Source organism: Panthera leo, chromosome C1 (genome assembly GCF_018350215.1).
Source record: "Panthera leo isolate Ple1 chromosome C1, P.leo_Ple1_pat1.1, whole genome shotgun sequence".
Taxonomy (NCBI): Eukaryota; Metazoa; Chordata; class Mammalia; order Carnivora; family Felidae; genus Panthera; species Panthera leo.
In genome coordinates, this window is record NC_056686.1 from 205,156,670 (window position 1) to 205,228,758 (window position 72,089).

The following is a 72,089-nucleotide window of genomic DNA, read 5'->3' on the forward strand; positions in this document are numbered from 1 at the left end:
ATTCACTCGCATATACCCAATGCCAGGCATACAGAATGTGGTTGGTAAATATTTGTTGATCGAATAACTAATCCCAGCCTAAACTATGACACACTTTGTCCTCTGATTCTTCTGCTCATTGTTCCATGACTTCTCTATTTCAATGACATTCCCTTCCTTCCTTGCGATATCATTTAAGGAACAGCTCAGGGGAGCCTGGGTGGCTCAGTTGGTTAGCGTCAGACTCTTGATGTAGGCTCAGATCATGATCCCAGGGTCAGGGGACTGAGCCCTACTTCGGGCTCCATGCTGAATGTGGAGCCTGCTTGGGATTTTCTCTCTCTCTATCCCTTTCCCATGCACGCTCTCTCTCTCTCTCTAAAATGAATAAAATTAGAAAAGGAAAAGCTCAGTATGGCAGTTATGTGCTCAGGCTCTGGAATCAGACAAACCTATTTTCTTTTTTTGCAGTGTTTTATTTATTCTTGAGAGAGAGACAGAGGGAGGGAGACACGGAATCCAAAGCAGAGTCCGGGCTCTGAGCTGTCAGCACAGAGCTCGACGACGGGCTCGAACTCACGAACCGTGAGATCATGACCTGAACTGAAGTTGGACGCTCAACGGACTGAGCCACCCAGGTGCCCCCAAACCTATTTTCAAAACACAGCAACTTGGTTCTACTACTTACTAGATGACCAATTAGTTTCACCTGTAGTCTCAGTTGGCACAGTGGTAAAAGATAATCGTACCTAAACCGGAGTGCTATTATTATGAGGTTTAAATCACACAACACCAAAAAGTATGGACACAGTAGTTGCTAGGTGCTAACCACTCAGTAATGTTGACATTATATGGTTTTTTTTAACTGCAACCCCATTCAAACTCTGTATTTTTCCAGATATTAGGATGCCCCCCCCCAACACACACACAAATAGCCAAACAAACAGTAGTTTCCAACCTGGGTTTTGCAAACCCTCAGAGCTTCTGTAACTGTTTAATGTCAATTTCATTTTGCTAAAAATACAGCCACTTTGGGAAGGAGGGAGATGCTGAGAAGGTCACTTCTTTTCCACTTAGAGCAGATTCACTTGGATCTCTTCTAGAAGTCAGAGTTCTTTGAAGGTTGAAAAAAACTCCCCTGCTAAAATACAAGTTTGAAAACATTATCTCATACCACCTTGCTTCTCCTCCTCTGTTTTAGTATGGCTATGAAGAGAGCTGGGTCTATTCCTTGTCAGTAACTGGCTGGGTTATCCTGGGCAAATCCCTTAATTTCTCTGCTCTCAGCTCCCCATTCCATGAAACATGGGGTTAAGAAAGATAATGTTTACGGTTGGTGTTTTCATGTCAACTTCAGTTCCAGAAATCAACAAAACTCATAGAGAAGCATTGTTTTGAATAGCTCGATAAATGAAAACTTTCTCACCATTTAATTCCAGTAATCATTTGGCTACAATAACCTGGGACATAATATATACACAAAGGAATGTGCTGAATACTGAATGAGTGATCTAATAGTTGCTTCTAAAATGGTGAGAGGCTGTTACACCAACTGAGCCCTGGTGGGGCCATGCTTTGCTGCAGTGTGTCGTGCTAGGCTATGACGGCTATTTTCTACTAGCTGAGGGCCTGGGAAGGTGACAAAAACTCGACTCAGTAGTCCTACTACTTGATTAGTAGGAGTCTGGAGGCCTTGCGCTTCTCATTTACGAGGAAACTGTGAATTCAACTAATTAACCAATCCTACCATTTATTTTATTTAAATTTTTAATGTTTACTTATTTTTGAGAGAGAGAGAGAGCGAGCGTGGTCGCTCGCACAAGCGGGGGAGGGGCAGAGAGACAGGGAGTCAACAGAATCTGAAGCAGGCTCCAGGCTCCGCGCTGTGAGCACAGAGCCCAACGTGGGGCTCGAACCCACAGACCGCGAGATCTAGCCCGTACTTATTTTCAACCTTGTGCCTGGCAGAAGCCTTTTCATAAATAACCAATGACAGAATGCTCTAATGCTCAGAGACCATGTCTTCATTTACTTTGGTCATCAACACCAGGGCAAAGCAAGCACTCAGCAATCCTTTGTTCTATGTGACATTCATTTACTGAAGGGAAGGCTCTTCTCTCTAGGTTTGAGACAAAACTGTATTTGAAGCTGCTCCACTCTGCCAGCTGTGTGACATTGGGCCTGGATTTCCTTGAAATTCTTGAAAATGCTTCCCTTGAAAAGCTAATGCTTCTTTCACAGGATTGCTCTAGGATGCGTGAAGGGCTCCCCACAATGTCGGAGAGTGTTCTCATAGTATCCCCATTAGCACTGGGGGAAGGTTCAGGGAAGAAGTCTAAATGAGAAGAAAGTGATTCCTCAACTAGGAAAAAAACAAAAACAAAAAACCCAAACCAGCAAGTTTTGTATACATAAAGTCACAAACAACTCTGCACTACTTTGTAGTATTTGTTTCTTATCCAACTTTCCAGTAAAATGTTGATGGAGAAAGGGGCATGGTGGTGATGGCGAGTCAACTTTGTTGATTTGTCCTGTTGCAGATCTGTTCTAGCAATGACTGGACAGCCACTTGCCACTTGGAGTTGTCCCACTACACATTAACTAATATTTATAAAGAAAAGGGAGGGAGGGAGAGGGGGGTGGGTGATGGGCATTGAGGAGGGCACCCGTTGAGATGAGCACTGGGTGTTGTATGGAAACCAATTTGGCAATAAATTTCATATAAAAAAAGGTAGCAGGTCCTCACAAGGATTAGGCAATTATTGAGAATCTATCCATTTAATGCATCAAACTGAAACCCTTCAGCGGCAAGTTTTAGCGTCAAGACTTGAACCCTAAACACAGCCTTGCAAGGATCTGGCCTTTGGCTGCCATTTTTGCCTCATTCCACCCTAATCTCCCTGTTACCTGAGCTCCCACTATATTAGTTTTGAGTTTCAGCTCCAGGACCTTTGCACATGTGCTTCTTTGCCTGGACGACTCCCTCAGTTAACTAGATCCACCTTTATAGCTCCAGTCAAGGTCACTTGTTCAGTGACTTCCCTGACCTCCAGTCTAAGTCCTAAGAACCTTCCTTCAGTCATTCACAGTAGGGTTTCACTTTGCAGTTGTACACTCAATTGTGTGGTTATTTTGCTTAATATTTGTCTCTGCCCATAATCCATGCTCTCTGAGAGCAGAATGAACGCGCGACTGGGTTACCAGGTGTATACGCAGGGACACAATGGTTCCTGGCATGTGGTAGATATTCAGTCAATATCTGTTGAATAAATGATTAAGCGAAAGGTTTCCAGGACTAGTGTAGAGATCTGAGTACCCAAGTGAGGAGACCAAACCCCTGTTCCCTTCTCCCCGCCCCCCCCCTTTCCTCGGGGTTTATGGGGGTGGTGGAGGGGATACAGACCAGTAAACACAAGAGTACCCTGCGACCAGAGAAGCTATGTCCCGCACCTCCTTCCACCTGGTGGGCGATCCTTTGAACCAACACTTCCCCAGCCTCAGAGAGTTCGGAGGAAGGGGTGGGTTTAAGGGCGGATGCTGAAGGTGATCGATCAGCCGAACAATAGATCCTGGTGGAGATCCCAGGTCCTCCGCAAGGCTGCCAGAGCCCACGCTGCCGAGCTCCGACGGGCGGCCAGCTGACCCCTCTGGCCACCCCTAGTGCCCAAAGCGGCGCGCTCTCCCCAGCGCCGCGGCGCGCCAGCCAATGCGCCCCGGGCGCGCCAGCTGCACTGGGGCCCGGGCGCGCGCGATTGGCAGCCCCCAGCCTCAGCCCTCGCGCCCCACCCCCGGACGAAGTTCTGCCCCCGCCTGCTCCGCGGCCGCCGCCCGTCCCCCTCTTTCCGCCCCCGGGGGTGTCCGGCGCGGGGCCCGGATCCGGCCGCACGCTCCTCCCACGCGCCGCGGAGCCACCAGGTTCGAAGCGCCCGCGGTCGGCGCAGTCCCCTCCCGCGCGGGACCATGAAGGTCGAGTTTGCGCCGCTGAACATCCCGCTGGCGCGGCGGCTGCAGACGGCCGCGGTGCTGCAGTGGGTCCTGTCCTTCCTCCTGCTCGGTAAGGACCCCGCGCGCTCCCGGCCGCGCGAGACCCAGGCCAGACGCCGCAGTGCGGGGGGCTCCGTTTCCTCCCTCGCGGTCAGTCCTTGGCCAAGGACGAACTGAGATACCAGCCCTTCTTCCGCCTAAGCCAGAGCAAACAGGTCAAGGAGGGAGTTCGAGCTAACTTGGGACTCTCCTTTTTGGTTTCTCTCCCCGTGTGAACCTCGTAGCGAACGAACGACTGTTTGCCAACTGTTTTAACCTGTGCTTTTTTTGTCTTTTTGATTGAGGCGTAGCTTACCTACCATAAAAGGCAAAGATGATAGGCATACAGATGAATTTTGGCAAATGGACATACCCAAATATAACCAGGACCCAATCCAGCCATGGAACATTGCACTGTAGCCCCTCAGAAGTTGCTAAACTCTTTTTCTTGAACTGTGGATTCGTAAAAGGAAAACCAGCACCCGATTATTTACAGCCTGATTCTGTCCTCTTGCCACCCTCGTGACCAACTGCCTTGTTGACTTTGCTGTGTTTAAGGTCATCCGGGTGCAGAAAGGCACCTTTGTACTAGATAGACTGGGTTGAGTTGGGTTGGGTGGCTTCTGTATGTAAATAACTCGACCCAAGGGGTTCTAGTGGGTTCCCAAGTTGATCCCATCTGGAAAGGGCACGTGAGTCAGTCGCTAGATAGAGCAGGGTGGCTTACCTGAGCCCCTTTTTCTCCCCTGGATGTTTGTCCAGCGATTGGAGTAGATGGGGGATGGTATGAGAGGAGGGAGGAATTATGGAGAACGTGCACTCTTCTGAAGGCTAAGGTCACTTGTGTGCTATAAGGAGCTGACAGGTTGTACGTTGAGGCCGCAGTACGATCAGTAATAATAAGCCCACTGCACTGTAGACATCTACACTTTTGAAATGGTTTCACAGTTTTGAATGCCTAGATCAGTGGTTCTCGACCCTGGTTGCACATGGGAAACACTGGAAGAGCTTGTAAAAAAACCGCAGACGCCCAGGCTCTCTCCCCAGAACGTCTTAATTCATTTGTTACAGAACGGAGCCCACGCGTCAGTATGTGCGTGTCTCTGTAAATATGTAACTGTATGTGCGCATATACGCACTCTGCTGTACAGCTAGGGTTTCCTGAAAAAGGAACTTCAAAACGTTAGCTCATGAAGTCCTCGCAGGCCAAACGGAGACAGGGGTGGTAGCATGATACTCCATTTTGCGCTGAACCATCGAGGTAACAACAAACACATTAGGGCACAGTACGTTCCAGATCCCATTCTAAGCACCCTACACTATTAACCGTTCGGCCTTCACCACGACCCTGTGAGGTAAAGGACTGTTCATTTCTGCCCTCGTTGGACAGATGAGGAAACGAAGAGGTGAAGTAAATTGTTCAAGGTCACGCACAGGGGGAGGTGGAGAAGCTGGATGGAAACCTAAGTATTCTACCCAGAGTCCCTGCCTTAACCACTCTGCTGCCCACATGTATGGCTTGAACTTGGAGACGATCTTCCCTGCTGGTCAATCAGCTCCTCTCTGGTAGCCTGTCGTCCTTTTCTCGTGTTTGTCATTGCTCGTGTCTGTGTATGTCTGCGGTTACTCGAGAAAGGTCCGCATTACCATCCTTGTCCACCGGCTCAGTGCGGGAGCACTCAGCACGTGCCGAGCCCACGGAAGGTATGAAACAAATACTTGTTGAATGACTGTCTCACTCTGTCACCCAGAGGGGAAGCTATCCGCCCCATGGGTCGCTAGTTGTATTAACCCATGTCATCCTCACAGCAGCCCTGCAAGGTAGGAGCTACCCCTGCACTCATCTTACAGAGGAGGGAGCTCAGAGGTGAAGTTGCTCAAGGTGGCATGGCTCTACATAGCGGGCGGAGCCACGGGTGTTAATTGTGCGTGGACTAGTGACTCAGGCGTGACCAATGATTCCTAATTTGAGTCGGACTAGACTGACTTGCAGACCATTTAAATGTCTGCATAGACAGACCATAAAAAGTCATTGCGTGCATTTGACTTTTGTGTTACTAGGAGCATATGACTTTGTGTTATGTATTTTGATAATTTTATTTGGAAAAATTTCAGACATACAAAAAATAGAAGTGTGTGAACTCTCATTTACCCATTACCTGGATTTATAATTATTTTGACAATTTGCCGTATTCGTTTCATCAGTTGTTTTGCAAAAATGTTTTAAGACAAAGCACGTTGTTATATTTTAATCCTAAATATTTTAGTACGGAGATATAGAATTAAGTATCTTTTTTACATAATCAGAGTACATATGTGGCATAATAATTGTTTAAAATCATTTAAAAAATTTTTCAGTTTATTTATTTTGAGAGTGACAGAAACAGGGTGAGTAGGGGAGGGGCAGAGAGAGAGGGAGAGAGAGAGAACCCTGAGCAGGCTCCACACTGCCAGTGCAGAGCCCGATGAGGGGCTTGAACTCATGAACCGTGAGATCATGACCTGAGGCGAAACTGAGAGACGCTTAACCGACTGAGTCACCCAGGCAATCCTGCTTAAAATCACTTAAACTAAGTTCATATTTTCTGAACCGTGTCAAAAATACACTTTGGTGATATATCTGAACAAGGTTCTCAACAAGACCTTTGTTTTTTTTTTTTTTTTTTTTGTTTTTTTTTTTTTATTTTAAAATTTTTTTAACGTTTATTTATTTTTGAGACAGAGAGAGACAGAGCATGAACGGGGGAGGGTCAGAGAGAGAGGGAGACACAGAATCCGAAACAGGCTCCAGGCTCTGAGCTGTCAGCACAGAGCCCGACGCGGGGCTCGAACTCACAGATCGCGAGATCATGACCCGAGCCGAAGTCGGCCACCCAACCGACTGAGCCACCCAGGCGCCCCTCAACAAGACCTTTGTATTGCATTTGGTTTTGTTTTTTGGTTTTTTGTTTATGTTTTTTTTCTTTAATGTTTATTTGCTTTTGAGAGAGAGTGTGAGCAGGGGAGGGTCAGACAGAGGGAGACACAGACCGCAAAGAGGGCTCCAGGCTCCGATCTGTCAGCACAGAGCCTGATGCGGGGCCTGAACCCACGAACTGCAAGACCGTGACCTGAGCCGAAGTTGGACGCTTAACTGACTGAGCCACCCAGATGCTCCTGCATTTAGTTTTTACGTATCTTTTAATTTAGAACAGTGTTCCCTATTTGTTTTCTTGTCGTGAAGCACTAAGGAAACCAGGTTATCTGTCCTGCAAGATGTAGCCCTGACTGCTTCTTTGTGGTGTTAACTTGTTCCTCAGTCTCCTATATTTCTTCGACAGTGGGAGTTAGAGCTAAAGCTTGATTAGATGTAGATGAAACCTTTGTGTCAAGGCCTCTTCCCAGGTACTGCTCTGTGCTTCACATTCCGTCAGGATGCACAGAATGTCTAGTTGTCCCATTAGTTGTGCCTAAGAGTGGTCAGTGGGTCCAAATAGGAAGTCATCTGAGGGCTGGCTGGTCATTGACATGTGCAAATGAAAGTTCTCTGTTGATCATTGCCCTGCCACCTAGTGACATAAGTCTCCATTAATGATGCTCGCTTGAATGAATTGTTCTATGGGGGACTGCAAAATGGCGGTGTTTTTATTCTGTCATTTATTCATCATAGCTAGAATTTATGCAACGAATAATTTCCCCCCATCAGCTAGGGCTGTTTGACTACCCTACAATTCAATTCTTACTGGAAAAGGTAGGATAAGAGCTTACTTATTTCCTTCCATTTAATTGTCAATTTTGAAGTAAGGAGTTGATGTTGTAGCTACTTTCAGTGTTGGCAAGAGTTTTTTGTTTTTTTTTTAACGTTTTATTTCGTTTTGAGAGACAGAGACAGAGCGTGAGTGGGGGAGGAACAGAGAGAGAGGGAGACACAGAATCTGAAGCAGACTCCAGGCTCTGAGCTGTTAGCACAAAGCCCGACGCGGGGCTTGAACCTATGGACCAGATCATGACCTGAGCCGAAGATGGATGCTTAATCGACTGAATCACCCAGGCACCTCAACAAGAGGGTTTTTATTAGGTATATCTTTTAAGATCTCTAAATCAAAGTCTTGGAAGGCATTTTTCTTTCCAGGAAATGAGTTTAAGCTATTAGCCCTTGAAATATGAAATCATGAAATCAAACATCTTTCCTTGAGATAAATGTTAAACACCTGTCATCCAATCTTACAACATTGTATTGGGTTTTGGTGTATGACATAATTATTTGATACATGTATACATTGCAAAATGATTACCGTAATAAGTTTAGTTAACATCTGTCACCACCCATAGTTACAAATAATTTTCCTTGTGATGAGAACCTTTAAGACTTACCCTGTTAGCAGCTTTCAAATACAATACAATATTGTTGATTCTAGTCACCAGGCTGTGCATTACATCCCCCGGATTTATTTATCTTCTAACTGGAAGTTTGTATCTTTTGACCCCTTTCGCTCATTTTGCCCACCCCTCCACCCTCCTGCCTCTGGCAACCGCCAATCTGTTCTCTGTACCTGTGAATTAGGTGCTTTTGGTTTGTTTTCTTTTTAGGATACACACACAAGTGAGATCATATAGTATTGATCTTTCTCTCTGTCATTTAGTCCACATAGCATAATACCCTCAAGGTCCATCACAATGGCAGTATTTCCTTCTTGTTTTTTTAATTTTTAAAGTTTACTTATTTATTTTAAGAGAGAGAGGGAGAGAGTGAGCAGAGGAGGGGCAGAGGAGGGACCGAGGGGGACAGCGGATCTGAAGTGGGCTCCATGACAACAGCAGAGAGAACCTGATGTGGGGCTTGAACTCATGAACTGTGAGATCATGACCTGAGCCGAAGTCGGACACTTAACTGACTGAGCTACCTAGGAGCCCCTCCTTTGTCTATCTTCATGCCAGTACAATGCTGTTGTGATTACTGTGGCTTTATAATACTTTGTGGAGTCTGATCTCGTTAGCCCTGAAACCTTGGTCCTTTTTTTAAAGAGTTGTTTTGATTATCATAGATTCTTTGTGTTTCCATATGCACCTGAGAATCAGCTTCTCAGTTTCCACACACACACACACACCTTCTGGGATTTTCATTGGGATTGATTTTTGATTGAGATTAGTCTATAGGTTAATTTGGAGAGAATTGATATCTCAAAAGTATTGAGTCCTCTACTGTGTGATATTATTTATATCAGAAGTTTTTAAACTTTAGGGCGTATTTTTTGAATATTTATTTATTTTGAGAGGAAAAGAGAGAGAGTGAGAGAGCATGAGTGGAAGAGGGACAGAGAGAGAGAGAGAGAGAGAGAGAGAGAGAGAGAGAGAGAGAGAATCCCAAGCAGGCTCCTTGCTGTCAGCATGAAGCCTGACGTGGGGCTCAATCCCACAAACTGCAAGATCCTGACCTGAGCAGAAATCAAGAGTCAGACACTCAACCAACTGAGCCACCCAGGTGCCCCTAAACTTTAGAGCATATTTAAGATTCCCTTGGGCGTTTTTGTTAAAATGCAGATTACTCAGAGACTTTGATTCTGTAGGTCTCAGGAAGGGCCATTAACTTTTTAAAACTTTGTATTTTGAGGTAATTCCAGAAATAATAATTCTAGAAAATAAAAATTCTAGAAAGTTACAAAAATTCCAATATTCCTTTATCCCATTCCCCAATGTAACATTTTACCATGTTTTTTTTCTTTCTCTGTCCCTATCTCTCTTTCTCCACACACACACACACACACACACACACACACACACAGTTATTATTTTTTTTAACTATTTAAGGGTAAGCTACAGATATGCTTTCTCTTTATCCTTGAGTCCTTGAGTGTACATTTTCTTTTTTTTTTTTATTTTTATTTTTTTTAATTTTTTTTTTTTAACGTTTATTTATTTTTGAGACAGAGAGAGAGCGAGCATGAACAGGGGAGGGTCAGAGAGAGAGGGAGACACAGAATCCGAAACAGGCTCCAGGCTCTGAGCAGTCAGCACAGAGCCCGATGTGGGGCTCGAACTCACGGACCGCGAGATCATGACCTGAGCCGAAGTCGGCCGCTTAACCGACTGAGCCACCCAGGCGCCCCGAGTGTACATTTTCTAAAACCAAAGACATTCTCTTACATAACCGCAGTACAATTATCCAAATGAGAAGAATTAACAGTGATGCAGTTCAATGATCTAATCCATACATAGACCCTATTCACATTCCAGTAGCTGCCCCACAAATGTCCTTTATAGCAAAGGAACCCACATGTTGTATTTAGTTATGTCTCTCTTTTCTTACAGTTTTCAGTTTGTGGCTATACAAAGTAGTTCTGTTTATTTTGTCCTTTAGCTTGTACACATTTCAGAAATATTAATAACATGGGACTAATTGTACCTGGATCCTTGTAATTTATTTGCCTTTATTCAATGAAGAAGTAGGTCCAATAATGAATTTACTTAAAATTTTTTTTAACGTTTATTCAGTTTTGAGAGGCAGAAACATAGTGTGAGCTGGGGAGGGGCAGAGAGAGAGGGAGACACAGAATCCGAAGCAGGTTCCAGGCTCCGAGCTGTCAGCACGGGGCCCAACGCGGGGCTCGAACTCACGGACTGCGAGATGGTGACCTGAGCCAAAGTCGGCCGCTTAACCGACTGAGCCACCCAGGCGCCCCTGAATTTGCTTTTAAATAAGAAAAATGCAGTTTCCTCTCCAGAAAACTTTTTAAAAGCATTGGGGAGCAGACCTACATTCGAGGAATCCTGAGCTGCAAAATTCTGGAGAGGGGTCTGAGATTTGTCTTTCAGTATCACCCTAAGAAACTCTGGGGGGTAAGTGCTCTTAAAATAGGAATTTTAAAAATCAGAAGAATGTTATGCTTCCATTCTTATAATCAACAGATGGCTCTGATTGTGTTTTGAAATACAATGCCTCGGGAGCAGGAAAAGAAAAGAATGTGCCCGCTGGACTCTGAATTCCATTTTCGTTCCCCATCCTCGGTTACGTGGTTAAAATAAGTATAGAAACAATTTCCATAGGGGAAAAATGAAAACTTCTTGGATACAAATAGGAAGGCTACATATACAAATTACGTATTTTCAATTATTTCTTAATATTGGTCACTATTAAAATCCAAGTAAACAAACCTCAATAGTTTTTGTAATATTTTTCTGATGCTGTTTGCTCATGGAAATTTAATAGAATCATGTTCAAGATGAGACTTTTGTTACTTAAGTAGATTTGTTCTTCAGTTTTGTGTAGTTTTTTTTTTTCTTTTCTTTCTAGTGGAGCCGTTTTATTTCTTTTTTTTTTTAATTTTTTTTATGTTTATTCATTTTTGAAAGAGACAGAGCACAAGCAGGGGTGGGGTGGAGAGAGAGGGCGGGACACAGAATCTGAAGCAGGCCCCAGGCTCTGAGCTGTCAGCACAGAGCCTGACGTGGGTCTTGAACTCACGGACCGCGAGATCATGACCTGAGCTGAAGTCGGATGCTCAACCGACTGAGCCACCCAGGCGCCCCTATATTTCTTTTTTTTTTTTTTTTAATAATCTTTTGGGGCGCCTGGGTGGCTCAGTTGGTTGAGGGTCCGACTCTTGATTTCAGCTCAGGTCATGATCCCAGGGTTGTGGGATCGAGTCCCATGTCGGGCTCCGTGCCAAGCATGGAGCCTGTTTGAGATTCTCTGTTAATATTTTGGCATATTTTCTCTTGCTGTTTACCTTTTATAGATTTATTTTTACTGAAGTAATATATGCGCTGGAGAGCAAACCAACTAGCATTTTGGATTGAGCCCTGTGACATTGGTGTTTCTGAAGGTCCCAAGCGGTCAGTGGTGGCTAATAGCATTTGTTGAGTGTTTCCTATACACCATCACTATTCTTTACGCTTTTCGTGGTATCTGTATGTTTCATTAACCAGTTATTTTTCCATGTTACAAATATTACTTTCTTAAATGTTGAAAAACTGATAAAGTTAAACCTAGAATGTAAAGGAATTGATGTACGTCAGGTCTTTGAAGAAGTGCCTATAGACAAAGCACGTTTTTAGGATTCACTGATTTATCAAATTCGGCTACCACTGTTGGAGCATTGGCCCTGGATGAGACATTGTACAGTGCCCTTGTTCAGCACCATTTCACTGATGGAGGCACAGGTGAGCCCACTGGAGTCAGAAATGTGGGGGGCAGGGGTAGCATAGGAAGATCATTGCTAAATGCTGCAGAGAAGGCAGCCTTTTGTAACATTGATATTTTCTAAACAGCCCCCAGTAATTATCTTCTAGAATGTCCCAAAGTCTGGAATTGCCTAATTATGTTCTTACGATTGGAGTCAGGTTCAGCATTTTTGGCAAAAAGCCGGCAAAGGTGATGGGGTGTATTTCCCATCAAATCCCATCAAGAGGCATCATGCCATTTTGTCCCTTTATCGGTGATGCTGAATTTAATGACCACGCCACACATTTTGACTGAGTCTTATTTGTTTCTGATGTTTAATCCTCTTGAAGCGGGTAGGACATTGCAGCCCTCTTCACGGGAGCCAAAAGGTGGAAACAACCCAGATGTTGAATGATGAATGTTTTCTTTTTCTTTTTCTTTTTCTTTTTCTTTTTCTTTTACATTTACTACAAATGAGATTTTGTTTTCATTTAGACTGCAATGTACCATTGTATCCGGTGTACCTATCTTGATTTCTTTTCTTTTCTTTCCTTTTTTTTAGGAAGTGAAAAAATTTATTTATTTATTTTTTAAAAATTTACATCCAAGTTAGTTAGTGTACCGTGCAGTAATGATTTCAGGAGTAGAATCCAGTGATGTGGCCCCTACATATAACACCCAGTGTTCATCCCAACAAGTGTCTTCCTTAATGCTCCTTGCCCATTTAGTCCATCCCCTGACCCACAGCCCCTTCAGCAACCCTTAGTTTGTTCTCTAAGAGTCTCTTATGTTTTGTCCCCCTCCCTGTTTTTATATTATTTTTGCTTCCCTTCCCTTATGTTCATCTGTTTTGTCTCTTAAAGTCCTCATATGAGCGAAGTCATATGATATTTGTCTTTCTCTGACTAATTTGGCTTAGCATAATACCCTCCAGTTCCATTCATGTACTTGCGCATGGCAAGATTTCATTCTTTTTGATTGCAGAGTAATACTCCATTGTATATATATATACCACATGTTCTTTATCCATTCATCCATTGATGGCCATTGGGCTCTTTCCATACTTTGGTTATTGTCGATAGTGCTGCTCTAATAAACATTGGACTGCATGTGCTCCTTTGAAACAGCACACCTGTATTCCTTGGATAAATGCCTAGTAGTACAATTGCTGGGTCGTAGGGTAGTTCTATTTTTAACTTTTTGAGGAACCTCCATACTGTTTTCCATAGTGGCTGTACCAGTTTGCATTCCCACCAACAGTGCCAAAGGGTTCCTCTTTCTCTGCATCCTCGCCAACATCTGTTGTCTGAGTTGTTAATTTTAGCCCTTGGATGATGAATGTTGAACAGATGAATGGATAAACGAATTATGATATATCCCTATATATGGGAATATTATTCAGTCCTAAAAAGGAATGAAGTCCTGATACATGTTTCAGGATGGACGAGCCTCAAAAACTTGATGTTAAGTGAAAGTCTACAGAAGGTTACATATTGGATCATTCCATTTTTATGAAATATCCTGAGTAGGTAAATCCACAGAAATAGAATGTACATTGGTGGTTGCCAGGGGCAGAGGAGAAGGAAATGGGGAATAACTGCCTAATGGGTTCAGGGTTTTATTTTCGGGTGATCTAAGTATTTTGCAACTCGGTGGAATTGGTAGTTGCACAACATCGTGAATGTGCTAAGTGTCCCTGGATTAATTTCCTTAAAGTGGTTGATTTACATTAATGTGAATTTCACCTCAGGAAAAAAAGTGAAGGGGGGGAAGCTTCTTAATGATATAGAGGAAGTAGAATCTATGGGAATGAAATCATAAAAGAGTACGAACGACAGAGGCTGGCTTGTACAGCCTGCACCCCAGTCAAAGCAGCTGAAGTTCAGGCCTCCCGTGCAACTTGGAATGTGGATCAAGGCAGTTTTAAGAGACATCAACCTCAGTTTTGAGAACTGCACCATGGGTTGGAGTAGACTTTTGTATCTTTTCTCTTTGACCTCCAATTCGGAAGAATCATGTTACGTTGGATCGCTTAATGAGATAAAAATAGAAAATAGAGGTGATCCAGTCACCTAGTTTTCTTAGTGTTTTCTTCTTTCAGTCTAATTTAGGATCACGGGATTTAAAAAGCTATTTTGGTGCTGTTTGTGATACGAAATATTAAAGAATGTGTGCCATGTGTGGAGTGGGGGGGGGTTTAAATTAGGACAGCTCCTTTGGATCGTAAGCTCTCAAAGTATATCAAGTGACAAAGGCGTTTCTGCTCAGCGGTGTAGTGTTTTACTAATTGTCCTATGGAAGTAAATTAAAATGTGGGGAAATGTGATGCCGGATTATGTGTATAGAGAAAATTTGTTAGAAGCCCACATTTTCAAAAAGAGAAGAATGGTTGACGTAGTATTGACATTCAATGGAATGTTCATCACTTCTCAAAAATACCATTTATGAAGGTTTTAAGGCCACATCGGTGTTATAAAACAGCTAACGTGAGATAATCATAAGCGATAAAATACAGAAATAAAAAAAAAAATGTGATCAACCATGTTTAGGACACATAACCTGTTCCTAGGAACAGAAAAGGCCACAAGGAAAAATTTGAACAGTACTTGCTGTGGAGTGACAGGAACATGAGCAGTATTTTATCTGCTTTTATTTTTTGTGTTCTCCAAGCGTGTAATAGTGAACACAGTTACCATAACGATGGCTCCCATTGTCAAGTGCTTGCTCGGTGCCAGGCACGGTGGCCTCTCTGCGTCTCCTTCCCCACGGTCCGTGGAGGCAGGTGCTGGTATTAGCCCATCTCACAGGTAAAGGAATTGAGGCTCAAGGAGCGAAAGAACTTCGCCCCCTGTTCGGCAGCTAGTCGGTGGCAGATTCCAACATAAGCACTCAGATTCCAGATCCGTGTCTTAACCATCGTACGTGCAGAACATCTAGTGGCTGTTAAAGACATATGCAATATGTATTCAATTAGTGCGTATGTGGTTGGGTTAGTGAAACACTGAATTAATGGAAGGGGGATTTTATTTCTGGACCTGCTCTTGACTCCCTCTGTGGTTCAAATTGAGTCAGTATGCTTTTGGTCTCAGTCCCTCCATCATTATAGTAGGGAAAACAGAACCTCCCATTTACCTGATTTTTTATGCCTATGAGCCTGCTTATCCGCTTGTAATAAGTACTTGTAAGTTTCTGGTGCCATTGCCATAAGCTAAGAATAGTTTGGTTTTGTTAAAAAAAAAAAAGTGGGTGGGTTTAAAAATTTAGGCAGATCTAGGTTCAAATCCTTTGGACCCTCAAAATCCTTAAGCCTCAGTTTCCATGACTGCAAACTGGGTACAGTAATGTGTACCTTGAGGGTTGTGAGGAGGAGAAAATGACACTGCCTGTGGGAGATGGTCACCCCTCATGAACTGTTCTGTCCCTTCCCTGTCTGTCTTAGCTCACCTGATCTACCATAGAGTACAGAGTAATGAGATCTACCTAAGTTTTCTTGTACACTTTTTTTTTTTACACATTTTAGTAAAATAAAGAGAAGATTAACCAACAGTGGTAAATTGTCAGCACTCAGACCTGGGTAGAGGCAAGCAGGTGAAGCAAGATGAAATGATCCTGGTAGGAGTGAGAGCAAAGGACACCCTTTTGGCTGTGCCCCCAGAGTCATGGAAACTTCGCTGGCTGTTCCAAAATGTGACAAAACACCCCACGGAGGGTTAGAGGGCACATACTTCCTTAACTTTTCATGCACCTTTTCGTAAACAAACCTTACCCTGGAGAAAGCAGGTCAGTTCTCTTATTGGGGTCCATTTAGCATAAATCTATGCTGGGATATGTATGGATTTATATATCTCCAGAAATATAAATACTTGTTCTGTTTTTAGCCAAAACAGGCAAACAAACAGACAAATTGTATCTAGCAAACTGTCATAGTTCAAGGTGCTGTGAATCCGATCATGATCGTTTGGGAACAAAACTGTAGCAAAGCTGACAGAGTAGACAGGAGTTTGGGGGACTGAAGTCGGCTCTAGAACAGAGAGTATAGCACATAACAGAAAGAAAGAGGCAAGGACACTTCCTAAAGTAATGGTAATTGCTGGCATTTCTTGTGTCGAGCTTTATGACTTTGTGCTCCTCTCTCCCTTTCTCATTAATGTATTTCTCTTTCTATAAATATTTTTTTAGTATGATAGCACGCACATGAAATGTCTGTCTTAGCTTAATGTATTACTTTAAGGCAAACAGTCTTGTCACTGACTTAGGTCGAGTTTTGTCTGTCCTTGCTTCACATATTTTGAAGCTGTGTCACGAGGTGTGTAAACCATTTGGGTTTTGCTTTGTCGTTGTGAAATGTTGCAAGTAGTGATAGGTAAAGGAAGATGTCAGGAGTTCCTCCTATACCACCTCTGACTCTCGCAACAGAGTTCCTGAAAACAGAGTTTGTCGCTGGAATGTTCTCTCTTTGTGGGCACATAAATAATGGCTGCTTAAGCAAGGTAGACACCTGTAGTAGGAACTCTTCTGCATCCTTTCAGCCCTGATTCCTCCGTATATCGTGCCAGGGAGGTGGTGTAGACCATAGACTTTGAGAGTGGACTGTGAATTAATTAATTAATTAATTAATTAATTTAATGTGTATTTTTTGAGCGAGAGAGAGACTGTGAGTGGGGAAGGGGCAGAGAGAGAGGGAGACACAGAAATCCGAAGCAGGCTCCAGGCTCTGAGCTGTCAGCACAGAGCCCGATGTGGGGCTTGAACTCACGGACCCTGAGACCCTGATCTGAGCTGAAGTTGGAGCCCCAACCGACTGAGTCACCCAGGTGCCCCAAGAGTGGGCTATGAATTTAGATCAACCGCTTCCATTCTGTGGGACTTGGGCAATTCATTTAACCTCTCTACACCTCTGTTTTCTATGAAAAGGACATTAAGCATACTCTAGCCGCTTCATTGATACTGTAGCTATGTAAATATTAAATGAAAATATTTTGGCAAAGTACATAGTACAATACTTGGCATATAGTAAACATCCAATAAATGTTAAATAATACTCTATCATCTGCTGTCTTGTTATATTACCTCACTTGAACTGAGGCTCAGGGTTTTTTTGTTTTTTGTTTTTGTCTTTATAGAGAGAGAGTGCGTGTGAGCAGGGGAAAGGGGCAGAGCCCGATGTAGGGCTCGATCCCATGATTCTGGGATCATGACCTGAGCCGAAATCAAGGGTTGGATGCTCAACTGACTGAGCCATGTAGGCGCCCCGAAATGAGGCTCAGTTTAACACACTCTGTGTGTATTCAATCCCCCTGCCGTGGGCCGATGGTGATACGGTACAGTGAGCAGATGCTAACTGACCCTGACTCCTGAGGTCTTTCCCTTTCTTACAGCACAGGTGTGCATTGGGATCATTGTGATACTGATCATACACAACTATTGGTTCCTCTATGTCCCTTATATGACATGGCTTTACTTTGACTGGCGTACCCCAGAGCAGGGGGGCAGGAGATCCAACTGGGTCAGAAGCTGGACCGTGTGGAGGTATTTTAAGGACTATTTTCCGATTCATGTGAGTAGAATTGTTTTGTGTAGTACTATTTTGAGTTGGGAGAAGAATGGAAATTTGCTTTTATCACACACAGTTTAAGCTTTTCCCTTTTCAGAGGGAGAAAGCCAGCAGATCAGCCCAGACTAAACGGGATCTGGAAGGCTGTGTGTGAGGGGCCCTGGGCTTAGGAAATAGTTTAAAAATTGGGAAACATCACTAACCCAGAGAACTACATGAGTCATGTTCTCTATTTCCTTTTGACAGAGGAACTAATCATGAGGGGGTTTCTTTGTTTCTTATTGGAAACTGATCAGGGAACTTTTTTTTTTTTTTTTTTAACCTCAATACGTACTGTAGCTCATCAAAACTTGGGATTTGGATCCAAGCCACAACTACATATTTGGGTTTCATCCCCATGGAGTGCTCGTTGCTGGAGCCTTTGGAAATTTTTGTACGAATTATTCGGACTTCGAACAGCTGTTTCCTGGATTCACTGCATATCTCCACGTGCTCCCATTTTGGTTCCGGTGTCCTCTCTTTCGAGAATATCTGATGAGTAGTGGTAAGTGAAGGCAGATCACTATTTCTACCATGTTCTAGGGTGGCAGGACCACACAGAATGTTCCCTCCCAAACACAGGTTTACAGTTTTGTAGTAAAACCCTTTGCTTTTTTCCCTTTCTGACACGTCACATGCTGCTTGGATGATTCTTGCCACTGGACTGAAAGTCCCAGGAAGACACAGACTGTGTCTTTTTTAACACACCTAGTGTCTAGCCTCGTGCCTGGGATATAGGAAAGTTCAATAGATGTTAATTCAATGAATAAATTGATGAGTGCATTTTGTGTATTGAGATGTGGAAGAAAGAATCTCGGGTCAACCAAGTGATAGACGGTGCCTTTGGAGAGGCACTTTGCATGTCTTTATAAACATTAGAGATGGAAAATGTGCTCCAATATGTCTTGAAGCAATGGCGGTATGTAAACTAAGCATACTTAATCTGCCTTTTTCTTCCCGGATTAAATATCATCTGGCTCAGGAATGAGTTCATTCTACTCTGCTACTCTGAACTAGGGGAAAAGTCTTTGATTAATGAAACCATCATTCTACCAATTCCAAGAATACAATTTAACTGGAATGCTGGACACACTATATTAATGTGCACAGAGGCTAAGCTTGTGTTTACAGCTCTCACTGTAATTTGAAGGGTTCAGTTTGTTTGGTTTTCTGACTGGACCAGCTTATTCACTCCACATGAACTGCAGTAACTCACAAAGCGCTTTATGTTTATGGTCGCTGTGTAGGCTAACTTTATTGTCTTGCATTTCTTAGATATAAAGAAAAGCAGATAGTCTCTATGTGAACACTTATAATTTCAAGATCAATAAGTGGCATATTCAGAGACAGAATTTTCCAGGGTCTTCCAGGTTTTCATTACGTCCTATTAATTTCTCAAATCTCTGTTGTCATTATATACCTGATAAGAAATCACTAAGCACCGGAGGATCAGGATCCCTGGCTGGGTTTTTGGGTTCTGTCTACGGACCTTCACCCGCAAAGCCCTGGGCTCTCTGTTCAGTCTGGGCTGCCACTGTATCTGGCCTCTAGAGGGCGCACCAAACCTCCAAACTACCATAGAGGCAAAAAAAAAAAAAAAAAAAAAAAAATCCCATCTCTTCCCTGTTTTGGAGACACTGATTGGGTTCGTTTTATAAAAGGAAAAAAAGGGAAATTTTTTGAATTGCCAAAAAAAAAAAAGCACAGAAATGTATTTACAGGACACAGTTGTGGTTCCAAGCCACAAGTGCGTTTGAGTGGCATAACTGAGAGCAGGTGTGGCAATTCATGGCACGAGAGATGTAGATACACCCCTCTCCGTGGCCATGGCAGATACATCTAATCAACCTGAGAGTCTTTCTCCAAGTAGTGCCCTCACAGTCACTGCCATTTACTCGAGCCGGCATTTGAGATTAAACTTGTCTGTTCACTCAGGCTTATGACATTATGAGATCTTTTCCTTTTTCCTATGACCTGAGATCTCCTAAAGGCTAAATAAAAATATCCACACTTGAAGCTCTAGGGTGTCCTTGTCTTGAAGTTTAGAGAGTTCTTGATTTTTCCTGGAACCGGCTTCCTAGGACAGCCCCTTCTACTCTGCGCCTGCCTTGGCAGCCGTCCGTCTGGGCATGAGAGACAGACGGACATGTGTACTGAACCCCCGGTAATAAAGAACCAGTAGGGTTTCAGAGGTCCTTTGCTGACCAGTGCCTGTTTTGCTCTTACCCAATAGGTTTCTGTCGCTGTAAGTCCCTGTAAGTCCCGCCTCCAAACCATTCCTCTTGGTCCATTTTCATGAGTCTGTACTTACCAGGTGTCAGGCGGGACACATTCCGTGTTTCGAGACTCCTGTTCCTTCCTGTGTACCGAGTAAGGCTGGGCAGGTAGCAGAGATCAGCTCACAACAGCCTTATATACTACACAGAGGAGGTCAGTAGGAAAAGTAGCTGATAGATTCACCGAGACTTATTGATTGATGCGGGCTCGTGAAGGTAGCGAGCGATGTATATGTCATCATATCATCGGCCTCTAGCTCAGTCTCTGCCTTGTAGCAGGTGCTCAGTACGTGTTCTGAATGAAGGAATGACTGATGTGTCAACAAGATTGCTAAGAAGGGGGAATATACATGGGAGGAGCCTACTTTTGACTTGGGTGACAGAATAGATGATGCCCATTCCCCCTGAGAGGAAATGTTGCCAGAAGGACAACCTTGAGGAAGAATACAGCACACTGGGTTTGGCAACATGGAACCCGAGGTGTCTTTGAGTTGTCAAGGTAGAAATGTTCACTGGGCCATTGGAAGTGTGGGTGTAGGGCCTCAGGAGGAAGATGTCCCAGGAGATAACGTTTGGGAGAACTCAGCAATTGTAAGTGGTAGTTGAATCCATGTATGTAGATAACGTTAAAAGGTGTTAGAAATGAGGAAGGAGACTGTCGTAGATCAACCTGCTGTAACGAAATACCATAGACTGGGTGGCTGAAATGATAGACGTTTATTGTTCACTGTTCTGGAGGCTGGATGTCCAAGATCAAGGCACTGGCAGATCCAGTGTCTGGTGAGAGCCCCATTGCTGGCTTGCACACAGCCAGCCATCTTGTTATGTCTTCACATAACATAACCCCTCTCTCTTCCTCTTTTGATAAGAACACCGCTCTCATCTTGGGGCTGCATTCTCATGACCTCATTCTTTTATTCTTTCCAGAGGTCCTACTTCTTAATACCATTCTATTGGGGATTAGGGTTTATAGAAATTTTGGAGGGATACAAATATTCAGGTCTTAGAGGCCTAAGACATAGCAGCAGTTACAGAGATCCTGTAAAGGGAGCCTAGAAAGGGACACTGAGAAGTGCCCAGAGGAGAGTCGGTATCTGGAAATCTAAAAGGCCCGGAAGCTATGCCTCCAGTTTCCACTGAGGGCACATGGGGCACAATGGCCGTGCCTTGAACTCAGAGGAAGTTCAAATCCATTGAGGCTCAGGGTTCTTTGCCCTCTAACCCACCACTCTCTGCCTCTTCTCTCTTTGTCTCTTTTTTTAATCTTTATTGATTGATTTATTTTGAGAGAGAGAGCAAGCAAGCACGAGTGGGGGAGGGGTATAGAGGGAGAGAGAGTCCCAAGCAGGCTCTATGCTCAGCACAGAGCCCGGTACGGGACTCCATCCGACAACCGTGAGATCACGATCTGAGCCGAAATCAAGAGTCGGACGCTTGCTTAACTGACCAAGCCACCCAGGCTCCTGCCTCTTCTCTTAAGAAAGTGGTTGGTCACTCAGAATCCTGCATTATTCTATATTCCCCCAGTATTAGGAACTCACAGAAAAATAAGCATATAATTTTCCTTTGAGAGATGAGGTGTGTTGTGTCATAATAAAATGTGTCCGACATATTCTTTTATGACCAAAAACAATGGATAAAGCCAAGAATGGGAGGAAACAATAAGACATTAAAAAGGAATTATCTCTGAAATACAGGTCATGAATGGCTTGTGTTTTCCTCTTTTTTCTTTTCCTGTAAGAGTTCATGACGTTTTCCTCCAAGAGGACATAGTACATTCAAAATCTGAAAAGGAATCTTTAAAGTTATTTTTATGTGGGAAAGCCTGGTACAAAGACCGAACAATTATATCATGGTCTTAAGTAAACAGTTTACCAAAGTCAGACTAGGCATTTTGGAACCATGTAAAGATCTGGTTATTTGTTAAACATCTGAACTTTTAAAACCATTTACAATATAAACGTAAGTTTGGGAAACAAGAATCCATGTAGAATATCTGACAACAGGCCCTTGTGTGTTCAGAAGATCTGTTGCAGCCTCTTGAGAAGGATATGCTTTTTGGTTCTGAGCCAGGATTCAGCAGGCTACTGATCAAGGCCACCAAATACAGCCATGCAGGTTATGACTGAACAATTGCAGGGGGCCCTTTTACTTATAATGCAGTATGAATAGAGTCCATAGAATTGAGCAGTGCACAACCTATCCAAATAAGTGGTAGATTTAACAAGTGACATGTTAAAATAATTTTTTTGCTAAAATTTTAATGTTTATTTGTTTTTGAGAGACAGTGTGAGTGGGCAAGGGGCAGAGAGAGAGGGAGACACAGAATCCGAAGCAGGCTCCGGGCTCCGAGCTGTCAGCACAGAGCCCGACACGGGGCTCGAACCCACAAATGGTGAGATCATGACCTGAGCCGAATCGGACACCTAACTGACTGAGCCACCCAGGCGTCCTGATAACAAGTGACATTTTAAAGATACAGCCCATCACCTGCCAAAACGTTAGATCTAATTAATGGAATACATTACCCAAGATCTGGCTGTGTCAAAATTATAAACTACAAGTTGTTCCATATGTAAGCAGGGTAGGGAATTTTGTTAAGTGTTCGCAGATGCCACAGAATATTATGATAAAAATGCTTTCTTTTTTTTTTTTTAATTTTTTTTTTTAATTATTCATTTTTGAGACAGAGAGAGACAGAGCATGAATGGGGGAAGGTCAGAGAGAGAGGGAGACACAGAATCCGAAACAGGCTCCAGGCTCTGAGCTGTCAGCACAGAGTCCAATGCGGGGCTCGAACTCACGGAGCGCGAGATCATGACCTGAGCCGAAGTCGGACGCCCAACCGACTGAGCCACCCAGTCGCCCCAAAATGCTTTCATTTTTAAAACACAATAAGTACTTACCCTTTTTGTTTTATTCACTAAGGGCCAGTCTCAGTTTCTAAGAAGAGTGTGTCCCATGTGCTGAGCAAGGAGGGAGGCGGAAACATTTCAGTCATAGTTCTTGGGGGCGCGGAAGAATCGCTGGATGCCCATCCTGGAAAATTCACTCTGTTCATCCGCCAGCGGAAAGGATTTGTTAAAATTGCTTTGACCCATGGGTAAGTAGTTTCTCATTTCAGGTACCTGGGTCAGAGAAGTTAAGACATTATTTAAAAAAAAAAATTTTTTTTTAACGTTTATTAATTTTGGAGAAACAGACATGGTGTGAGTGGGGGAGGGGCAGAGAGAGAGAGAGGGTGACACAGAATCCGAAGCAGGCTCCAGCTCTGATCTGTCAGCACAAAGCCCATCGTGGGGCTCGAACTCAACGAACTGTGAGATCATGACCTGAGCCGAAGTCGGACGCTCAACCGACTGAGCCACCCAGGCGCCCCTAGAAATTAAGACATTATTAAATGAACACAGAGAAATAAAGTATTGTTTCTTGTCCTTAAAGGCAGACCTCCTCTTAGTTGACCTGACAGTAAAAGTAGATGTTGGTGTTCATGGGGAATGGAATACAACCTTCCCAGTAAGGTAGTTCAGTGTCACGGCATCCAGCACCTACACTCACCTTGCAAAGCAAAGCAAACAAAAAAGGTACAAAATTTTATATTCACGGTACAGATTTCCAGTCAAATGAACAAATGAACCATGGCCCAAACTATAGGTGGAAAAGAAGTTTCCTGGAGCCTTGATTGGCTCTCGAATAAACTTCTGTAAATTGCTAGGCTGCTGAAGTCCCTTCTCAAACGATTTCAAGTATAAGTTTCATGGTGTGGAACATGAAATTAGCAGGATAGGGAGGCAGAGGAACATTGAAAAATTGTCAGGAATAGGTTGCAAAAGCCAGCTGGACAGAATAAAATACTTAAATCCCTTCCATTGAAAATTTGTACTCTTCCCCTTTGTTATTTGTAGTGCCTCCTTGGTCCCAGTGTTTTCTTTTGGAGAAAATGAGCTGTTTAAACAAGTTAACAACCCTGAAGGCTCATGGCTTCGAACCGTGCAAGAGAGGCTACAGAAGATCATGGGGTTTGCTTTGCCTCTTTTCCATGCCAGAGGGATTTTTCAATACAATTTTGGCCTGATGCCATACAGGAAACCAATCCACACTGTTGGTATGTACCTCAAGGACCAAACGCTTGTTAGAATAAATAAAAGTATTACCTAACTTTGAGCCACGTTACTGTTATTGATTGTGGTGTTAGTGCAAGAGAAGTGGCTTCAAGTAAGAACTTCCTAAAATAAGAATCCTATAGATGTTATTTGAGCTTTATGTATGATACGTCTTTAGCTAAGAAATGACTATTTTTCACTTGGGAATTGAATACTTTCAAGAATACTGCTATTGAACTACAGGGAGAATCCAATTTAGACATAGAGTTTCTTTCTTTTTTCCTTTTTTTTTTTTTTAATTTTTATTTATTTATTTTTGAGAGGGAGAGAGTGAGCAGGCTAGGGGCAGAGAGAGGGAGAGAGAGAATCCCAAGCAGGCTTTGTATTGTCAGTGCACAGCCCGATGCAAGGCTCAAACCTACGAATCGCAAGATCGTGACCTGAGCCGAAATCAAGAGCTGGACGTTTAACTGCCTGAGCCACCCAGGCTCCCCTAGACATAAAATTTCTAGTACTGAATATGAATCTATTTCTCTGCTCGAGCAGATCGTAACATAGCGGTTCTTTGATGAATGCGTTACATCACAGTCTATTAATGTATGCAGATTTCTATGTAATGAATATCTTCATCATATTCAGTTCACATAGGCATCAGTCTGTAGCAAAAACAATTTTGGGAGGCCACTCACTGTAGTTGTATGTATTCTAATATAGACTGATCTTATTTTTAAAAAGTTGTATATTGGGGAGACTTGAGATGGGGGAGGAGGGTGACAGACCCATGTTGACAGAAGGACTGAGGAGCAGAGTAATTAGCTCTTCACATTGAAAGTGACCTGGACCGCCCAGCAGGAGAAAGGGCAGAGCCAGACCCTAGTAGCACAAGTAACCAAACTGTATATACTTCATCTGAAACAGGAAGTAATAGTTTCACCAGAGACAGTCCATTAAATGCCATTCAAAATGTTTTTAGGTCTGTTTCCTTAGAACCGGATTTTACCGCTTTCAGTTTCTGAGAGCATTGCATCTCACATGCAGTCACATGACACTATTTTTAACTGTGTATTTAACTCACATGGAACGTTAGCAGACTGTTGATTAGTTACTGTAATGGTAACACAGAGATAAGTTTGCCGTTGGTGTTTTTTCCAAGAGAAGCTGGTTACATTTCTTTGGCTATATATATAAATATATATAAATAAGTTACAATATATATATATATATATATACATATATATATATATGTATATATATATATATATAAATAGGTTGCAAAATATATATTATATATAAATATATATATTTATATATATATTTAAGCAGGTAATCAACATGTTTTAGAGCATGATTTTTCTATGTCCTGATGCTGGGTTTGGTCCCTTATGTGCAAAGTACTATAGTTGGCATTTGGGGGGATATAAGGAAAATGGAAAGACATTATTTTTAGGAACTGAAGTTTAAGTGTAACTCATACACGCGTGAAATAGGTTGCCAGTGTTGAAAGCCAAGTGTACTTTGTTGGATTAAATGATTACAGTTATCACCCAATGGGGTTAAACTTTAGTTTTAAGTGGTTATCCCTTGACACAGCCTAGTTTTAACTCTGCTGACAAATAATTATTTGGTCAGGGGTCAGATAGAAATGACCAGATCTGAACTCGTTGTTAAGACTAGCAACCAGAGCTCTGGTTTTTCGCTCATGCCTGTCTAATGTGCTTCTCTGTAACATTTAGAATAAGGGAAACTTGCTTCAGTCCATCCTTTCTGCTTACCTCCCAAACAATTGTATCGGAAATACCACGTCTTGTCTCTAGCATCTTCAGTGTCCTGCCAGTATTTGAAACCTTTTAAAAAAGGAAGCTGAAAATATGAACATTTACATAACACCTCAGCCGCCACGAGATTGATTTTATCATCAGCCAGATGACTGAGGCCCGCCTGATTTGAGTGAACCAGACCCGCACAGACCATGTGCATTTAAGGACTTTTATTTGAAATAACCCAAGTAAGGATAGAATATGGACAATTCCTTAGACAAAAGCAGAGCTATGTATCAACCCAATGCAATGTGATATTGCAACAGAGACCTAAGTTGCTGTGTGCATTTCCATTTTAAATTAATGCACTTCAAGCCCAGAGTTGTTTCTTTGCTGACTCCCTGACAGAGCCCAGGCAGGTCAGGTCGCATCCAGACCAGCAACTTATTTTGTGATCTCTCTGCTCCCCTTCTACTTAATTAAGAGTTTATATTAAAAAAAAAATAAATTAAAATAAATGGGGCACCTGGGTGGCTCAGTCGGTCAAGCATTTGACTTTGGCTCAGGTCGTGATCTCACCGCTCGTGAGTTCGAGCCTCGCGTCGGGCTCTGTGCTGGCCGCTCAGAGCCTGGAGCCTGCTTCGGATTCTGTGTCCCCCTCTCTCTCTCTGCCCCTGTCCCGCTCATGTGCGCTCTCTCTCCCTCTCAAAAATAAACAAACGTTTAAAAAAAAAAGGCGATTAAAATAAAAGAGTTTGTGAACTTAACTCTACCTCGCATCATGAAGACTCAGTAAATATTAGTTCAGTTCATCCTCAATCATCACTTCATCTTTAATTCTCTCACTGACAGCTGTCTGGAGATGCTCAGATTATCCATCCTACACACGTCCACACGTCTGTGGGGCTTCACTTCCTCATCGACGTTAGAGCATTCATTTCAGCGTCAACGATTCTCTAATACTAGTGAGAATTACTGACACTGCAAGGCTGTGTCTGCTAATATCCTACTAATTAAGTCCTTTTAGAAGAAATATGTTCTCATTAAACCCAAAGTGCCATCATCAGGTTACAGTTACCCTCCGTGCACTTCTTACACCAAACCTTGCTAAACCACCAGGTTTCTCTGTGTCCTCCATCAAAACCCTCTTTCCTCTTTGCTGAGGGTCATTCAGTGCTTACGAAAGGGAAGTTGGTGGTGGAATGAGTGAAATAGGGGATGAGGATTAAGGAGTTTACTTGCTGCGATGAGCACCGGGCGATATATGGAAGTGTTCAATCATTATATTGTACACCCGAAACTGATGTTACAGTGTAGGTTAACTAATATTACAGTGTAGGTTACACAGGACTAGAATTAAAATGAAAAAAGTAATATAAGAAGCTGCCATATATTTCCTTTATACATTTCAAAAATAGTATACAATTTACGTATTTTATGTTGTTGGTTTATCAAAATACAATAAAGTGTTCACAAAGTCGTGATTCGTTACATAAATAATGGAGAGAAACTGATTTAACGATCGCGTGCATCATCATAATCAGGAGGGATAATTGAAAGAAGTTGCGACTTTAAGAACAATGTGTAAAGGAGTGCAGTTCCTGGGAATTGTTTCTTTCCACAGTATAGAGCTCCAGGAGGCCCGCCGGGATTTTGTCTTACTGTTCCCTGCTGTATTCCCAGGGCCCACAGAGTAGGAGCTCAAGACCCATTTGTAAACAAATCGTTCTTCAGTTATGCCTGTCTGATGATACTTCTTAAGTTTTTAAATACCTAACAAGTAGACGTTAAAAATTTTAAGGCAGGCTACTTTAAAAAAATTTTTTTTTAACGTTTATTTATTTTTGAGACAGAGAGAGACAGAGCATGAATGGGGGAGGGTCAGAGAGAGGGAGACACAGAATCTGAAACAGGCTCCGGGCTCTGAGCGGTCGGCGCAGAGCTGGACGCGGGGCTCGAACTCACAGACCGCGAGATCCTGACCCGAGCCGAAGTCAGACGTCCAACCGACTGAGCCACCCAGGCACCCCAAGGCAGGCTACTTTTAAATTCATGTTGTAGAGCCCGTGCGCGTAGTATGATGGGAAGTTGCATGTTTGGGCAAGAAAGCAAGAGACAAGGGAGGCTTGCCATTTAAAGGGGGAAATTTCACGTACCGTTGTATGTGTTGATTTTAATTTCTGTAAGATTATGTTGAAAACTTTCAAAGGTTCAGAAAAGTTTCATGAGTAGTAAAATGAACTCCTGTGTGCCTTTCTCCCACACTTGTAACATTTTGCTACAGTTTTTCTCTCTCTAGTGGTCTAATACAGCACTGAACTTTCTGATAGGAGCTGAAATCATGACATCTGCTTCTATGTGTCTCTTAAGAGCAAGATGATTCTCTTCTCTGATGTCAGTGCAATTTAGGAAGTTGAACGTTGATCAAGGACCGTTAACCAGTGTACAGCCTATATTTCAAATTTCACCAATGGCCACAATCGTTGCCTTGTTAGCTGTGCTTTTTGGGGAATGGGGTGGGTCACGTGTCTTTTCCCCCAAACAGAATCTTACGTCGCATTGAATTTTCGCATCTCTTTAGTCTGCTTTAGGCTGGGATCATTTTTCAACTTGCCTTTGTCTTTATGACAGGAGCGATTTGGAGGAGTATAGGCCAGTGGTTTCTAGAATGTTCCTCACTGTGGGTTGGTATGGTCCGTCGTGGTTATATTCCAGTTACGTGTCTGTGGCAAGAATTCCACAGGAATGCTGGTGCGTCTTCCTCAGGACCTCGTGTATCAGGAAGCTGTTGATGTCAGTTTGTCCCACTGTTGGTGATACTCACTTTGATCACTTGAGTGGGGTGTTTGCCAGGTTTCTCTACCATAAAGATAAATTACAGAGATTTGTCTACAGAAACCTTCGTATGTTTACATACGTAAATATATCATGTATCTTAGATTTATATTTATAAATATAAAGACTTTTTCCTTTTCATCAACAAGTAACCTGGGGATGGTGTTACTTAGACACTGTAATTGTCCTGTTCATCAGACTTTACTTGGTGGCTTTACTATCCATTGATAATTCTTGCCTGAATCGATTATTGCAATCATGATTGCAAACTGGTGGTTTTCCAGCTCTAGTATTCCTTCCATATTAATTAGTTGGCATTTACCATAAGGAAAAGTCCTCCTTCCTCCCAGTGTTAGATTATTTGAATTCTGGATACCCAGAGAGGCTTATCAGCTGTGTTTGCAAGGGTCATGGGAAAGGGTCCCTTCCCATCTTGTCCAGCCCCATAACTTCCCCTGACTTTCTGGTTCTATTAATTCCTCAGCCTAAATTTTATTATGGATGTGATAGAAGTGTTTGTTTCACTTTTTAAAAATTAATTAATTTTTAAATTTGCATCCAAATTAGTTAGTATGTAGTGCAACAGTGATTTCAGGAGTACATTCCTTAATGCCCCTTCCCCATTTAGCCCATCCCCCCCTCCCACAACCCTTTCAGCAACCCTCTGTTTGTTCTCTATATTTAAGAGTCTCTTATGTTTTATCCCCCTCCCTGGTTTTAAGTTATTTTTGCTTCCCTTCCCTTATGTTCATCTGCTTAGTATCTTCAAGTCCTCATATGAGGACTTTGAAGTCATATGATATTTGTCTCTCTCTTACTCATCTCGCTTAGCATAATACCCTCCAGTTCCATCCACATAGTTGCAAAAGGCAAGATTTCATTCTTTTTGATTGCCGAGTAATACTCCATTTTGTGTGTGTGTGTGTGTGTGTGTGTGTGTGTGTGTGCGCGCGCGCGTGTATACACCACATCTTCTTTATCCATTCATCCGTCGATGGACATTTGGGCTCTTTTCATACTTTGGCTATTGTCGTTTGCACTGCTATAAACATTGGGGTGCATGTGCCCCTTTGAAACAGCACACCTGTATCCCTTGGATAAATACCTAGCAGAGTGCAATTGCTGGGTCATAGGGTAGTTCTATTTTTAATTTTTTGAGGAGCCTCCATAATGTTTTCCAGAGTGGCTGCACCAGTTTGCATTCCCACCAGTAGTGCAAAACTGTTCCCCTTTCTCCACATCCTCGCCAATGTCTGTTGTTGCCTGAATTGTTAATGTTAGCCATTCTGACAGGTGTGAGGTGGTATCTCATTGTGGTTTTTGACTTCTCTTTCCCTGGTGATGAGTGGTGTTGAGCATGTTTTCGTGTGTCTGTTTACATCTGGATGTCTTCTTTGGAGAAGTGTCTATTCGTGTCTTTTGCCCATTTCTTCACTGGATTGTTTGTTTTATGGGTGTTGTGTTTGATAACTTCTCTATAGATTTTGAATACTAACCCTTTATCTGATACGTCATTTGCACATATCTTCTCCCATTCTGTCGGTTGCCTTTTAGTTTTGCCGATTGTTTCCTTAGCTGTGCAGAAGCTTTTTATTTTGATGAGGTCCCAATACTTCATTTTTGCTGGCTTCCCTTGCCTCCAGAGACGTGTTGAGTAAGAAGTTGCTGTGGCTGAGGTCAAAGGGGTTTTTACCTGCTTTCTCCTCTAGGATTTTGATGGCTTCTTGTTTTACGTTTGGGTCTTTCATCCATTTTGAGTTTATTTTTGTGTATGATGTAAGAAAGTGGTCCAGGTTCATTTTTCTGCACGTCACTGTCCAGTTTTCCCAGACCGCTTGCTGAAGAGAGTGTCTTTATTCCATTGGATATTCTTTCCTGCTTTGTCAAAGATTAGTTGGCCATACGTTCGTGGGTCCATTTCTGGGTTTTCTATTCTGTTCTATTGATCTGAGTGTCTGTTTTTGTACCAGTACCATACTGTCTTGATGATTACAGCTTTGTAATACAGCTTGAAGTCTGGGATTGTGATGCCTCCTGCTTCGGTTTTCTTTTTCAAGATTGCTTTGGCTATTCGGGGTCTTTCCTGGTTCCATACAAATTTTAGGATTGTTTGTTCTAGCTCTTTGAAGAATGCTGGTGCTCTTTTGATAGGGATTGCTGTTTCACTTTTATATTTATGGCAAAATGAAAAAAATATAATCATTGCCATTAAGAAATTGCTTCTTTCCATTGTGGGCCCAGTGTGATGGCAGGCCCCAGCCACACAAAGAAATCAAAATGGACATTAAGAAGCCATTTGTCGTGCCTCAGCCACATGTACAGAAGCAAGTGATACGGCCTTGGGGTCTGATTCAGAGGGACTTAGGTGGTTTCATTTGTCTTCCCTGAGCCTCAGATTTTACAACTCTAAAGAGGAAACTGTTACAATTGTCCTGTCTTCTCCAAGGGTTATTCTGTGGATCAGATGACATTGTACGTGAGAAAGCACTTTGTGCACCCCCAGAATAGGAGAGTACAGGCTGATGTACAGCCCGGGGGGCTTCCTGACCAGACTGTTGAGCGCTATTAAACGTGTTTCCATCTCTCTGTGTACGTGTCCTTGCCGAAGTGTTCGTCGAAATCAAATCATGAGGAAATTGACAAATTCAGATTGTGGGACATTCAGATTGTGTTAAACAACTGGCCTAGACTCTTCAAAAATATTAATTTCCTGAAAGACCAAAAAGAGAGAGTGCTCAAAGACACAGCAGCTGTCATGGATGGTTGTGGGGGGTAGGGGGTGGCAATCAGCTGTAAGGATATCATGGAGACAGTTCATCAAGTTTGAATGTAAACTAAGTACAAAATAATTGTGTAGAGGTTAGATGCCTTGGGTATGAGAATGGTGTATTTAAAAAGGACAGCGTTCTTGGGGCGCCTGGGTGGCCCAGTCAGTTAAGCGTCCGACTTCAGCCCAGGTCATCATCTCACGGTTCGTGAGTTCGAGCTCTGCGTCAGGCTCTGTGTTGACAGCTCGGAGACTGGAGTCTGCTTCGGATTCTGTGTCTCTTCTCTCTCTCTGCCCCTCCCTAGCTCACGCTTGCTGTCTGTGTCAAAAATAAATAAACTTAAAAAAATAAGTAAATAAAATAAAATAAAATAAAATAAAATAAAATAAAATAAAAAGGACAGTGTTCTTGAGGCGCCTGGGTGGTTCAGTATGTGAAGCGTCTGGCTCTTGATTTCAGCTCAGGTGATGATCTCACGGTTTGTGGGATCGAGCCCTGCATCAGGCTGTGTGCTGACAGCACAGAGCCTTTTTGGGATTCTCTGTCTCCCTCTTTCTTTCTGCCCCTCCCGCTCGCTCTCTCCCTCTCTCTCAAAAATAAATAATAAACATTAAAAAAGAAGGACAGTGTTGTTGTACTTAAGAACCACATGCCAAATGTTTAGGGATGATAATACAATCGAACCATTGATGTCTACAACTTACTTTCAAATGGGTCTACAAAAATAAAAATAATACACATGTATATCTGCGCGTGCACACGTGGGTACCTGCGCTTGTGCGCAAAACATTCAAAGCTGGTGAGTCTAGAAGAAGAGTACTCAGGTGCTTATTGTATCATTCTTGCTATAGATGGGGAAAGGAATGTACTTTAATAAAATAAAACTGGTTTGAACCCACTTGACAAAAGTAGTGGATTATGTTTCATGTCTGAGTATATCCTGATGAGGAAAAAAAAAAAAAAAGCACGATAAGGGATTCTCTGGAATACAAAGAAAGGAAGGGGAGCCTAATTTAAATTTAAATGTCAAGTAGGGGTTTAAAGAGATAATGTTAAGGGGATTAGTGTGGTGCCCAGTGTAACACAGTAAGTGTTTAATGAATGTTCTTGAGTATGTGTGTGTGTGTGTGTGTGTGTGTGTGTATATGGAAGCACACACACACACACACACACACACACACACACGCATGCTCTTTCCTCGCGTCAGGCATATTATTTGAGCCTCCACCATAAGCCAGAGTTTCAATAAACCCAGGTTTCGTGGGCACCCACATTTTGACCCTTTCCAACCCCCTCTGCCAACAGCCTAGCCTTTCTCTAGGGTCCAGCTGTGTGGCAGCCCGAGAAAGAGCAATTCCTGTGTGAGATCAGTCGAGAGATCAACTCTGTGGAATTTTCAGAATTAAAGAAAAACAGCAAAGATTTCTTGTTGCCAAAGACCTACTCTTGGTCTCAGTGAGAAGAAAATAATGCCCATTTCCAAACTCCTCTCCAGCTGCCTATGCAACGGCTCGTGAAGCTGCTCATTCCCCATCTGAGGTCAATACGACACGACACCATAAAAACGAGGGAAGGCTGCTTGCTGTGTGAGGCCGTGAGCGCGTAGCTCAGCTCCAATTGCTGGATGGGACTGGGAAATGGAACACACGAGCTCTAAAAAGCACCAGAACGTGAACAGGAGCTATGATTCCCGACTCTACCACCAGGAGAGATGTTGGCTGATTTTTTCCAGGGCAAGGAGTTTCATGTCTGAGAGCAGCCATTTTTTTTTCCCCTTTGTGTTGTCAAAAGAGAGTAACAGGGCAGTTTGCAGCTAACATAGGCTTAGCTTTGTTTTCTTCCTCTGAGTGATAAAAAATCTCCTTTTTTGTGGAGACCGAGGATTCTGGTCTTCCGGGGCTCTGGGGACTCTTCTCAGATTTGCATGGTTTTGTTTTGTCACCTCTGTCTTTACCCCTCAAGAAGTAATTGAGAGGGGGCGCCTGGTGGCTCAATCAGTTGAGCGTCCGACTTCAGTTCAGGTCATGATCTCACAGTCCGCAAGTTCGAGCCCCACGTTGGGCAAGTCTGAGCCCCAGCTCAGAGCCTGGAGCCTGTTTCGGATTGTGTGTGTGTGTCTCTCTCTCTGACCCTCCCCCATTCATGCTCTGTCTCTCTCTGTCTCAAAAATAAATAAACGTTAAAAAATTTTTAAAAAAAAGTAATTGAGAAAGATTTCTTGCTTCCCGGTCCAATTTTTGTAATGAGGGACAGGGGCACCAGCTTTATATTTTTAATTCCTGTTTTGTTGTTTTTTTTAATATAGTTTTGAAATTTCCAGTACCTCAGTTTCCCCACACATAAACAAGAGAAAGGCAAGGAGGAAGCTGTCTATCTCACACTTTAAAGGGGAAAGTCTTATGATGAATTTAGTATCTAGGGGCATGTTTGAGCTTTCTGGAAGAGCCACCTGAAATATACAAATGACCATGAATAAGAAAAGAACAGGATTGAAGTTATCTGTAGGAAAACTCATAGGAAATAAGACTTGATTAATAATTCAGAATCCATGGGTCTTTTTTTAATGTTTGTTTATTTTAGAGAGAGAGTGGGGGAGGGGCAAAAAGAGAAGGAGAGAGAGTCCCAAGCAGGCTCCATGCTGTCAGTGCGGACCCTGACACGGGGCTCGATCTTACAACCATGAGATCATGACCTGAGCCAAAATCTAGAGTCAGATGCTCAATCGACTGAGCCACCCAGGTGCCCAGAATTCATGAATTAAAAAAAAAAAATTTTTTTATAAACTTTTTTTTAACATTTTTATCCATTTTTGAGAGACAGAGACAGGCTGTGAGCGGGGGAGGGGCAGAGAGAGAGAGAGGGAGACACAGAATCTGAAGCAGGTTCCGGACTCTGAGCTGTCAGCACAGAGCCTGATGCGGAGCCTGAACTCATAAACCGTGAGATCATGACCTGAGCTGAAGTCGGATGCTCAACCGACTGAGCCACCCAGGTGCCCCTAAAATTTTTTTTAATGTTAATTTATTTTTGAGAGAGAGAGACAGAGTGCAAGCAGGGGTGGGGCAGAGAGGGAGGGAGACACAGTATCCGAAGAAGGCTCCAGGCTCTGAGCTGTCAGCGCAGAGCCTGATGTGGGGCCTGAACTCATGAACCGTGAGATCATGACCTGAGCCGACATTGGACGCTTCACCGACTGAGCCACCCGGGTGCCCCAGAATTCATGAATTTTATTTAAAGTAATCTGGGAACAACATCTTCTTAGATCCCTGTGCCTCTTGCTAAGTCCCCGGCCCCCCGACTTCCACCTCGAATAATCGTACGTACTTGACCTCTCTTGGGATTAATTTCACTTAACAGAAGCTATTTCTATAAAACCGTACATTTGCTAGTAGATTGGCAACGGCTAGTAGATTCTCAAGTCACCTGCAGATTTCTCAATTTTTTCCTGAAACAAAAAGGTCAGAGTTAGAAGGAAGTTTCAAGATCATTGAGTTCTACTTTTTCATCCTATACATGTGAAAATTACGGCCAGGGAGGAAGTTACTCGGTAGCTCGGTGCGCTTGGTAGTCTAGTGTTTTCTGTGCAGCCCCAGCTCCTCTTCCACCCCACATTAGCCTTCTCCTCAGCCGTATTTCCAACCACAACTGACGGTAAGAGAGTTCCAGTTTGTGGAATGACAAAGGACTGATGTCTACTCTATGTAAATTTGACATCCAGGCTATCAGAACTGTATGTGAGATTCCTGAGGCTATATCTGCTTAAAAACTTAGCAATGTAAGAATATTAATACTGCAGTAAGGTGATATGATACGTATCTACTATATATGTCTCCTTATTGCATCATTAGATAGATGATAGATAGATTGGTAGGTAGATAGGTAGATAGCTAGAGAGATAAAGTGATAGAGGTATCTTCTTAATAATACATTTCGTCCTATGTGTATGTGTATCACTACCTTCTCTGCACCTCCTTACCTCCTGTGCTGATTTTTATTACTTCCTTCTTTCTCTGTGACTTAACATTTGCTTGGTTTTCTCTTAACTCACCCACCACCTGTTACTGACATGGGTTTGAACCTTGGGTGTACCACGGAATGACTTAGGGTAGACCAAAGGAAACCTCCTGTGCCCCCTCTGAGTTCCATTCTATTACCCATGGCCCCACTTGAGCTCATGCCCAAGTTGCTCCTGGGTAATAAGAACCTCTTTGCCGCGGGTCACGGAACATCCTGTAGGTTTTCAACTCTTGGCATCAGTAAGCTGCATTAGGCCAGCAGGGGGAGCAGTGAGCAGCAGGGAAAGACCCAGGAAAGCAGGTGCCAAAGCCATGTGTATCTTGTAGTTTCTAAAAATCTGAGACAACTCTAGACACCTTTTGAAATATGTAGAGAAGTTGACAGGTTAAAAAAATAATTAGTTCATTTTTAATTACAGGTAAAACAACTGCATTCTCATTGTAGAAAATTCCTACAATACAGTTAAAGTGAAAACTACCCCATCTCTACCTTCTTCCCTAGAGGTAATGGTTATCAGTCTCTCTCTCTAGACTCTTTTAAAGTTTATTTTTATTTATTTTGAGAGAGAGAGAGAGAATACTAGAGAGGCAGAGAAAGAGGGAGAGAGAGAGAATCCCAAGCGGTGCTTGAACCCACAAACTGAATTCATGACCTGAGCCAAAAATCAAGAGTCAGACACTTAACCAACTGAGCCACCAGGCACCCCTAGATTTTTTAATACATTAAAGCTTATAATACACCTGGAAATATAAATGTTTTTTCATAAATGGGATCATACTGTATTATTTTACAATTCTTTTCCCACTTCATACATTTTGGACCTCGGTGTGTGTGTGTGTGTGTGTGTGTGTATACACATATAATTTCATTTTTTTTAAAGATTGCTGCCTAGGATTCTGTTGAGGGACTGTTCTGTGGCTTATTTAATAATTTTTCTACTGAGACTTCGGGTTGGTTTTGTTTTCTACTCTTAACAAACAGAGTCTTGTGATGATGTGTGTTTTCTAGTACAGATTCTTGGCTCTGAAGATATACATTCTTCAGATTTTTTAGGATGACATTAAAAAGAGAGTAAAGAGCTGATGCCTCATGACTCAAGACTTCACCATCGGTCACAATAGGGTCCTGTGGCCTGGCTGTCAGCTGTACCAGAGGGAGAATGCTAGTGACATACACACACAGCTATGTCCTCTTACTTCACAGCTGTGGTCAGCACAGTGGCTCATTTGACTCAGAGTCAAAACCCCCAGGGTACTTAACACTCCAGCAATTGCTGAGAAGGAAAGTTCTTTATTTGTCATCGAATAGGATGGTGTGACCACTGTAGGCAGCCAGTAAAACGAACAAGGGATTGGAGTGAGCGCGCCTGACAGATTCTGATCGGCAGATCTTTCCAGAGCCGTCCTTTAGAGGCAGCGGTTTGTGACGGAGGGGTTTTGGTTTCTCCTGTCTGATACGTTCTCTATTTTTGTAGTTGGCCGTCCAATCCCTGTTCATCAGACTCTGCACCCAACCACGGAACAGATTGAGGAGTTACATCATGCCTATATGGAGGAGCTAAAGAAATTATTTGAGGCGCACAAGAGGAAGTATGGTATCCCAGAGCACGAAACTCTCATTTTTAAATAACTGTATGCTTACAAGGCACACCAGAGGATGCGAGAACATCCCATTGGAGAATACATATTTTAAATAAGGATTTTCTTCTTTGGCTATGGAGTCCAATGTGCAACTGGAAAATATTATTTATGGTGACAGATGTTGGTGAGTGTCCATGGGCAATAAAAATACAGCAGGTGACTACAGGAGAAGGGTGGAGAAGACTATGACCCTTCTAATCATCCTCCTCGTTTAGGAAGGGCCTGTCATTTTGCAGGTGAAGAAAAGGTTTAGAATCATTCATGTGCTCAAGAAAAAAAAATATGATGGCTTCAAAAAATAATTAGACCCTTTTACTAAACATCACAATAATTTAAGGTAGTGTTTTCACTAAGTACGACAGCTGTTGTTTACCACAGCTGGAGCAGTTAGGAGACCATGTGTGAAATAATTTTCCGTACAGAGCTAGAGGAGATCTTTTTTTTTTTTTTTTCTGCTTGAACAGACCATTTTTGGGTGAATAATGTTACTTTTCAGGCTTAGATAATTTGATCCCTTTAGGTCATGTCAACCAACACATTCTTATACAATAGTGCAGAATTTTTATGCGGTCTTTGAAATAGGATGAATCTACCATCTGGAAAAACCCATGTGGGTGAGAGCGTGTCTCTTCATTTCTATTCATGCTTGGAAACATTCATGCTTGTCGTTTGCTTCGGAGCATGTTCATTTGCTGTGGACAAGGAGGTCTTTTGGGACACATGCTTTATAGAACATTGAAATTCCGAAAGGTTTTCACGGTCGTAGAAATGATTTGAATTTTCTTTCCAAATAGCCTCTTTGAGGAAGACCAGCTATGAAAGAAAGCGCCCTCTCTGGTTGTCGTGTGTCCAGTTACAACTGTCTGGTCCGAAAGAGAGGCAACCCTGTGCCTCCTGTTCACTGATACCTCCCTAGTGCCTGGGCCGGGCACAAAATAAGTACTTGTTTAGTGAATATATTTACGGATGAGCCCACCAAGGTGAAGAGTTTTTAAAGCTGTACCATAGGATGAACCTATTTTAAGAAAAGACCCAGTTTCAGAAGGAGAGAATGTGCGGGGTCTGATTGTCTCATGCCAGTAACGGACGAGACCGCAGGCTAGTTTATAAGATGCAAGTGAAAAGGAGGTTTCTGATCATTAGGCACTAAAAGTGAAGTAAAGTATTCGGTAAATAAATGAGAAGAATGTCTAGTTTCCAAATGATCTCCGTTGCTATATGTTGCTTCTTTACCCCTTGTGCTCTGGGTATTTGGGGGCAACTTCTTGGAGTTGTTCTAACTTACTAGTAATATATCTTCAGGCCTCTAATTTTTAAAACATGAAGCCTGGGCTGGAGCCTGGACTGAGTTCAGCATCAGCCAAACAAAATCATGCTGGGTAATGTCTTGACTAGGAAAGCATTTCACACAGGAAAAAATGAACATGCCTCTGGCTTCATACTGGTTGAACAATCCAGGAGTCCACTGACCCATGGCCTTGAAATTAGATCAATTTTTTGTCAAAGCAGGGAATAGGGCACAACCTATTTTTAACAGATGCACAAAACTCGACTATAAATCCTTTTTGGTATTACTCAACACCAACGAAGTATAAAAGGAGCACCATTTACAGAAAATGACACCCCAGCTGGTCATGGGTCGGTCTTTCAGAATGCCACAATGACTAGAGACCTTTATTATAAAGTCTGTGAATTTCATCCCTTTAGAGAAGTTCATTAAAGTCTCTGTGATTTCACAAAACTATGACTTTTAATCTCATACTTGGTCCTGGGAGGCCAAGCTGACCCTGACATCAGCGGGATCATCTAATAAAACAAAGTTAAAGCCCATAGGTAGTAAAGCAAAGGCACTGAAAAATGAGCAAAGTTCCCCTCTGACGAATTTGCTAGAATTTTGCCATTTCAAAACCCTAGGCATCAGCAAACTTCCATTCTGGCGTCCATAAAATCTTATTTTTAGATACATTTTAGGGGTTTTATCTCTTTCTTTCTTTCTTTCTTTCTTTCTTTCTTTCTCTTTCTTTTCTTTCTCTCTCTCTCTCTCTCTCTCTCTCTCGGTCATAATCTAGCCAGAAGTCCATTCATAAACCCAAAGCATAGTTGTAAGCCCCATATAGTCCTACAGATTGCAAGTGAAGGTTTGGACACGAACTTTTGCTACGGCACAATTGTGGGCTATATCTTGTACTCACTAATGTGGTTTGACACAGAGTGCCTCTATTTTAAAGATTCTCGTCTACTCTGCAACTGTACCTGATGTTTAAACAGCAAAGCAAAAAATAACAACAACAAAGATAACCCCAGGACCCAGTAAGAGAAACTGACCTAACTGCCTTGAGAAAATGTACGTTTGTGCTATTTGACTTAGACATTTCTTTGTCCTGTTTCTCTTGCACACTGGGCACAGGCTGAGTCATTTGCTTTGTCTTAACGGTTAGAACTGTTGAAATTATCTAGATCTGGTCAAGTCTGTTATGCTCCCATTGAAGATTGCAGCTCCAGTGCTTAGAAAGGCCAGCCAGTTTTGCTGGGTCCCAAGGGGAACCAGGACAAGGGAGGCTACATGATTTATGAAAACCCTTCACTAGAACCCTGGAAACAATCAAAGTATATATACTTCAGGGATGAAGGGTGAGCCTTTATTGTATGCATAGCATTTTTAAAAAATACTTTTTAACGTTTATTCATTTTTGAGAGACAGAAAGAGACAGAGTGCAATCGGGGGAGGGGCAGAGAGAGAGGGAGACACAGAATCCGAAGCAGGCTCCAGGCTCCGAGCTGTCAGCACAGAGCCCCACGTGGGGCTTGAACTCAGGAACTGTGAGATCATGACCAGAGCTGAAGTCAGACGCTTACCCGACTGAGTTGCCCAGGTGCCCCATATGCATAGCATTAGAAGTAAAATCCCTATTTTCAGTAGAAGGTACGCTTTGGTCATGGGAAATACAGGAAGATGTAACCTCACATCTCTTCCAAACTACCTCACCCACGATACAAATGGCCAAAGTACATGATACATCTGAAAACAAGTTTGGGGTCTATTTGTCTCCTTTTCCTTTGACAGGAAACAGTGTTGGTGGGATTTGTTGATTGTTTTTGTTTTTGTTTTTTTCCCCAGTAGCCTAAGGATAAGCCAGTTCTTAAACTGTATTTGTATATATTTTTTTAAGCTAAGCGATGAGATGTCTATTTCTGGGGCTGGGAGAGTTACCTCAAATAGAATTTGTGTATCTTATGAAAGGAAAAAAAACAAGGCAACTTCTACATAGCCAATCACTCGCTCCAGTTTCTCTGGGCTGGCAAATACAGAAGCAGTTTTTTATATTTAAAAAAAACCAAGGGATTTGTCTAACACCTTATATGTCAGTAATGTTCATTAATCCCTCCCAGACACCCATTGCTTAGTGCCTTAATACCGCATATGAAGGAGAAAGTCTGTCCCAAACCCTAGTTTACTCATGGAATGATGGGTTCCTCAGTAGCAGAGTCTGTGTCCTGTGAGTGTCGTGATCCTGGCGCCCACAGAGCAGGCTGGCCGCACTTTCTCGAATGCTTGTGGTGCCACCTGTGTCATAGGAGCCAGGCTTTAGAGCCAGAAGGGGCTTTGCAGTCTGCGGGTTATTCCTTCTACAGATGAAGCAGCTGAACCCCAGTGGCTTCGTGCGTGTTGGAACCATGTTCGTGTTACTTTTCTCTGGTGGAGCGGGAGGTAGCACTCGTCCGTCATTGTTGATGAATAAACCCGTGCACCCTCTTGTAGAACAGAGGTGTCAAAACATAGAGTTGGGATGAAAAATACTCGTAAAGCAAGGGATTTAGCCACTCCGAAGCGAGCTCTGTCTTATTGGGACCTAGAGCATGTTTCTTTTGTGAGACTGGCACACCGCATTGTTGATTTTTCCCTTTTTGCGAGAGCTATTTTGGTGATGTGCTCTGGGTGACATCCAAGTTTTCAACGACAAGCTGAGCCACAAGAGCCTTCGGTAGTGAGCAGCAGGCTAAGGCAAGGGGTTTTATGCCCAGGATGAGTGACAGACCCCACGAAGGATTCTCTCTCTTGGTCATGTTGTGACCGTTAAGACAGGTCGGAGCAGAAGTGGAAGAGGACTGTGGTCACCTCAGTGACAGCCTCAGAGCCCCAAGCCCGTTCTGGCTGTGGCTTCATCCAGCTGGGTTGTTAGAGCTGCCTTTTCTTTCTTTCTTTCTTTCTTTCTTTCTTTCTTTCTTTCTTTCTTTATTTCTTTTTTCCTTCCTTCCTTTCTTTCTTTCTTTCTTTCTTTCTTTCTTTCTTTCTTTCTTTTAAGGCTCTTAGATTCTGATTAGGAATTTTCTTAGGCCCTCTTGAGAATAAAGATAAATCTGACCTTCTTGTATTCCCAAGGGCTGTACAATTCTCCCCCTGTCTATTTCCAGACCAACGTGGAGCTTCCTGGTTGGATTCCATCTGTCCAGTCTGGGGAATGGTCACGTGGAAACAACCAGCAAACACAACTGTGCTATTCTTTTTTTACCTTCCAGACTTCGACTTCAAATAACCCTTTAGCCTCTGGGTCTCCACTAACTGGCGGGGTGACCTGGGCCCATTCCTTCCTGTTAGGAGTGAATGATCTCCAAGGCTCCCTCTGGCTCTGTCTCTATGGTGGGTGTCTGCCTGTTCTGTCATGGTAATGACATCTAGTGGGAGATGCAGACTTCTCTGTAGACTTCTTTTTCCTCTGCCATCCTCATTTGTGTTCCTCTGGACATGCAGAGAGTTCAAATGACGGTCTCCTTTCGTAGTATACGTAAAACATAAATTGCTACGGAAGTTTCTCCAGCACCACAGTGACCTTCAGTCATGGTGTTTCTACAAAACAGTTGAATTCTCTAAATAAAAATCGGAGACATTTTTCTAAGAGATTTCCTCCTTTACACACTTGAAAACTGTGAAATAACAGTTTATTCCTTGTTAAAATCTTTATAGGAGATGGTGGGCTTTTAGATTTTCTACACCGTACGTGTTTGCCGTGTGCTTTTTAAAAGCTCTTGGTTGATAAAGTTGTGACCAATAAATGTGTTTTATGCCCAAGTTGTAAATGTGTGGGTGTGGTGTTTTATCTGAGCAGAATGGATTCTCTTTCCACGCCTTGCCAACGCTGAATTCACTTGGACTTGAGGGCGGATACAGGCAAGGGAACGGCAGCAGAATCGTGAGCATTGCAGATTCTCATACTGAAGAGCCCGGCCTTTTAGATGCCCTGCATGAGAGACAAGACAAAACAGAAGGCAGGGGCAGAGCTGAACGAAAAGCACAGATGTGCCGGATGAAATAAGAGCAGAGAACAGGAAGAGGAAACAAGACAGGAAGCTGCCGTGGTCAAAATAAGAGTGAAACTGGGGCGCCTGGGTGGCGCAGTCGGTTAAGCGTCCGACTTCAGCCAGGTCACGATCTCGCGGTCTGTGAGTTCGAGCCCCGCGTCAGGCATCTGGGCTGGCTGATGGCTCGGAGCCTGGAGCCTGTTTCCGATTCTGTGTCTCCCTCTCTCTGCCCCTCCCCCGTTCATGCTCTGTCTCTCTCTGTCCCAAAAATAAATAAAAAAAAAAAAAAACGTTGAAAAAAAAAAAAAATAAGAGTGAAACTTGTTAGTTACAGAAATGTTCAAAAACTGGTAGAAAAATTGATAGATTCCAAATCAAAGGAATCATTGCTATGGGTACGGGGTTTCTTTTTGGGTGATGAAATGTTTTAAAATTCGACCATGGTGATGGCCGCACAACTCTGCAGATACACTAAAAACTCCTACACGCCTCTCTTCAAGTGGGTGGATTTTACGATATGTGAGTTATACCTCAATAAAGCTCTTTTATACACTCGAGTCGGTCATCCGCTTGGCAAAATAAGGGAAGAAGCAAAAAACTAAATTCCTTTTTTTGTGTGTGTCAGCAGTAAAATCGCCTCCCTTTGATGTCAGCATTTTGGATGACAGAGTTTTCGCCTTGATTTTTGAGACCTGGTGGTGTTTCCGGTGTTATCAAAACAGGTGTTTTCAATACTCTTAAAATATTTTATCGGATAAAGAACATGCTGGTTTATTATTGTGTAAAAACACTGCTTGACTTTAACTTTTCCCAGTATTTTATTAATACTGTGGCTAATAATAAATATTGTCATATAAAACCCATCAACATTTATTGACCACCTACAATGTACCAGATACAGAGCTAGGAGAGTTTATGTACATTATGACATTTAACTCTTAAAATAGCCGTGTGAGATCAGTACTATTTTTATCCCATAAAAAAATTGGGGTTAAGAGGGGCTAAGAACTTTGCTTGAGACAACCCTCATGTTGGGGGTGGAGCTCAGATAGGATGCCAGGTCCTCTGGCCAGAACCCATGCTTTGGATGTAGGGCTCAGGAGCCCTGGGGCGTCCACCATCCCCATCACTAACTTGTGTGACTTTGGGTAAGTGACCTTATACTCTTCACCTATGGAAGGAAAAGGTGGGACATGATTACTAAGATTCTTGGTGGGTCCCTCTACCGGCGATTCTTTTCGCAAGCCATCTACATTTCTGAATGCCGCGCCCCCACACCCCCACCACAATCCACCCACACATAGACCCAATAGACACAGGGGCCATTCTCAGCACTGGAACAGTCGTGAGCACCAATTGTGAGATGGCAAAATGTTGTGGCCGGCATTAGCAGGACAGAGGAAGAAAGTTTCATTAAATGGACCGATATTTGTGGTCCAAGTTAAGCATTTAAAATGTTATATTAAGAACACCTATGTAGCTGAAAGGCTTGATTTTTTTTTTCTTTTTTTGGTAGCTATGACTGCATGGGGCACTAGTTGGGGGAAAGGTCGTTTCTCCCAACCATGTATTTTTTTAAGTTCATTTTATTTCTCACGTGTATATGTATATGTGTGTTTGCAAGCACCTTTTAAAATTTTTCGTCATGAAATTGCCACATGTTCCAAATTTAAGAAGAAATGTCTCCGGTTTGATGTCTCCTTCCCTGCCTTCTCCAGTCCATCAGCAACATCTCTAAAAACTCTAGAGAGAAAGGCAATTTGATCTTTAGTTTGGCCTGGCATTGACATTTTATGTGTGATGCTAAAATAATGGAAGGCTGTCATCTATCTTACGTTGGTTGACTCTCTAAGAGTGGGATCATATAATTTGTCATCTGAAATTCACTTAATTTTAAAATAACATTGAATTCCTAAACATAGAATGTTAAGTCATATTAAATAATTTCAGTGGGATTTGCAGAAGGGTTTATATATTACGTACATAAATAGAGACATTGATGGGGAGATACATAGTCATTACTGTTATTGAAATAATACCCAAATCAAGGGAGATTTTTAAATCACTGGGAATCAAAGCAAATGTGATTCATTTGGGAACTGGCTATACTTTTACGGACGAGTTTGATTTTTATTTTGAATAGTAGGTAGGTGATTGAACTCAGTGCCATCATTATGGCAAATAAACGCAGGAGACGGGACGTACGTTTCTGTAGCAAGCCGCCTACCGTGTCAAACTGAGACACAAGCATAGCCAGGCCTTCAAAGCAGTTCCAAAGGAAGCAGAGGGCAAAGTTAAATTGCAAGAAGCAACTAAGGACCTCTTGTGGTCTGTCAGAGGTAAGGTCAAGGACAACAGAAGTAGGGAAACATTGAAAAGGAAGGGAGGACGCTGGGAGGAGGAACAGCCCCAGGGAAGAGACAGACGTCTTACCATCATACACTTCCCGTTAAAGGAACGTTCACATTCTACTCCACGGTGTGTCCCTGTCCCAGAGGGTCTTCTTCTCAGTAACAGATGACAGGAACACATCTGGTGCTGCCTAAGAGAGGTGTGATCTCGGAAATGGTATTCTTTGGGAGGAAGGTCACGTCCTCTCGTTGGCCGCTGGCTGGTGATGTGAAGGAGTGATTCCTGCATGAACAGCCCACACGTTCTTAGCCCTACCAGGCCACTATGATTAGGACCTTTGCTATTGCCTGATTACTGTCATGACTCCACTCTGACCTAGTCAGCTAGACAGTTGCAGATCTTAGCTGAAAATCATGGGAGACCCTGAAAGCCCTCTCTGCCCCCATCGCTGTGCCAAGTTGACAGATGATACGATAGCAATGACTGCAAAGATCAAATAGGCAAATGAAAACAGAATGGTAAAGTCGCGTTTGTTCAAATCTCCATAGGCATTGGGATCCTTACAACTATCTGTTTCCACTGTTACTGTTGAGAGTTCCGTGAACCAAACCATCAGGATGATTTGGCCACAGAGCTGAGTTTAGATGTTTAGATGACAGAGTTTATGCAAAGCAGCGTGCCCTACTGGTCAATTGTGGCCAGAGAAAATGCTTTTCATAAGGAACTGTTGACATTGAACTTTTGAATCGCTCTGAAGCTGTTACCACATCCTTTTGGCCTGGCTCTATTGCAGGGTTTATTTCCTTTTCCACATCTTGATAGGCTTAGAAACCGCCCCGGGGCCATTATTTCAAAGGAGAAATTTCTCTTCCATCCTGCCCATGATTTCTCTTTGCTCTGGGCTCTAGTTTTTGTGAAGCAGGGATGCAGTGGCTTCAGTCTGATCCTCTATCTGGGGTATGTAATGTGTTTTCTGCTAATTCACAGAGTTCCATCAGGGATAGTCTCTGCCAGGATTATTTGGCAAGAGTCCACTGAAGAATTACTTTCAGCTTTGTTTGTGGTTACTAGATTCCATTGGAATTTCCTGCATTTCCCAGCGATTCAAAGATTCTCATGGAGGGGTGGAGGCTGGGGCTGCAAGGTGTGTTTCTGCCAGTAAATGCAAGAAGTCCGGGTGCTGCGTGGAGGTAGAGGTTCAGGGCCCGGTTCTTGTGAACATCTTCCCAGTTAATTGGACGATCTTGACCAAGCACTGACTTGGTGAAAAGCACCAAGGCGCGGGACCCGTGTGCTCCCCTCTCTGGGCCCATAACTGGAGAACTATCTCATTGGAGAGAGAGGGAAGCAAGTGTCTCCAGAGCAGCACCAGCCCGGAGCTTTGGCCCGGGACTTGCCTGGCTTTAGCAGTGAAAGCTCCCGTCCTGGGAAGCCCCCCTCAGTCACAGGCAAAGTGGGACACCGTGGGCAGGAAGGCAGAATAGTTCACGGCCCTGGTGTTGAGGGCACAGCTAGCCGTTCTGTCCACCTTTGGGAGGGACCACAGGGAGGCATTTTATTTAAAAAATGCTCCAGGGCTACCTGGGGCTCAGTCAGTTAAGCGTCTGACTTCGACTCGGGTCGTGATCTCATGGTTCGTGAGTTCGAGCCTCACATCGGGCTCTCTGCTGTCAGTACAGAGCCTGCTTCGGATCCTCTGTCCCCGCTCTCTCTCTCTGCCCTTCCCCCACTCACTCTTTCTCTCTCTCTCAAAAATAAACATTAAAAAAATTGTTTTAAATGCTTCAGAGATTAGCTTTTAAACTAATTTTTGGAAAATGAATCTCCAACTTAGCTGTGTATCCTATGATACTCTGAAATTTCTCAGTCTCTGTATGTTCAATGTGAATGATGGTCTTAAAGGTTCTGGAAGGTCTCTGTACCTTTGAGTGGGATTTTGTTGTGAGTTCTTCTTAATGCACTGTCTTGTTTGAGTGGCCTCAAAACTAACGACAGTGAATATTCCCGAAGAGCCTGGGTCCTGTGGAGAGTGTCGTGTGTATATGTGACTGTGACTGTCTTTTCTGGGCTTCAGTTTCTCTTTCTTCGAGGAGAAATTATTTTCTTCTATAATGGATTTCTAAAATACTTTTAATGAAGGGGTGCTTAGACACTGGAACTTTTGGAACTGAAGTTATACTTAGAAATCTGAAATGTTATAAGGGAAGGGAAGCAAAAATAATATAAAAACAGGGAGGGGGACAAAACAGAAGAGACTCTTCAATTTAGAGAACAAACAGAGGGTTGCTGGAGGGGTTGTGAGAGGGGGGATGGGCTAAATGGGGAAGGGGCGTTAAGGAATCTACTCCTGAAATCATTGTTGCACTATATGCTAACTAACTTTGATGTAAATTAGTAAATAAATAAATTATTAAAAAAAAAAGAAATCTGAAATGTCAGGAAATACCCTAAACTTTACATAAACTTTACCGTAGGTTTTTTGTTTTTTTTTTTACTTTTCATCATTCTTTGTTTTTTTTTTTCAATATATGAAGTTTATTGTCAAATTGGTTTCCATTTTACTGTTTTTACTTTGTTTTTTCTGCCCTTTACTTGTTAAATATATATTTTATATATAAACAATAACATAATAGTTAACATAATACTTATATTAGTATAAATATATAAACATAGCTATATAAATAATATAATTATTAATAACTATATATATATTCAAATCTTATTTTTTATGCCTTATTCCCAAAAGAACCATATGTGGAATAGCTCTCTGAGAGATTTGAGACTCTTAACTGTCACATGAAACTTAATAAAAATGAGAACTGAATATAAGAATATACAATTTTGAGTATTCACTTACAATAATAAAATTCTCTCTCCTACACAGAAGTTCCGAGTGATAGAAACTAGCAATCGTTGATCCTTTTACATCTTTGCCACCATTAAATGAGCACACTGAATCTTAAGACACAGTTTTTAAACTTGTTTTTTTTTATCCTCCCCACCCCAAGACCCTTGGCAGGTTTAACTTAGACTGAAGTTGAACTCCCCTCAATTGGAGTCTGGGGTTGCATGACCACGATCAAATTGCTAAAGAAAACAGAAAGTTTCCCATGACAAGCATCTAACTTATTCTTTCCACAGTGACCATTCTTGAGACTAGGTTTAGAAAATCTCGAGACTGCTTGAAATCAATTCCTACTCCAGAGACTCGAGAAAGCCTTAGCTCGTCCACCAATATAGCCAATAATATAGCAAATAGAAATGTCAACACAAGAAGAAGAAAGGTGTCCATTTTCTTCCTTTACTTTGCTAGAAATCTTGCTGTCTTTCCCAGGATCCCTCTTGCAAACCTTACTTGACATCTCATTGGTCGAAACTGGGTCCCATGGGTCACCCCCAGGTACAGATATAGCCGGGAAAATGACTACTGACTTCCCATTCTCTCCAACATTGTCTCTCAGTGGACTTTTTCGGGGAAGACTAGGATAGTAAATAGCTTAGTCAATAACTACTCAACTCCGTCAGTGTTGTGCAAAAGTAGCCGTAGATAATTATAAATGAGTGAATGTGGCCGTGCTCCGATGAAACTTTATTATGGACGTGGAGTTTCAAATTTCATGTACTTTTCATGAAACCTTCTTTTGATCTTTCTTGAACCATTCGAAGGTGTGAAAATCATTTTTAGTTCGCAGGCTATATAAAAACAGGAGGCCGACCTGACTTGATTTGCGGACCCCAGGGGAGGGTGAGAACAGTTTGTGGGGGACACCGTATAGCTGCTGCAAATAGGCTCCGTACCTTGAATATAGAATATAGGAAAGTGATGACAAGCTCAACCTATGAAGCCTACCTTAATTTTCCTGATGTCAGCAAGCAAAGTCTGCTTCCGAATCATGGTCTTTGTCATGAACACATTAAAGTCTACCAGATGCCTTTAACTCAGAAAGTCTGTATCGCTGATATTCTAGGTCAGGAGATCTTTATATATGTTTACATATTTTGTTTTAAATTGCCCTATAGTGACTGCAAAACTGGATCAGACCTACAGAGAAAACTCTAGAATGCAGTGTAGAACTGGAACCAGATAATTATTAACACTGTAGCCCAGACATTTGCATAATTGCTCAAAGGTCTGTTTGTATGAGCTTCATGAAAATTCAGAAATAATGCTACCCTAGATAGTGGTTAAAACAGAAGAATGGTATATTAGATATGTTGATCTAATTAGATATGTTGATCTAATGATTATTCTTTTTGAAACTATTTATAACATGTTACCTGTTCGTTCCCTTAGAAACTCTCTGTCCTCTTTTGAACTTTACAGTTAATTTTATAATCATGTTGTGTGTATGTATTTGTATGTAAGTATAAAAGTATTATATACGTACATATGTAGACATATATACATATGATATAACCTAGGCATGATATGTTATATATACTACATGTAATATATGCATATAACTATACATATATAATATGTACATACATATACATAATAAGCAGCACTCTCTCCCTCCTCCCATCACATAGCTGAAGGGTCTAGGGATTCAGGCGTGGATCCAGATGCTGACATGATATCATCAGAACTCAGTCTGTCTCCATCTATCTTCTCTCCACTGTGTTGACTTCTCTGTCAGACTCCCTTCATGGTCATAAGACAGGCACCAACAACAGCAGGCACACATCCTACAAGATCAGCACTCCCAAAGGAGAAAGAACTCTTTTTCCTAGAATTGGGTCTCAGTTGAACTGATTTGGCTCCTGTGTCCATCCCTGAACGCATCATTGTGGTCAAGGGGTGGGGGGGATATACTGACTTGCCTGGGCTCTGTGGTTGAGTGTCCCTTCCCTAGAGATGGGGACATTGTGGGGCTGGCTGGATTTCTAAACCACGTGGACAGGGAATAAAGGAAAGTGGGTCCCCAAAGGAAATCAGGGTGAATAGATTCTGGAAAGGCAAAAATAAGGGTCCACTATGGTGACATTAACATTTGATATTTAGGGGTGCCTTGGTGGTTCTGTCGGTTGAGCGTCCGACTTAGGCTCAGGTCATGATCTCATGGTTCATGAGTTCGAGCCCTGTGTTGGGCTCACTGATGTCAGCACGGAGCCCACTTGGATCCTCTGTCCCCCTCTCTCTCTTTCTGCCCCACCCCCCTCATGCTCTCTCTCTCTCTCAGAAATAAACATTAAACAATTTTTTGACTTTTAACAAAGGAATTGGGAAGAGAATATGGAGACTTCCAGAAAATGAATGAGGAATGGGAAAAAAAACCATAGGAATGTGAGGAAAATGTTTTATAGGAAACTGGGCGTGGTCAGTGGTTCATCAGCTTGGCAATGTATCAGAGAAATCTAGGTAGTTAAAAAACAAACAAAACAGATTTCTGTAACTTACCCCAGACTGACTGAAGCAGAATCTGGGAAGGTGGGGTCCGGGACTCTGTATCTTTTTAAATCTCCACAGGCAATAGATGTGCAGCTTATTCATAGACTTGTTTCGGGCACTACTGAATAGGGTCGTAGAGTATGGGCTAAGCTGCTGTAACAGAGAGACCGCAAACTACAGACGCCTGAAGACATTAATCTCTTTGTCATGTAATAGCTTGAAGGTGAATAGTCCAGGATGGTGGGTGGGTTTATTCAAAAACAAAGTTCCGGGGCGCCTGGGTGGCTCAGTCAGTTAAGCGACCAACTCTTGGTTTCAGCTCAGATCATGATCTCATGGTTTCGTGAGTTTGAGCCCCGCATTGGGCTCCGAGCTGGCAGCGCGGAGCCTGCTTGGGATTCTCTCTCTCCCTCTCTCCCTGCCCCTCCCCTACTCATGCTGTTTCTGTCTCTCTCAAAATAAATAAATAAACTTAATTTAAAAAATTAAAAAAAAAACCCAACAAAGTGCCTTCCATTTGTTTCTCCACCGTCCCCTCGGGTGTCGTCCTTGTCTGTACAGTTGACACTGGCTGCCACCCCGTTCACATTCTAGCCCACAGGGAAAACAGAGAGAGGGCGGAGAAGTGCCAAGTTGTCAAGGCCAAGGTTCAGAAGTGCACACATGACTGCCACTTTCATGATATTGGTCTGAACTTAGTCCACATCGCACAGCAAGAGCAAGGGAAGCTGGAAAGTATAGTTTTTCTCTTGCCTGAGATATAAATATGTATTTTTTTTCTTGTTTCCAAAAACAGACCCTCACATATATACATAAGTAGACAGGTGGATGTCTGCCCAGCTAAAATTGGACCCCTAAAAATTAAACATTTATTACTTTCAGTTAAACGTGACAAATTGAACGGTACAAGTCTTTATTGTTTTTCATGAAACTCCTCAAGTGAAAATAAAAATGATTAAAAAAAAATGTCAAAGAGAGCAGGGGAGGGGTAAGAGGAGAAAGTGATGTCAAAACTATTTCGCAAGATGGAAAACAGATGGACAAGTGGTAAGTGACTCGCCAGAACAGAAAAGGCAGAAACTTAATGCCAGAGAGAGTCGGGGTGAAGAGTCCTGTAAAAAGCAGGTGATTCCCATTGCAGGATCTCTGGAAGGCCAACCCATTGAGGGCACCAACTATTTGAAGTTGGGTGTGGAGGGGATCAAAACCAAAGAGGATCGTCACAAATCTCCTTAAGGAGAAGACTCACAGATTCCCTACCCTAAAGCCAGCAGCTCTTGCCCCTACCCGAACAGAGCACAAGAGTTTTGCTCTTGGAAATTCTGGAGAAATTTTACACTCTGGGAATACCAGGCTCAGTAGAGAGAGATGGGGTGGTGAGGTGCCTTTAAAGCTGATTGAGCGACAGTCTCCATTTTGAATGGTAATTCCCATCACCCTCTTCCCACACTAGGTTCCCACTATCCTCAGTACCAACTTCCTATCACCCCAATAGGAGAATAGATAATTCCTCTGTGGGGAAACCCACTAACCCAAGAGAGAAGACCCACAGATTCCAATTTATGTGGGTCTCCATCTGCCACAATCTACTGAAGCCCACCAACGAATAAACTATTTACACAGGGCTGCTGGTCAGCATTTTGGTGTCTGTAAGGAAGATTCAAGAATCATCAGACGTTTCAAGAATGCCTTCAACGGGAAATAGAACAAATAAGGAACATGAGAGAGAGGGAAACTTCAGAAAATTTACCTTTAGAGAGACAAGAGAAGAGTTTACAACAATAAAACAAGAACAGAACACTATGTACAGAAGAGCATTTAGAATGGAGAAAGTGACATAACTATAGAGAATAATGGGGGGAGGGGAGGACAAAAATAGGTGTGGGGATGTAAGAGGGAGCCAAATCCTCATACTGCTTAGAAGAGAGCCAGCAGATGAAGTCTCATTTTTAAAAAGCCAAGAAATAGCAATTTAAGCATGTAATTTAGAATGTAGGTATAAACAGGGGCCCCTGGGTGGCTCCGTTGGTTAAGTGTCTGACTTCTGTTCAGGTCATGATCTCATGGTTCATGGGTTTGAGCCCTGGATCGGGTTCTCTGCTGTCAGCTCAGAGCCCACTTTGGAACCTCTGTCTCCCTCTCTCTCTGCCCCTTGCATGCTCTCTCTCTCTCTCTCAAAAATAAATAAACATTAAAAAAAGAAAGAATGTAGATATACTTACATAAAGGAGGGGCACTTGGGTGTCTCAGTTGGTTAAGCATCCGACTTTTGATCTCAGCTTAGGTCTTGATCTCAGGGTCATGAGTTCAAGCCCTGTGTTGGGCTCCATGCTGGGCATGGAGCCTACTTAAAAAAAAAAAAAAAAAAAAAAAAAAACATAAAGGAAAAGGCAAGTGAGTTGAAAATTATCAACTCTGGAAGTGAGAATGGAGGGTGGGGGAGGGGAGGCAGGGGCTGCTGCTTTTCATTATAAGCCAATACTTGGCTTGCTGATTTGATTTGCTAATCCATGCATATAGCAGAAAAATACATTCTCAGACTTTTATTAGTTTTAATATCATTCTAAAATATTTTACATATACCTTAATTAAGAATGTTATTACTTCATATTGTCGAGACTACTTCTTCGCAAGAGGTGCACGAGATGTGTAAGAAGACTCTCTGTGAAGTAATTAGTGAGAAGAGATACAGACGGACCAGGGGGAAGAGGCGGTTTATGAGGGAACTCACAGACTTAAGACATGAAGGCATTTGGAAGAGTCCAGAAACTTTCAGGAGGGAAAGTGAGAACTTCTATTTTAAGAAATCTGAGCAAACCATTATAGACCAAGCTGCCAAATATCTACAGAGAGTTGGCAGATGTTGTAGAACGCACAGACGCTCTGTTTTTAAAAATAATTTTGTTTGTATGTTTTAATAATCGGAAGTCATTTTGTTTGGATGATATTGGGAAATGAAGGCTTGTATTTCCCTTTAAGTTCTCACCAGAAGTGCTTTGCAGAGCAGTAAGTCAGACACTACAAATTGGCTTCTCAAAACCCCGCCTCCCTGACCGGCATCCCACTAAACAGGTCAGATACTTGCTTTCTCAATCTTACTCTAAGCTAAGAGTGCCCACGTGTTCCAGTTGTGGCCAATGAAATATGAGGGAGTCTGGTTAGGGGCTTCTGGGGAGTTCTTTTCTTCCTGATAAGGAGTTGGTGCACTGAGGGAGATTCTGCATGATACCTGTGGACGATGTCATTTTGGAGCTCTCTGTGGCCGTCTTGAAACCACAAGGGCAAGGCCAAAGGAATCTCCCAAGACACCAACCCAAAGCTCTGGCATCAACAAATGTTAAACCGATAGCAGTAACTGTCTAAGTCAAGTCTCCCTGTTATGCAAGCACAAAAAAGCCAAGGTGCATTTGTTATGCAAGAACGAAAAAGCCAAGTTTTCTGTTTTGTGCAACCAAAAGCATTCCTATTTTCATCATGGGTCCAAAATATGTCATTGTATTGTTTTTACAAATAATGTAATGTCCGTGATTAGGCAGTGTCCCCTGTGGTCATTGAGTGAAAGAAGGTAAAATGATTTACTCACATCAATATGATCATTCCATTCCATTTGTACACTTGTATGAAAGTTTAAAACAGCTTCTCAAGACGTGTGCCTTGACATACAGATATTGTAGGTGTGACGACATATTGACCCCCTCATCCCTGGGGGTTGCTTGGAGAGGCCTGGGGTGGTAGGAGTGGCCAGTACTATGAGGGTCCCTGGGGCAGCGAGAACTCCTTCTAGGCTGCCTTATCCATTTACCCTCAATGCACTCGTCAAATATAATCCTTAACCCTGAGTGCCATCGAGTGTAATGGGTCAGGGAACCATACCCTACAACTTGTGCGTAGCACTTATGTGTCCTGTCTCTCTTGGTCTTTGCAGGAGTGTTGTGCAGTTATTCTTAATCTCATCCTCCAAAGGTAAAAGTTGAGTCCTTCGATAAGTTCGACATTTTAGGATTCAAAAAAGTCAGACATTGTACCACTACACAAAGAACTGTACCCTACAAAATTTGATTTTTAAATTTTAATCACCCATGCTGGGTTGAGCCATTTTCACCTTTATCTGTTGGCTCCCGTGACAGATGATCAGGAAGCATTTGCTGAGTACCTCCCATGTACATAAAGGCCTCAAAGAAGACCACGTTGACTGAAATTCCCTGAAAAACAAGCCAACAATAGGCAAAAATGAGAAAAGGGTTAAGCCTATTAGGTTTGCCTGTCAATTCTTACCGCATTGGACCTGTCCACAGGGCCTGACATTCTGTTGGTTTCCGTGGATAAAAGTTGCCTTAAACAGTGAAAGAGAGTAAAGTACAGAGGTGACGTATGGCCAGAAAGATGTAATTCTCCCCTCCAGGTCTCTTAGCATTGGCACCCCCAAAGGAATATCATTATACGGGAAATAAAGTTTACTTGTTGACTTCAGTCCCGATTAAAAAAAAAAAAAAAGATAGTAGAGTGTTCCAATTCACACAGCCATTTGGTAGCTGAGTCAGAATTTGGAACTAGGTCTCCACTCACTCTATGCTGCAGAGAGAAGAGGCATACTTATCCCCAGCTCTCCAGTCTTATTTTATACTTCCCTCCAGAACTACCAGACAATAATGAACTTTGCTGAGACGGGGTGGTGGGAGGAGGGAGCCTTTAAAGTGGGGTGATGTGTTGGAAGGATGGTTTGGCAACCACAGGACTGAAAGCTCAGAGAACGAGGGTGGTTCAGCCGACTCAAATCTCTTTATCTGTGGTCTGTGGAGATGTGACGAGATTGGAGAAGCCAGAACAGAAGACAGGGACCACATTGTTCTGCTGGACTGAGGCCTCATGTCCTTCCTCGCCATTTGTTTCTTTGGCCTCCTGAACTCCAGGAGATGGCATTGTCCTTGTTCCCTGTGCCAGCCGCTTATGTCGAGAAAGAGGGGAAGAGTCTGTGTGGGAGCAGGCTGGGCTCCGTCCAAGCCTGTGTGGCATTTCTATTTGTTTCTTTAACTGCTGGGGCTGTTTAAGTATTTCAGCCCTGGGGGGCCACTGCTGGTCGGACGTTTTATTTCCACTTGTGAACCAAGATGGTGGGGCTCTGATAGGGAATTAGAGGTGTGCCGGGGGATTAGAAGGCCAGTCCAAGCTTCTCTTTATACACGTGAGAAAAATGAAGCCCTAAGGGGCCAAATGGATTTCCCCAAATCTCTAAACTACTTAATGACAGAGGCCAGAAATTCTCCCTGCTTGGGAGACTGCTACGTCCTGGGTCTGTGCCCCTGGCCAGCTTGACTTCCCCAAGCTGCAGTTTTCGCATCTCTAGAGATTATAAAAGAATATTTTCTATAGGGACAGGAGATGTAAGGAGATGTAAGATCATGTATATAAAGAGCATACTGGAGGGGGACCTGGGTGTCTATCGGTTAAATGTTTGACTCTTGATTTCGGCTCAGGTCATGATCTCATGGTTTGTGAGGTGGGGCCCCCGTTGCTTACGATTCTCTCTCTCCCTCTCTCTCTATGCCCCTCCCCCGCTAGCGCATGCTGGTTTTTTTTTCTCTCTTAGAAATAAATAAACTTAAGGGGCACCTGAGTGGCTCAGTCGGTTAAGCATCAGACTTCAGCTCAGATCATGATCTCCCAGTTTACGAGTTCAAACCCTGCATTTGGGCTCTGTGCTGAGGGCTCAGAGCCTGAAGCCTGCTTTGGGTTCTGTCTCCCTCTCTCTGCCCCTCCCCTGCTCACACTCTGTCTCTCTGTCTCTCAAAAATAAAATAAACATTAGAACAAACAAACAAACAAAGGAGCATGCTGGAAATGTTAGCTGTACATAAGTACTGCTTCCTAGCCTGTCTCCATTCAGTTCTGCATATCTTTACTGTGCTAATCTAACTGTGGGAATCACAATAAAAAGCATCCCATTTGTGGGGCACCTGGGTGGCTTTGTCGGTTAGCGTCCGACTTTGGCTCAGGTCATGATCTCACGGTCCGTGCGTTCGAGTCCCGCGTCGGGCTGAAGAACCTGGAGCCTGCTTCGGATTCTGTGTCTCCCTCTCTCTCTGCCCCTCCTCCACTCATGCTCTGTCTCTCAAAAATAAGTAACATTAAAAAAAAATTGTTTTTAAAAATCATCCCATTTGCCAAAACTCATGGAACTTTACACCTAAAAAGTGTGATGTTTGCTACATCTAAATTATAACTTAATAAACTGAAGGGGTTTTTTTAAGGCATTTATTCCATTTCAAGCTATCAAGTCTCATTAAACTCATATAACACTGCCATTTGAAAAGCCCCTACACAATTACAGCGGCCGACTTAAACTATGAAGGCTAAAGGTATCAATTTAGAGGGAACGGAATTTAAGTACTTTAATCTTACTCTAAGTATAGACGCAACTGAGGTCAACGTGGGTGCAGTTAGATATATTTGCCCTGAGGATTGGTGAAGTATTCTAAAAGTCTCAGCAGCCAGTTAAGAAAATGTGTCCCGTGGTTAGAGATCGTTTGTTTGGGTGATTTTAAGGAAACTGCTGATTTTCCTTTGCAGTTCATGTTTGTTAATAAATAGAAAACTTGTATTTGAAGACTTGAACAATTTCCGTGCACTCCAGAAGTTCTTCCTCCGAAGCTCTGTGAGGTCAGCATATATTTTCTTGCTTTTCTTTCTCCCAAGCAGACGTGACTCCACTCCTCTGGGACCTCATGACATACAGTAGCCTCTAACGGTGTCACCAAGATCTACTCTACATCGTACTTACTTGTGGTTCTGTCTTACTTCCTCGTTTGGATTTTTAGCTTTTTGAGGTCAGGGCTCTGTCTGAATAATATTGCATTCCTCATGGTGCCTGGGATAGTGCTGAATGAATGAAAAAAAATCAATCACTGTTGACTGACAAGACAGAATTAAGAAGCAATACATTGTTTGAGAGAGAACTGAATAAATGGGGAAAAATCAACAAACAAAATGGTGTTTCATTATTGTTAACTGGTAGAGGCAGAATTAAGAAGCAATATATTGTTTCAGAGGGAACTATAGGTCCTTGATTTAGTAAATAGACAATCTCCCATTAACATATCCATTATTTTTAAGTGAATGCTCTGACTGAACCTAGTATTAGGACATCGGGGCTGTAATCCCAGATCTGTGATTACGCAACTGTGGGAACTTGGCCAAGTTACTTGAGCCTCTGAATATCGGTTTCCTCCTCCATACAATGAAGGGATTGAAGTCATTATTAGATCGTTACCAAAGTGCCTTCCAGTTTTAGCGTCCACCAAGTGTGGGTCTCTCTGTGTCCATCTCAATGTCTTGGGCACAGTGGACCCTCAGGAAATCCTGCGACAGAATTGAGGCAGTTCGTTAAGACGTTTGACGTTAGCATTGTTTATTTTGCAAACTCTTCATCAATAGGATGACCTGCATCTCAACAGTATACTTAATTTGGAGGCCTTATCACTTTTACGTCTCTCAAACCTGTTCCATGAATTACAGTTTTGTTTTGTTTTTAGATAAAAGGGACATTTAGAGATTATTTTGGCCAAGGATTCTGAATCTGGGTCATCTTCAACCCAAGGGCGTTAAGGGCTTTATGTATCCCTAAATTGTAGCCCTTGGAATTTTTATTTTTTTCATCAAGTCTGTGTGAGAGCTGTACTCACGGGCATGCTAGCGCGCACACACACACACACACACACACACACACACCTAGACTATAAAGCTCTAGAAGGAGAGCACCTCATTGTGTCTTGCTCACCAATGCATCCCAGTGTCCACAGAATGGGGCCTGGCATTCAGTAGTTGCTCAATAAACATTTGTTGACTGAATAAATGTGCAAGCCAAAAACAAGTGGATTATTTTGGAACCAATCGCAATTCAATATCCCAAAACTCAAACTCAAAATTCTTTTTTTTTAATTTTTATTTTTGATTTACTTATTTTTTTTTTTTAGAGAGAAAGAGAGCACGAGTGGGGAAGAGGGGCAGATTGAGAGAAACTTAAGCAGACTTCATGCTCAGCTTGGAGCCCAGTGCGGGGTTCAATCCCACGACCCTGGGATCGTGACCTGAGCTGAAATCGGGAGATGAACACTCAACCAATGGCGCCCCTCAGGGCCCTCCCCCAATTCCAAAATTCTTTAAAAATATGTAATTTCTGAAGAATCTAACAAAAGAGAGTGGGATATATCCCAGATACATATTAAACTTCCTAAAAACCCTCTTTACCTCTCCATCTCTCTCACATTTCATACAAGGCCAGGGGTCTTGAACTTCCTTTTCTCTTTCTTCCCCAAAGTCTGACCGGCTCCCTCGTCTTCCTTATTTATTCTCTCCCCCTTCTACCTCCTGACCTTTCCTTTTAAAAAAAAATCTGAATATAATTCTCATACAATAAAATTCACTATTTTATTTTATTTTATTTTTTTTAATGTGTATTTATTTTGGAGAGACAGAGACAGAGTGCAAGCAGGGAAGGGTCCAAGAGAGGGGGAGACACAGCATCTGAAGCAGGCTCCAGGCTCTGAGCTGTCAGCACAGAGCCTGACACGGGGCTCGAACCCACGAACCACGAGATCATGACCTGACCCAAAGTCAGATGGTTAACCGACTGAGCCACCGAGGTGCCCCAAAATTCACCATTTTAAAGGGTACAATTCCAGGGGGAGGGTTGTGTATTAACAAGGTTATACAATCATCACCACTAATTCCAGAATATTTTCATCACTCCATAAAGAAACTAGAACCCGCTAGCCGTCATTCTCCATTATCCCTTCCCTCACCCCCTGGCAACCACTAATCTATTGACTCTCTCTGAATTTGTACCTTTTGGACATTCTACACAAATAGGTTCATACGATATGTGGCCTTTTGTGTCTGGCTTCTTTCACTCAGCATAATGTCTTCAAGGTTCATACATATTGTAGTATAATGTATTGACCTCATTCGTTTTTTATAGCTGAATAATATTCCATTGTATGGATTTACCACATTTTGTTTATCTATTCATGCGATGATGGCCGTTTGGGTTTTCCTCTTCTTGGATATTACAAATAATGTTGCTGTGAATATTCACGCACAAGCTTTTCTGTGAATAAGTTTTTCCGCGTTTTCAATTTTCTTAGGTATATACCTAAGAGTGGAGTTGTTGGTCATAAGATAACTCCATGTTTAACTTCTTGAGGAATTTCCAAATTGTTCTCCACAGCCACTGAAACGCGTTTACATTTTCACCACCAGTGTATAAGCCTTCCCATTTCTCTACAAGTCAAAACCACGATGAGATACTGCCTCACACCTGTCAGAATGGATACAATGAACAACACAAGAAATAACAGGTGTTGGGGAGATGCGGAGAAGGGGGAACCCTCTCGCACTGTTGGTGGGAATGCAGACTGGCGCAGCCGCTCTGGAAAACAGTATGGACGTTCCTCAGAAAGTTAAAAATAGAACTACTCTACAATCCAGCAATTGTACTACTAGGTATTTACCCAAAGGAGACAAAAATACATATTTGAAGGGATGCATGCACCCCGATGTTCATAGCAGCATTGGCAGCAATAACCAAATTATAGAAAGAGCCTAAGGGACCATCGACTGATGATGGATAAAGAAGATGTGATATTCATATACAATGGAGTATTCCACAGCCATCAAAAAGAATGAGATTTTCCCAACCATGTGGATGGAGCTAGAATATATTATGCTAAGTGAAATGAGTCAGTCAGAGAAAGACAGATACCATATAAACCATATGTGGTGGAATTTAAGAAACAAAACAGATGAACATATGGGGGAGGAAAAAAAGAGAGAGGGAAACAAACCATAAGAGTCTCTTAGCAACAGAGAACAAACTGAGGGTTGATAGAGGGATGGGGGTGGGGGATGGGATAGACGGTGATGGGTGCTAATAAGGACACTTGTTATGATAGGCACTAGGGGTTGTATGAAAATGATGAATCACTGAATTCTACCTCTGAAGCCAACATTGAACTGTACGTTAACTAACTATAATTTAAATACAAATTTGAAAAGAATACATACATACATACATACATACATACGTGTTTTTTTTTAAGAAGTCTTCAATTTCTCCACATCTGTGCCAACAATTGCTATTGTCCATCTTTTTTTGTTTTTTAATCAAGACCATTCTAGTGGGTGAGAATGTGATTTGCATTCCTTGTTGCATTCCCAACAACACTGTGACGTTGATTTGCATTTCCTTAACATGATATGAAGCATCTTTTCATGAGCGAATTGGCAATTTGTATACCTTTGTTAGGGATATTTCTAGTCTGGTCTTTTGCCCATTTTTAAATAGGGCTATTTGCCTCTTTATTGTTCAATTGTGAGTTCTTCATACCTTCTAGATACAAGTCCCTTGTCAGATATATGATTTGTAAATATTTTCTTTCATTCTGTAGGGGTTTGTTTCATTGTCTTTATCTTTTTCTTTTCTTTTCTTTTCTCTCTCTCTCTTTTTTTTTTTTTTTTTTTTTGTTATATTAGAGAGAGAGAGAGTGCAAGCAGGGGGGAGGGCAGAGGGACAAAGGGAGAGAGAGAGAATCCCAAGCAGGCTCCATGATCAGCATGGAGGCCCACGTGGGGCTCAATCCCATGACCCTGGGATCATGACCTGAGCCATGATCAAGAGAAAAAATCCAAATCAAGAAAAAAAGCCAAATCAAGAGAAATTAATCAAGAGAAAAAAATTGGCTTGATTTTTTTTAGTGTTTTTTTTTTTTTTTTTTTTTTTTTTTTGCCTTTCCAGAGATTTCTATTTTAGCAAGAGTGTCCAAATCAAGAGTTGGACACTCAATCGACTGAGCCATCCAGATGCCCCTTTTTTTTTTGCGCTTTCTTGATAATGTCCTCAGAAGCAAAAAAAAAAAAGTTTGTAATTTTGGTGAAGTACATTTTATTTAGCCAGACCTATTCTTGCTTACCTTCTACATTAGCACTCTGATTCTTAGGTGAATCAACCTAGCCTCTCTTGTTTCTTCCAGTCCTCCCTTCTACACATTACACTGATCTGTATAATAAAGGCCCCATGGGGAGTAAAACAAATTCAGTGTCATCTTTAGAGTGTGAAATGCAGAGGAATGTCTGTGATCTCCTATTTTGTGATATTACCATCCCTTTTGTATATTCAAAAATACATAAGCACAGGGGCATTGGTGTGGCTCAGTCAGTTAAGTGTCCAACATCAACTCAGGTCATGGTCTTACAGTCCATGAGTTTGAGCCCCGAGTCAGGCTCTTTGCTGACAGCTCAGAGCCTGGAGCCTGCTTCAGATTCTGTGTCTGCCTCTCTCTCTGCCCCTCCCCCGCTGCACTGTGTGTGTTTGTGTGTGTGTGTGTGTGTGTGTGTGTGTTGTGTGTGAAAAATAAATAAACATTTAAAAAATTAAAAAAAAATGTAAGCACAATGTGTACTTTCCTGAGGGTATGGCCTATAGATTTATTTTATCAGATTTTCAAAGCTATCTTTAATGCCAATAATATTTTTTTAAATATTCATCTAGTTTCCTTCTCTTGTTTTACAGTAAAATGAGACTTAGAGCCATTGAGTGATGTGGTCGAAGCCACACAGCTTATTAGTGAGAGTTTTACAGCCATTCAGGTTTTCCTATCTCCCTTCCCTTCCCCCAACAATGCGGTGGGCCCGAGGGTATCATGCTGCTTCTAGAATTTCCATATCGCAGGGAGATTCCCCTAGGAGCAGCATATTAATCCAGCACCAACATTTTATCAAATATTTATTCATCAGAGACTGAGGCCAGGCAAGATTGACTTGGAAGGATGTGTGGGAGCCGGGGAACAGGACAGGTCTAGGTGGTGTGCAAAAGCGTCCATCCTGAGGCCTCCCTAAGAAGGTGATGTGCCTAGGGGCTCCTGGGTGGCTCAGTGGGTTAAGTGTCGAACTTCCGCTCAAGTCATGATCTCGCGGTTTGTGAGTTCGAACCCCACGTCGGGCTCTGTGCTGACGTCTCAGAGCCTGGACCCTGCTTCGGATTCTGTGTCTCCCTCTCTCTCGGCCCTTCTCCTGATCATGCTGTGTCTCTGTCTCTCAAAAATAAATTAACGTTAAAAAAAAATTGAAAAAAAAAAAAGAAGAAGAAGGTTGTGTGCCTAGATGGAGCTCAAACCAGAAAGTCACAGAATGAAAAAGGTGGGGAGAGAAGGCGAAAGTAGGATCCATCACCACTTGGCCTGGGCTCTGCTGAAAACAAATTGAAGACTGAAGTCTCGAAAGTGCTGAGAAATTGGCACTACTTCGCCAAGCGGGAGGATAAGAAAGATTGCATAATTGATAACCCTGATGGCCCCTTCTCCCACCCAGACAATTACAAAACTTTCTTTGAATGCTACATTGGGGGTAAAAAAAAAAAAAAGAGGTAACTTTAGAAACTGTCTGGTTGATTTCTCACTTTTGGACTTTTTTTTTTTTTTTTTGGCCATCTAGAAAGAAGTTTCTAAATGCTTAGTATGGCATCAATATTAGTACTTTGGCTAAAAGTTTAGCTTAGTGTAGTGTAGTTCGTGATATTGTATCAACACGAATTTTCTGGCATTAGTAACAGGACTGTGTTTATATAAAGTGTCAATATAAGTGGAACCTGGGTAAAAGGGATGCCGGAATCGTCTACTTTTTGGGTAACTTTTCTGTAAGTCTGAAATTATCTCAAAACAAAAAGTTAAAAGAGAAAAAAAATTGGCTTGATTTTTTTTAGTGTTTTTTTTTTTTGCCTTTCCAGAGATTTCTATGTTAGCAAAACATTCTTTATGGGATCATAATGCAAAATATTAACTAATAACCACACATAGCAAATCTCATTAAACTTTGGTATTTATTTTATTTTATACTTTGAGCAGGTGGTACATTTCTAGCTTTCAAAAATTGTAAATGGTTGACAACATGCAGTGGAAACTCTGTCTCCACCGTCAGCCACCCACCTGGTTCCTCTCCTCACGAGCAGTGTTGTGTGCCCTTCCGAGAGATTTTTTATATATATATATATATATATATATATATATATATATATATATATGTATATATATATATATGTATATATGTGTATATATATATATATATATATATCAGGATATATATATATACACATATATATATATCTATATATCAGGATATATAGATATATATATATCAGGATATATATATATACACATATATATATCTATATATCAGGATATATATATATACACATATATATATATCAGGATATATATATATATACACACATATATATATCAGGATATATATATATATATACACATATATATATATCAGGATATATATATATATATATACACATATATATATATCAGGATATATATATATATATACACATATATATATATCAGGATATATATATATATATACACATATATATATCTATATATCAGGATATATATATATATATATATATATACGTATATATATATATACATATATATACATATGTACATATGTATATGTACATGTACATATACATATGTACATATGTATATATATGTATATATATGTATATATCAGGGCTTTCCAGAGAAACAGAGCCCATAGGATATGGAGTAGACCCCCCCTCCCCGATCCTCAGGGTGTGTTCTCCAAGACCTGCAGTAGATATCAGGAAGCACATATAATACCCAACCCTATACACACGGTATGATCTTTCCTATACATACATACAGATGATAAAGTTCAATTTATAACTCGGGCATAGTGAGAGATTAGCAACACAACTAATAATAAAATAGAGCAATTATAACAATATAGTGTAATTATAGTTACGCGATTATGGTCTGTCTCTCTCTCCTAATGTCTCATTGTACTGTACTCACCCTTCTTGCGATGATCTGAGATGATAAAATGCCTACCGGGTAAGATAAAGTGAGGCGAATGATATAGACACTTTGATGTACTTAGCATTAGGCGACTATTGGCTTTCTGCCAATGTATTTTTCTGGAGCACTTCCTCAAGCACTTAATATCTACCTGACCTTTCTGTCCCTTCCAGATCACTTCCTCGATTGACTTCTGGGAACTTGCTGAAAGTGGAAGTGACAACCCAAACACCCATCACTTAACTGAGAGAGTGTTTTACTTTGATTAATATATATGTATATTTGTGTTATAAGGGCAGGTGTCTCCCCCAACCAGGCCCTCAAAATACATATTCTAGGACTTTCCTTACCTACTATAGCTTCTCCTGTGCCAGAGATCCTCTTGTTCTTCTAAAAATAATTTTGTAGGGGCGCCCGGGTGGCTCAGTCAGTTGAGCGTCTGACTTCAGCTCAGGTCATGATCTCATGGTTTGTGTGTTCGAGCCCCGCGTCCGGCTCTGTGCTGACGGCTCGGAGCCTGGAGCCTGCTTCAGATTCTGTGTCTCCCTCTCTCTCTCTGCTCCTCCCCTCCCCTCTCAAAAATAAATAAACGTTAAAAAAATTTTTTTATATCATTTTGTAGGGAGAGAGGGGAGCAGGGCGAGTAAGTGAATGAATGAATGAATGAATGAATGAATAAATAAATATCATTTTGTCAGTGATCCACTTTTTCCCACACATGTTATCCCTCTCTGTTTGCTGACTTCTGAACCCCCTTGAGTGGTTCATTTCCAGAATTATCTGTTACTTTCTTGTGTGGCATTTTTTAGTTTCTATTTATTTCTTAACGTAATACTCTTCCTCCAGACCATGACCAGGAAAGCTTTTTTTTTTTTTTTTCTCAATCAGTAGGGCGTGGATGATAGATCCTCTAGTGGAAAGCTCTACCCACCACTTTTTTTACGGAACTGTCCCCCATTGCAATGCAGAAGTGGCTTGAATCATTTCCTTTTAACTTTTTTTTTTTTCAATGAGGAACAGTTCCTTCTTGTTCTTTGCACATCATGTTCTTTAATACAGGAAGGCTGCCTCCACTGTGCCCACTGGTCAGTCACACCATCTGTCGCTGCTTTGTCGTGTCAATTGCCAGTGACGAAGTGTTGGGAGGAGTCTGCTATTGGCTGAACGTGAGATGACCGGACCAGTCTGGAATTCATGCCTTTGTTTAAAAAAAAATTTTTTTTAACGTTTATTTATTATTGAGAGACAGGGAGAGACAGAGCATGAGTGGGGAAGGGGCAGAGAGAGGGGGAGACACAGAATCCGAAGCAGACTGCAGGCTCTGAGCCATCAGCACAGAGCCTGATGCGGGGCTCGAACTCACGAACCGCGAGATCATGACCTGAGCCGAAGTCTGACGCTCAACCGACTGAGCCAGCCAGGCGCCCCTGGAAATTATGGCTTTGTGACTTGAGTTTCAGGGACAAGCTGGCATGGGGAGGGGGCAGAAATGGGTCAGAGTGTTATCACGGAGCAGAGTGTTGAGGGGAAAGTCTATTTCTCTTTATTGGTTGAGGTTATTCGGCATTCACCATCTCTTTGAACGAGCAAATGCTGCCTTGCACATGCTAGAAAATATGAAACAAAGCTGTAAACAGGAAGAAAGTTGTGTCTTCCAGTTTTGCATCTTCTTGTCATAGCTGTTTACCTAGTGTGTTTAATTCACCGTGACAGAGGCCAAGATTTTTCTGTCTAGTTGTAGCAACACTCGTAGACCGTCTCTCCAGAGATCGCTGATGTTCTCTTCAATCCTCAGTCACAGCACCCTCGCTTAGTAGGCAACTAAAGAATGCGTGACTTTGGCCCAGATGGAAATCTTTGGGTTCAGAGAAGCCATGGGATTCACTGAAGATTGGTGTTAGTTTCCCAGAGCTACCGTAAGAAAGTACCATAAATTGGGCGGCTTCAAACAACAGATTTTATGGTGTCACAGTTCTGGAGCTTAGAAGTCCAAAATCAAGGTGTTGGCTCATGCTTTCTCTGAAACCTGTAGGGGAGAATCCTTCTTGCCTTTTCCCACTTCTGTTGGTGGCCAGCAGTCCTCAGTGTTCCTTGACATGCGGTGACACCAGTCTGCTCTCTGCTTCTATCATCACATGGTCTTCTCCCTCTATGTCTCTGTCTAAATTTTCTTCTTCTTATAAGGACACCAGTCCTATTTATTGGATTAGGGACCACCCTAATGACCTTGTCTTAACGTGGGTACATCTGCAAAGGCCGTATTTCCAAAATCATCACCCTCACAGTTACTGGAGTTAGGGTTTCACAATATTTTGGTGGGGGGTGAGGAGAAGACGTAAATTAGCCCCTAACAGCTGAGTAGGAAATCTGGTGCAACATTGGGAAAATAATGGCTGCCAAACCACTGTTTCTTTTCTTTTTTTTTTTTTTTTAATTATTTTCAATGTTTATTTATTTTTGAGAGAGAGAGAGAGAGACAGACAGACAGACAGAACATGAGCAGGGGAGGAGCAGAAAGAGAGCAAGACATAGAATCTACAGCAGGCTCCAGGCTCTGAGCTGTTAGCACAGAGCCAGACGAGGGGCTCGAACCCACCAACCACGAGATCATGACCTGAGCTGAAGTCGGACATTTAACCAACTGAGCCTCCCAGGCGCCCCGCCAAACTACTGTTTCTTAAATTAGTCCATACACATGTGTCCTGGGCTACTTGTTAAAATGAACTTTCTCATTCAGTAGGTCTGAGGTGGGGTCCTGAGAGCAAGCATTTCTGATATTCTACGACAATGCCAATGCTGGTCCAAGAGCACATCTGGGAATAATGAGAATCTAGTCCCATCCTGCCCACCACGCGGCCGCTCTCCACACGTAGTATTTAAATTCAAAATTGAATGAATATTGGGGCACCTGGGTGGCTCAATCCGTTAAGCGACCAGCTCAGGTCATGATCTCATGGTTTGTGAGTTCGAGCCCCACGTTGGGATCTGTGGTTACAGCTCAGAGCCTAGAACCCGTTTCGGATTCTGTGTCTCCCTCTCTCTCTGCCCACCCCCCCCCCCCAACCCCTGCCCCTGCTCATGCACTGGATGGTGCAGATAGAGAACATTTCCACCACCACTGAAAGTTCAAGTGCATAGTGCTACTTTAGACCGGTGGTTCTCCAAATTACCACCTGGGAACTTGTTACAAACGCAAATTCCCAGGTCCCATCCCAGAGCTACTGAATTGGAAAATCAGGAATTGGAGCCCAGCAGGACGTGTGAACAAGCCCTCAAAGTGACTCTACACGTACATCTTTTTTTTTTTTTTTTTTTTTTGGTGATTTCTTTGTTTATATGGATATAATAAGGATCTAAAACACCTGACCATGACTGTAAAAAGGTCAGTTAATCAGGTTATCAAGGGACATAATTACCCTCTCTTATTTTTTTTTTTTTAATGTTTACTTGTTTTGAGAAGGGGGGAGAGAGAGAGAGAGAGGGAGAAAAGAACCCAAGCAGGCTCCACACTGTCAGTACAGAGCCCCACTCGGGGGCAATTACCCTCTTCTAATATCAGCTGTGAAGAAATAGAATCATTGGCCCTGTTTTGGCCCAACCTGCCCCCATCAGAGCTTGAGACAAGGACTTACATGTAGATAGTTTGTTTGGGGATGTGACCCCAGGGAACAGGAGCGTAAAGAAGACGAAAGTTAATGCAAGCCTGCATCACTGGGCTGTCTACACCCTTTGCAGTTTAGACTGTGTACTTTTTTAAATGTTTTAATGTTTATTTATTTTTGAGAGAGAGAAAGAGAGAGACAGAGCATGAGCAGGGGAGGGGCCGAGAGAGAGGGAGACGCAGAATCCGAAGCAGGCCCCAGGCTCCGAGCTGTCAGCACAGAGCCGGACGCGGGGCTGGAACTCACAGACCTGGAGATCGTGACCTGAGCCAAAGTGTGATGCTTAACGGACCAAGCCGCCCAGGCGCCCCTGGACTGTGTATTTTAACCTTGAGTCTCTGACACAATGTTTTGCTGTATGATCCAATCAATGGCATCAACACGTACACAATCAGGAGAGCTGAGCTGATGGTGCAGTATTTATAGGGGTTAATCATTATGATACAGGGTGTTAGTCAATGTCCCCTTGCAGTGTAGACTCTGAAAGCAGTGGTTGGTGGCTGGCTCCCAGCTTCCAAACAAACATGCTACTTCCTTTTCTGTCTTTCCAGCCTCAGATTTTCTTGCTTCTCTTGCTTATATATATATGTGTGTGTGTGTGTGTGTGTGTGTATTTATTTATTTTGAGAGAGAGAGAGACAGAGAGAGGGAGAGAGAGAATCCCAAGCAGGCTCCCCACTGCCCGTGTGAAGCCCGATGCGGGGCTGGGACTCACGAACCAGGAGATCATGACCTGAGCCGAAACCAAGAGTCAGACGTTCAACTGAGCCCCCCACGTGCCCCTCTGCCTTGCTCTTACACCCATACCATGGGGCATGCACCTGGTGTCCCTTTTGCTCACCCGCTAAGTACTGGATCATAGAGGAAACTTCCAGGAGCTTCTCTTTCTCCATTTGCAAACTGAAGACCAGAATATCTTCTTCCCGGGCCTCTGTAACAATCGAGACCATACACGGGAAAGGTCTTTATCCAGGAGCTACCGACCACACACTAAAGTTTAATGAATATTCACTCTCGACTCTGGATTCTTCTATTTCTTTCCCTTTTTGTCTTTTCTCATCCCTCCTTTTTTTCTATCTCTCTCCTTTTTCCCCTCCACCCCTTTCCCCATGTCCCCCATTTCAGTTTTCCTTCTGACTGGCCTCTCCCATTGGGCTACATGGCAAACTTCCCTTCACATCACTTGTGAAACACAGGGGTAGATTCCTGATCAGAAAGGATGGTGGGACGGAACAGGACCCCGCTTGACCATTTTATCGACAAAGCCTAAGAGGAAGTAAGAATGAGGGCTATCCAAAAATATATAAGGGACTGGGGCACCTGAGTGGCTCAATTGGTTGAGCATCTGACTTCAACTCAGGTCATGATCTCACGGTTCGAGAGTTTGCGCCCCACTTCGGGCTTGCTGCTGTCCTCCTGGCCACGCAGAGCCCGCTTCTGAGCCTCTGTCCCCCTCTCTCTGCCCCTCACCTGCCTGCACTCTCCCCAAAATAAATAAATAGAAATAGAACCGTGTGGTAACTTCGATACATCCAGTTCAGAAAAACCTGCTTTCCTGGCTCAGATGATCCTCTAATGTGGGCACCTGCGGCACGTTCAAGGGCAGGTCAGCGGGCAGAAGACCAGGGGTAGCCAACAGGTGGTCTCCATCTAACACTGTCCCACTCACCAGTTCTGCAGGCACAAGGGTTTCAAATGGAAGCTTTCTCATATAAATCCCAATTTTTAGTGTCTCTTTTAAAATGAGAAAATGTGCATTGAGGAGGGCACTGGTGGGGAGGAGCACTGGGCATTGTAGGAAAGCCAATTTGACAATACGTGATATTCATTAAAAAGAAGAAGAAGAAGAAGAAGAAGAAGAAGAAGAAGAAGGAGAAGAAGAAGAAGAAGAAGAAGAAGGGGCGCCTGGGTGGCTCAGTCGGTTAAGCATCCGACTTCGGCTCAGGTCACGATCTCGCGGTCCGTGAGTTCAAGCCCCGCGTCGGGCTCTGGGCTGATGGCTCGGAGCCTGGAGCCTGCTTCCGATTCTGTGTCTCCCTCTCTCTCTGCTCCTCCCCCGTTCATGCTCTGTCTCTCTCTGTCCTAAAAATAAATAAACGTTAAAAAAAAAAATTAAAAAAAAAAAAAGAAGAAGAAGAAGAAGAAATCTGGCAATACCAGGCTCACGTTCCTGCATGACAATGGTCGTCGAGAGGTAGGTACCTGCTAGAAAGGGCACCATGTTCTCTGCTTTACCCCAAGCCCTGCTACTCCTGGCGTAAACACTTGGCTGGTGTCGCTCATTTCTGTCACCTGTCTGGTCCTTTGAAAGCATTTGGGTTCAGAAGATCCGTGTTCTGCTCTCCCTAAAAGCTGCCCTGTCGGACGATGAAGGTAGGGGGTGCAGAGGAGAGATAGGGCAAGAAAGAAGACAGTCTAGGCTCCTTTGTAATTGTGGTAAAATACACACGACACAAACATTGTTATTTCACCACTTTTAAGCGTACGATCCAGTGGCATCGATGACATTCACAGTGTTATGCAACCATCACCGCTACTGACTTTCAAACCATTTTACTGCCCCAAACAGACATTCTGTGCCCATTAAGAGGAAGTGCCCATTTCTCCCCTTCCCTCAGCTTCTGATAACATCTGGTCTATGAATTCGCCTATCCTAGGTACCTCATGTTAGTGTAATTGCACGATATCTGTCCTTTTGGGTCTGGCTTATTTCACTTGGCGTAATGTTTTCAACGTTTCTCCACGTGTAGCGTGGGGCCATATTTCATTCCTTTTTACGGCTAACTAAAATGCCACCCTACGATGTAGCACATTTGTTTTTCCATTCATCTGTTAGTTGCCACCGGTCGTTTCCACCTTTTGGCTATTTGTCACTAGTGCGGCTGCGAATACGAGTGTACAAATATCTGTTCAAGGCTCTTTCAACTCCTTGGGATATACATCTGTCTATAGACTTGTGGGTTACATGGTAATTCTAAGTTTAGTGCCTTTAAAAAAAAATTTTTTTTAACGTTTATTTATTTTTGAAAGACAGAGAGAGACAGAGCGTGAGCCAGGGAGGGGTAGAGGGGTGACACAGGATCGGAAGCAGGTTCCAGGCTCTGAGCTGTCAGCACAGAGCCCGACGCAGGGCTCGAACTCACGAACCGCGAGATCATGACCTGAACTGAAGTTGGATGCTTAACCAACTGAAACACCCAAGTGGCCCTTTAATGTTTTTTGGTTGTTTATTTGGGTTTTTTGTTTTGTTTTGTTTTTTTGAGAGAGAGAGAGAGAGAGAGAGAGCATGAGCAGGAGCAGGGGAGGGGGGAGACAGAGAGAGATGGGGACAGAGGTCTGAAGCAGGCTCTGTGCTGACAATAGAGAGCCTGATGTGGGGTTCAAACTCATGAACCTTGAGATCATGACCTGAGCTGAAGTCAGATGCTTAACTATCTGAACCACCCAGGCGCCCCCTAAGTTTAGCTTTTTAAGGAACCAGACACTGTTTTCATTGGTGGCCACATTATTTTACATGCCCACCCCTAAACTTTAAACAACAAATCACTTCCAACTGGAGGAGAGTCAAGTTTATTTCATTGTTCTTTCCCATTTTTCTTAAGAAGTACACAGGGTGCCCGAGTGGCTCAATCAGTTGAGTGTCCGACTTCGGCTCAGGTCAGGATCTTGTGGTTCGTGGGTTTGAGCCCCGCGGCGGGCTCTGTGTTGACAACTCAGAGCCTGGAGCCTGCTTCGGATTCTGTGTCTCTCTCTCTCTCTGCCCCTCCCCCCACCCACGCTCTGTCTGTCAAAAATGAATAAACGTTAAAAATTTTTTTGAAAAGAAAAAAAGAAGTACATGTCAACCGTTGGCTTTTCAAAAGACCACCAGAGAGACCTGTTGACCAAGCAAAGCAATTTTATTAAGGCTATTTGGGAAAGATCTATTACTGTATCTTTAAAAGTTTTAGCAGATGGGCGCCTCGGTGGCTCAGTCAGTTAAGCGTCCAACTTGGGCTCAGGTCACGATCTTGCCATTCACGAGTTCAAGCCCCACGTCAGGCTCTGTGCTAATAGCTCAGAGCTTGGAGCTTGGAGCTTCAGCTTCTGTCTCTGTCTCTGTCTCTGTCTCTGTCTCTCTCTCTCTCAAAAATTAATAAACATAAAAAAATTTTTTGTGAATGTTTAGCAGACTTCCAGAGGAAGAAAGTCAGTGCAGGGTGCCTGGTCTTGGCAACTTTAAGGCAGGTCTTAGAAGCTGAGTCACTAGTTGGCACTGAAAGCTTTGGATTCATGGGCACAATGACATGAGGGTCTTGAAGCCAGTCTTCCTAAATAAGCTGTTGGTTTTTCTAAGTCAGCTCTTCTACTTAGCTTATAGTCTGATCTTCTAGA

At 42.6% G+C, this 72,089-nt stretch overlaps 1 protein-coding gene across 8 annotated transcripts; it reads left to right on the plus strand.

The window, feature by feature from the left end:
- The first annotated feature begins 3,849 nt into the window (after positions 1-3,849).
- Positions 3,850-42,575, plus strand: MOGAT1 (monoacylglycerol O-acyltransferase 1). 8 transcript variants are annotated; one of them, XR_006205726.1, is made up of 7 exons: positions 3,850-4,033; positions 17,521-17,699; positions 18,036-18,240; positions 22,940-23,114; positions 23,917-24,116; positions 36,966-37,255; positions 42,237-42,575. XR_006205726.1 is itself a non-coding variant. In XM_042950292.1 (6 exons), exons 1-6 carry the CDS (start codon positions 3,940-3,942, stop codon positions 37,118-37,120), a joined length of 1,008 nt encoding a protein of 335 aa, XP_042806226.1. In that variant the 5' UTR covers positions 3,850-3,939; the 3' UTR covers positions 37,121-38,333. The 8 variants fall into 8 exon arrangements, 7 of the variants coding, with proteins under 7 accessions (XP_042806226.1, XP_042806231.1, XP_042806228.1 ...); XM_042950292.1 differs by lacking the exon at positions 42,237-42,575 and having other exon boundaries at positions 36,966-38,333; XM_042950297.1 differs by lacking the exons at positions 36,966-37,255; positions 42,237-42,575 and adding an exon at positions 32,970-33,518.
- The last annotated feature ends 29,514 nt before the right edge of the window (positions 42,576-72,089 follow it).

What these genes read in the sequence shown, in the direction of transcription:
- MOGAT1 (XM_042950292.1), top strand. Translation starts at nt 3,940, where the DNA reads ATGAAGGTCGAGTTTGCGCCGCTGAACATCCCGCTGGCGCGGCGGCTG. An exon ending in CCTGTCCTTCCTCCTGCTCG is followed by an intron (nt 4,034 to 17,520) that starts GTAAGGACCCCG and finishes CCTTTCTTACAG; the next exon opens with CACAGGTGTGCATTGGGATC. An exon ending in AAAATTGCTTTGACCCATGG is followed by an intron (nt 23,115 to 23,916) that starts GTAAGTAGTTTC and finishes TGTTATTTGTAG; the next exon opens with TGCCTCCTTGGTCCCAGTGT.